The sequence below is a fragment of the Peromyscus eremicus genome, chromosome 10, assembly GCF_949786415.1.
Source record: "Peromyscus eremicus chromosome 10, PerEre_H2_v1, whole genome shotgun sequence".
In the NCBI taxonomy this organism is placed as follows: Eukaryota; Metazoa; Chordata; class Mammalia; order Rodentia; family Cricetidae; genus Peromyscus; species Peromyscus eremicus.
This window is the reverse complement of record NC_081426.1, coordinates 72,569,269-72,641,357: the sequence shown is the minus strand read 5'-3', so window position 1 is coordinate 72,641,357 and position 72,089 is coordinate 72,569,269. Positions and strand designations below refer to the sequence as shown.

Below are 72,089 nucleotides of genomic sequence, written 5' to 3'. Positions count from 1 at the left end.
AAAACTCACTGTGTGCCTTACACTAGACAGAACACTTCGGGAGCCTTGGCTAGCTTGTAGATTAAAAATAAAGACAGTGGGGAAAGGAGAGCGCTCCCAGCACACCTCTCACTTACAGCTCTGTATTAACTAACCCCCTGGGTGCTTTCACTCTATACCTTAGTGACTTCCTCTCAGAATCAAAGCAAGGAGGAAAATGAACTCAAACTGGAACATAGCATCTCTGTCTTGTTGGAAGTAAAATATATAGTCTTGTCCATTGAGTACCACGATTTTCATTATTAAAAGGTAAAATACAAGGTCTGAGCTCTGGGTAACAACCCACAGAACCCTATATCAAATAAATATTTTAAACTATCTGAATATATATTTATACTGTAGACCCTAATAACTCTACTTTAGTGTCAATGATAGCCGAAAAACTACTGAAACATCAGGAGGTACATTTTTAGCACAGCATGAGGAGGTTTAGCTGAGAGATTCCCATTAACGTCAATATGAGTTGTCTGATTCAATTCTTAACACACACACTGTGTTGTAATTTTACCAAAGCACACAAAGAAGAGCTCCCCCAAACAGAGAATTCTAAAACTTCTAAGAGAAAATTAGTTTGTCTATGTAAATACCTATCTACCATTAAGTTCACGAACACAGACTAGTATTTTTATTCTGCATAATTAGTTTCATCTGAAAAGCAAATTCAATAATAGTTGATGTAAATTTTAATTTTAAAAAATGATGGCTGCCTTCTGCATTAACATTAACCTGATAGATGTAATCTAGCAAATACTTTAATTGAATATTTCACTGAAATTTCTTCTGGAGAATTGTTTAATAGCCCTATAGTTACCAAAATATTTACCTAATGTTCCACTAAACTATTTATATAGTTTTTTGGTGACTAGATAACCTATAGTTTAAAAAATTTATTAATTAATTTTGAATCTTGTGTATTCATTTTTGTTATATATTTTTGCAATTTTTTGCCAATTGCATTTGGACTTTAACGATCTTTTATAAAATATAAAAGGAGCTTTGCAAAAGACATTTGTTGGCAATATGAAAACAAATTAGCTAATTTTTAGAAAATTCTGAAACTGAATTTTTTCTAAGTATTCATTTAATTTGGATAATTGGATGGCTGAAAAAGTAGTTATGATAAGCAAAAGCTACCTAACAAAAGATTGTGGATTAAGGCATATTACCTAAGTAGTTTTACTTACTATGAGAGGTAACATAGGGTAACTATCAAATATTTTCATTTCCATGTGTTATAATGTTTGAAAAAAACGAATTAAGTGAATATTCATGATTATAAATATTTTCTGTATCAAAACTGTGGAATAATATATACATGCCAGGTGTCTTATTTAGGGTTTCTATTGCTGCAAGGAAACACTATGATGAAAAAGCAAGCTGGAGAGGAAAGGGTTTATTTGCTTACATTTCAGCATTGCTGCTCATCACTGAAGGAAGTCAAGGACAGGAACCCAAACAGGGCAGGATCTTGGAGGCAGGAGCTGATACAGAAGCCATCGAGGGGTGCTGCTTACTGGCTTGCCCCCTGGCTTGCTCAGCCTGCTTTCTTATAAAACCCAGGACCACCAGCCCAGCGATGGTCCACCCACTATGGGCTGGGCCCTCCCCCATGATCACTAACTGAGAAAAATGCCTTACAACTCGTTCTAAAGGAGGCATCTCCTCAACTGAGGCTCCTTCCTCTCTGATGACTTTAGCTTGTGTCAAGTTGACACACAAAACTAGCCGACAACAGGTAACAAAAAACATAGAGACCCCTAAATTTGTCAATGTGCAGAGCATAGTGACTGTGCAGTGCTCTGCCTGAAATGAAACATACACATCGCACCCCTGCCCCAAGGGCTCAGAGATAATAGAGGAAGAGAGGGTAGGCAGAGTGTAAGAGCCAGAAGTGGCTCATAAGATGAAAGAAACTACATTTACCAGATATCAGGGTGCAATCACACTTATAAAGATTGTGGCAGCATGACCATGATCTGAGCAAGCCGCAGACTGATGAAATCTCAGCATAGGGGTAACGGCAGGCATGAAATCCCACCACTAGCTGAAGGGCTATTGGTATATGATAGCTGCTGGAAGAGGGAGAGTCAGTTTTCTTTAATCATGTAACCATTGGTCAATTGACTGCACACCAGGGCAGGCCCCACGCCCAAGGGTAGTAGGAAAACACAAACTGGCCTGGATGGGATAAGAAATAATAATAATAAAAAAAATCCTGGTCAGGATGGTCTACAGATCGAGTTCCAGGGTAGCTAGGGCTACACAGAGAAAATCCTCTCTTGAAAAAACCAAAATAGAAGTAAAAAAAAAAGAAGGCCAAAGAAATTTTTTAAAAAGAAGGAAAAATATTGATGTTGGTGAAAGAAATAGGAATGTGGAGATCAGCCTCCCTGGCCAGAGAGACAGACAAGATTCCTACATTAATAAACCTGCCCTGACACATCACTATCACCAACACTATGCATTATATCAGAGTTTATTCTCAGCAATGTATTGTTTATAGATTCAGAAAATTATATAGAAAAGCGTTATCATGGTATTATGGTCCTGAATGTATTTCATTATCCTACCCACTGGTCTTTTGATGATAAGAGTTTGTTCAAACACTCCGAACATTATTTGCTTTAGTTAAGCTGAGAGTAATTATAAAAGTCAGATAGTATCGTTTTTCTAACTTCTTAATGCTCTTCTAAATTTTTAATTTTTTATGAATATAACTATACGCAAGAATCCAAGTAAAATGATTTGAAAGTACTACTGACAGCAAAAACATATAATATCTTGCATCAATTTCGTTTATTTATTTATGAAACATATATATCCTAGGATGATCTAGAATTTTCTAGATCACTACCTCAGTTTCCCAAGTGCTGGGACTGAATCTATGTGCCATTTTCTGTGTGATATGTGAGGTGTTGATTTGTTTGTTTTGTAGGATGAGTAACTGCAACAACTACAATGTTGCTGGGCACCACGTAGTCTTCTTTCTCCATATACTGACAGAATACATTCCCCAGGCTTCTTGCAGAGGTCTGTTTGAGGCTGCAGCAGTCACCCTGCCTCTGCTCTGCAGAGTTGGGAGTATGGGTATGAGCCACAACACCCGACTTCAACTCTAAGAACTGTGGGAAGACTGACTCTCCAATACAGATCTTGGTCTTTCAGCTCTTTATCAGTGTTGAAGCCTCCAAGAACCATATGTTCCACAAGGAAGACTAACACAATTAATCAGTGTCTACAAATCATCATTTATTTAGAGAAAACATAGCCAAGAAAATCACCCAGTACAAATGAAGGAAAAACACAAATCTTTAGGATGGGAAAACCTGTGTTTATCAGCACACCCATGCCTGAAGTACCTTGAATGCATAAGAAATGTAAAAGTTTTGGTTTGTATCTTGTCAGCATTGTTCATCAAGCAAGAACAAGAGTCAGAAAGTAGATTTAATTTAGACAATTAGAAATTTGACATGAATTGGAACAACCTTGCCTAAGATCTGTATATCCTAATTATTGCTTCTTTATCAAAGGAGTACAACATATCTCAGATACTAAGTATCTATCTGAAACCATGGCCTGGTTAAGTATATACACATTCTCTCTTTCCAAGTTTATTTTTATATTATGCCTAGCATATTTAGAGGTATTAAATTTATAGGATCCAGAAGCACTTGGAATTAGGAGATTCAATTCCATTATAGTCTCCTGAAGTGGGACAGGTAACAGAAGCAAATGAAAATTTCATATATATAAACTCCTAAGCTTGAAGAATATGATAAATAGTTTGCTAGAAAGTCATAACTATAAGGTGTGGGCTCATAAGTTTCCCACTCTCTTATGGGAAAAAAAGCACAAGGGAGTAAAGATTTAACTTGAATTTGTCCTTTCAATACCCATGTGATTACCTAAATTAAATAATCTTGATAAAATATTCTAAGAGTAGGATACAAATATGTGTCCTGAGATCACTTGAACACACCCAGTAAAAACCAGGTCCTTGACAGAAATAAAATAGATTCTGCTTTTTGTGGGTGCCTTGGGTTTTTTGATTGTTTATTTGTTTTGTTTTGTTTCTTTGAGTATCACTATGTAGTACTAAATACCTCAGAAGTTGCTATAGACCAGGCTGGCTATAAACTTGCTGTGATTATCTTGGTTCTGCATTTCAAGGGATGACATTGCAGATGGCCGTGACAATGCCCATCTCAGATTTACTTTTAAGCATTTTTCTTCCTTACCCTCAGCTATCAACTTGATACATATCAGGGGACCTCAACTGAGGAATTCTGAAGATCAAATTGGCCTGTTGGCATAGCTGTGAGGCAATATCTTCATTGCTAATTGATAGGAGTGGCCAGCCCACTGTGTGGGGGTACCATCCCCTGGGGCAGTTGGGCCTGGGCTCTACAGGAAAGCCAGTAAGCATGAGGCTGTGAGAAACCAGGAAGCAGAGTCCCTCCACAGCCTCTGCTCCAAGCCCCTGCCCTGCCTAAGTGTCCACTCTGACTTCCCTCAAGATGGACTGTGACCTTGAAGTATAAACTGAAATCAACTTTTTTCCCTCCACAAGCTATTTCTAGTCAGGGTGTTTTATCACAACAACAGGATGTAACTAAATAGCATCCTTTGTGTATAAGTCAGGAAAAATAAGACAACGGTCAGAAGTCAATACTGTGGACAGCCTAACCTCTCTACTCATCCTCAACTAAGGGCATTTAATAATGATCTTGTAATGGTGACCCACACTGAGCTGGTTTGCTTGCTTTCTTTCTCCATTGGCTGTAGAGAGACTTAAGGGTGTCTCTGCTTTTGTGAGTATTCTCATTATCTGCACACGATCTCAGAAAAATGGAAAGCAAGGAAATACATTTGGCATATTTTCTTAACTTTCCTATGACGTTTATGAGATTCAGCAAGCCGAAGACCTCTTAATAATATATTACATGTATACTATTTAAATGTTAAACAGTGCATGCATATGCATACACGTTCTGTGAAGTTTGAACTATGTGCCAAGTGCCAAAAAATAATAAACTTCATCCTCACATGAATGCATAACGTGTGTGTGTGAGTGTGTGTATGTGTGTGTGTGTATTCATGTATATGGAAATATAGGGATATATATATATATATATATATATATATATATATATATATATATATAGCTGCCTGCAACAGAGAAAAATAGGTGGATTAGCATAATTCCTTCTTTCCTCAATATCCTTGGCAGGAAAGAACACCCCCCGACCGGTGCAAAAGCTGTTCCATCTGCCATTCTACTGCAAGCACAGTTCGTTTTCTTAGAAAGATGATTTATGGGACAACCAAAGCAATCTTTCTTTGAAAAAAAAATATTATTGTAGAGAATGCCCATGAAATCTATTGTGAGATCACTGGTGGAATTATATAATGTCTAATACTCTGAACCAATGGATTACCAGTATCTTCTCTTTCCATTTTTCTAATGTTTCCAGTGAATAAATAAGGTTCATAGTCTTATGTGAAGTCACTACTCTACTATAAATGATTCATCAAGAAAGATATTTACTTAAGAACCCAATTCTGAGTGTGATAAATAATTACTGCTAATGAACAATAGGTAAGTGTTTTGGTGGAAGTACCTGTCTGGGCTAGTGATTTCACAGAGGCAATGAGTAGATGATAAACTGGTAGAACTGTAGTGGTAACCATGGCTTTTTAACCTACTGATTGTGCCATAGGAGGGAGGAGATAAACAGTTAAGTCTTTAAAAAGATGTCCCAAAATCTCCCTTGGGTTTAGAGGTCAGATATGTTGAACCATTCAGGGAAAAAAGCCATCTTTTAACACAGGGTGTTCTCATCCATGTAAATAACACAACAGGCAGATGAAATTTCCTTTTCCTGATTTCTCACCCATCTTGAAAATCAATAAAAAATAAGAAATATTTAAAACTTTATCATTTGCTGTAGTAATATCTTTTTAGTGTCTTTATATTTACTTGGGAGCCATTTAATTTGACCGACTAGTCTTGTACCAACATGAGAAACCAAATGTAATTGAAGAATTTTGCAAATGAATGACAAAGTAGCGCTGTATCTTTTCTGGGGACTAGCTTTTTAAACACAACAAGTGGAGAAGCTAGAACAGCTGGGTGTGTGCTCTCCTATTCCTCTCGCTGACTGCTGTCTTTTGAAAGGTTGGTAAATCTTCAGAATTCTTATTCCATTAGGTTTTACATACGCATTTTAACAGTGTCTATTTTATGTTTCCATTAATTTCTCATCCTAAATAGTTCCCATTATTAATAACTTATGGCCTATGCAGGATTTATTTTTGTAACTGACTGTTACCTCACTAATGGTTTGATTTTCCTCTGAATTCCAGATGCCATTACGCTGTCATGTCCAATTAACATATTAGTAATAAGCTGGAAATAACAAACAGGTTAAGAATAATAATCATACCTCAAAGCAGCCCTCAGAACACTGACTTGGGAAGACAAAAACACGTAGCTTTAACTCAAACAGATCTTTCCAGTGCAAGAAAGAATGAGCAAGAATATGACAAGAACCTCTGTAGCCTCCTCCTCTCAGCTCCACCCAAGTATGGAAGTCCTGGTGTGTTTCCACCATCTTGTCCTCTCTCAGAGTTCTAGATGAGAAGCTGTGTTGCTTTGTCCAACCACATTTGTTTCCCATAAGGAACAGGGAGAATTGCTGCACGGGTGGCACTCAGCCATAATCAGTCTATATGGAGTTAATGTATACATGTCACTCTATCTGTGGGCACTTTGCCATTCTTGTGGTCCTGTGTGTTCTACCTCACCTTCTCTGTGCCGGTAGCAAGCCCTTGCTGCTGTTTTCCAAGGGATCTGAATTCAATTCTCCAGCTTTTCCTTCCCAGATGAGCACGTGAGACCATTTTAGTAGTGTGTAGTTGGAAACCACATTTTCAGATAACCTACATTTTCTAAACCAATCGTAATAATTCAAAAAAAAAATGCCAGTTTGATTGTAGTTTCTCAAATGTTTCAGAAAGGAAAAAGGAGAGTAGAAAAAAAAAAGTATATTCACAATTCACTTTTCCACCAGGTGGACAAGACTTACTGTCAATTATTCAATGATTACATCCAGGACAATGTGCTAGGTACCATAACTGCACCTTAAATTGGTTTTCTTCTTACAGTTAAATTATATTTTATACACACACACTCCTTAATTCACACTGTTTTTGTATTTTAAAAGCATGTTTCTGCTCATTAATTGACAGTTACAATTCATGAGCATATTTGTCACCAAAACTACAACACATAAAGGATAGTTTCCTTTGAAAATAAATTACTAACTTTGAAGCAGTAAAATATAATAACAAAATAAGACTTGAAATACTATCATTAATGTTAGAGATCCCTGATTTAAATTCCGTCCACAGGATTCACTTGATATGTAGATTTGAGCAAGGCATTCATGGTTAGTATTTCTTCCTCCTCTAACATGTAAATCAGCAATAAAAATACCACCTCACAGTTTGAATTTGAGGTTGGCATATTGTATCCTATGATGTTAAGCAACTAAAGAGTGACCAAAATATTTTATAAATTCTTAAAACCACGTAGCAGTACATTTTCCTCATTATTAATTTTTCAGAAACATGTCTCCAGGCTCACAGTAATAGAAAAATAACCTGGAATACTATAAGTATGGTTGTAAATTTCCCCTTAGCACCTAATTAATTGACATTGAGCATGGCACCTCTATGCATTATGAGCCTGAGTTCTTGCATTTAGAGGGTGCTACACTAAAAACAGAATTTTTGCACAAAAATTCAATAATGGACTTAAAGTATTATACATGCCATATACATTCAATTAGTATATTATTCCTTTCCTTAGTTCTTTGACTAAAGGAAGGAGTGAGTGAATTTTTTATTTGGCCATATACTAGAAGAATGTTAATGGTACTAGCAATCCTTGGGCTCCATTTATTTTGAAGACTTATTTTTTGATTTATAAATTATATATAGAAAGTTGTTATATTAGTGAGGATATGGAGAACAAGTGAGAAAGAAGAGAAGCAGAGAACTTTCTTGGGTTGTAGGGAAATTCTAAATCTTAAATTAGATAACTCTTAATTGATTGGTTATTACAAGAACACTTCAGAGTGGTGCAATATTATTTTATATTAACATTGTCTCATTTTTTTAAAATCATGGGCAAATCCTACAGTAGTAACTGAAAGGCCATTTGAAAAGTCATGCAGTTCATTTCTGTATGAACTAAGAATTATTAAAAAATTACAGAAAAAAATTAAATGTAGTTACTATTGTGGTTTGAATGAGAATGGTCCCCATGTATTCAGATGTTTGACTACTCTGTCCACTGGTCACACTGTTAGGGAGGTTTAAGAGGTTAGCCATGCTAGAGGAAGTATGTCGCTAGGCTAGGCCTTGAGGTTTCAAAGGCACAACCCATTTCTAGCTCATTTTCAATGTTCCCTGCTTGTGGTTGATGATGTGAGCTATCAGCATGCGACTCCAGCAGCCTGCCAGTTCCCCACCATGGCAGACTTTCAGCCTTCTGAAACTATAAGCCCAAATATGCCTTCCAAATAAGTGGTTTGGCTATTTTTTTAACATAGCAACAGAAAAGTAAACTAATAATATTTTTATTTTAAAATTATTTTTAATTTTCCTCTTAATTTTTTTAATGAAAATAGATTTTTTTCATACAATATATTCTGATTATGGCTTCCCATGCCCCAACTCCTTCAAGATCCTTCCCACCACCCATCTCATCTGAATCCCCAACTCTCTGTGTCCTGTTACTGATATATTCAAGCTGGGAAACTTGCATGAAAATCTAGATACTGTGGTTCAATTTAAAACTCAGAATATCTAGTAAGAGTGGATGTGCATTTCCTCAAAACAATAATTTATTACTGAGACCAAATATAAGTCTCTTACCTTTTAAAGGCATGGGCCCTGTCAACTTGTAACACAAGCCTCACTAACCCTCTCATCCATTCTACCGCACTGTTATGTAATAGAGCTGTTTCACACTTTAAACTTGAACATCCCTTGGAAGGGTAGAAGAAGCCATGTCGTTTTATACCAATATACTGTTACAGTACAAAGATTTAACTACAAGGATGCCATCTTACAACCTAAACCTAACCTAAAATTGTTTTCATGCAAGATATTTACTGATAAAGTATTGTGACAATAGTACAACCTGCACATTAGAGACAACACAAAATCATTTTTAAAAATGTTCTATAAAATCTGCTTTTTCAATAAACTAAGTAAGTGCACTGAATTATTTCAGGAAATACATAAGGCACAAAAGTAAATGGTGAATAAGAAAGTGTTAGTAAGCCGGGCGGTGGTGGCGCACGCCTTTACTCCCAGCACTCGGGAGGCAGAGCCAGGTGGATCTCTGTGAGTTCAAGGCCAGCCTGGTCTACCAAGTGAGTCCCAGGAAAGGCGCAAAACTACACAGAGAAACCCTGTCTCGAAAAACCAAAAAAAAAAAAAGAAAGTGTTAGTCGTTGATTTTTAAATTAAATAATATTGCCTGCCAACTTAAGGCTCTAAGTATGACACAAGATGCTGCCATCCTTGCTCACATCTTGAGTAACAGCCTCCAAAGGCCAAGCATGGTAAAACAGGTACCAGGACTTTACATTTAAACTGATTCTCTTCCTCGAATATCAGATGCCCTTCACAAGATGCTTTAGATGGGAAGAACTTTCTATCGGTTGTCCATGATGTCACCAAGCATCCACAGTATTAGTCACACTCATTTCACAGATACAAATCAATGAGAGGACATACAACAAAGATCCCGCCAATTAAAGCCCTGAAGGGCTTATTAAAAAGTAGGAAACTGAACACCAAAAGGTGCAAGGAATAAAAGACATGAGAACAGAAAAGGAACAGCAAATTGGAATTAATAAAAAGGATTCATGTATTATTAACATGTGACAAGTTACAAAACACAAATCCTCAGGCATAAGCATAAAACAATATATATATATATATTTTTTAAATAAAGGAGGCTATGGATCCCTTCCCTGCCTGTTGCCCTTCAGGAGTTTGTTATTCAGCAGTGTCATCTAAATGAGGAAGATGGGGATATCTAACAAGTGTACTCAGTAATATAAATAAACAAGCTGGAAGCCTCATTGCCTGAGGTACACAGGGACATTCATCTAAAACAGTACTGTGGGTGTTCCCTTGAGAACAGCACAACTATTGGATTAAAATCAAATGCCATTTCACTACAAAATGAGAAACAAGATTGACTCAGTTACCTGAAGGGAAAACCAATGCATAAAAGGAATCCTTTAACTCTGTGAATGCTTCAGGAGAAGGGTTACCGCACAAATAGTTGGTCTACAGTTCTCACCAGATGCTACACAAACAACACTGTATCACTCATTTACCTGTACTGTCTGTCACATCTGTGCACAGCAGTTGCAGCTGCTACCCAAATCAGACAATGAATGTGTTCACGCTTGGAAAAACAAGGTGTCTCACATAGTTTCCTCATATGGAACACAATGCCTTGTGAGTGGGACAAGGATTTAGAGTCATAGTTAAGTTTGTACCTTCAAAATCGTAGCTTGGCAAGGTTGACTGCATTTTTACTTCCCTTGAAATATATGCTTTATATAACCACTAGTGTTCATGAAATACAATGGTAAAACCATTTATATAATTCACAGTATTTAAGAACACAGAAACACTATTTAAAAAAAGGAAAACCTCAAAAGAAATCTTGGCTAACCTAAAAGAAAACTTACCTTTCACACACTTTAAATGTCACTTGAACTATAAAATATATAAATAAATAAGCATCAGTCTTTCTAATAAAAATAAATGACTCTGAATAGTCAAAGAAATAACACATTGAGACATATAATGGTATTTTACAGAAAATTTTTCATCTATTCCTGGGTCTATAAAAAGCCCCCACAGGGGGTGGGACTCCTTAATACTATGTTTGCTAGGGAAGGGGTTAGTACAGATATGAATAAATCAGAGCTTCTCGGCAACACCATGAACTTTCAACACTTACACAGGATTTTCTTGGTCCAGGGAAACATTCTAAGTGGGTAGCATTCATTCATTCTATCATTAGTACTTATCTCAGCATAGGAAGGTGTAGAGAGTGTCAGCAGAACACAGTGATTCTACAGGAAAGAGATGTATCTAGGAAGGAAGGGCTGACACCAAGCTCTCTAAGCAAGCAGTCCAGCCCCCAACTCTGAAGCAGGGACTACTGAAGAAGCAGATGATATCAAGTCCCTCCCCCCTCTATCTGTGTGTGTGTATGTGTGTGTATGTGTGTGTGTGTGTGTGTGTGTGTGTGTTTCTGTGTCTGTGTCTGTGTCTGTGTCACATACACAAAACAAAGGTAATGTATTAATTCCTTAACAACAAGACTCAACTGAGGTGGTCATACTTGTTAATACTTGTATTCATTGATTCACTAATGTTTCAGAGTGGCAACAAGATGAATATTATATTTAATTATACACCGTTATCCTTGAGATCTCATTTACTGTTGAAAAGCTATACGTCTTGAAGTGACAAGTGCTTCCTACTTGTAATTGCAGTGAAGCATTACATTGTTTCAGTAATGCCCTCACCAACAGAGTAAGTGTACAGTTTTCTAGAATGACTGTGCTATAAACATGACCTCATTAACTACACAAATTCTAGTAGGTTTTTTTTTTGTTAATCAAATTACTTTGTAGTTGTGTCTTGTTATCTAGTGAATGAGTCAGAATTTTGTTTTGTATGTGTATTTTCTAATCATTAGCCGTTGACGCTGGAATTGTTTGAATGTGAACAACCAAGTCTTCAAAGGATTATATGTAAAATGAAGTTCTGAAAGCTCAATTCCACAAACTCTCCAAATTTTAATTAAAAAATTCTCAATCCTAGGCTGGGAAAATGTCTCTTTGGGTAAAGGGAACTGCCACCAACCCTGAGGACCCAAGTTCAATACTTGGATAGCCAAGGTTGAAGGAGAGAACACACTCTCACAAGTTGTCCTCTTACTTTCCATGCATACTATGATACATGGTACACACATGCCCATGTACATGAGCAGGCACACAACCACACACAATCATACAGTAAATATCTAAATAATCAATAACTTTTTTTAAAAAATGAGAAAAAGTCCAATCCCTGATTATTAGTTAAAAGCATTAGATCACCTCCCTCAAAGTCTCCATTAGTAGGCTATATGTCACCATCTTAGGCTCTATGCAAATTCTTTCCTCAAACCAGGGACCTGTGATACAGTACCTTCATTCATCCTCCCATCTCTTTGCTTCATATTTTCACCCTATTATTTCTTATCCTCACTCTCTCAATAAAAGCCAAGATGCAGTTACTCAAGGATACAGAGGTTTCATGGAACCTGTTCTCAAACATAAGCTTACATCAATTTTTTTCTCCTTTGGTTCATATTTTCATTAATACCACATTCTCTTTTGCTTCTAAGATGCACCTTGAGACCAGAGATGATGACAATAATCTTTACATTATAATCTGGAAATCACATGGAAAATTATACTCTGGGTAAACTTAATATATGTATAACAGATACTAACAGACACCTTCAAACAATTTCTAGACATTTGCTTCTTGGCTTTGCCAAATTTGATTGGTAAGGTATTTGATTGATATTGATTGATAAAGTCTAGACTTTGATTCTTTGGGGAGGGTAGTTTTCAAAGCCCAAAATATTGGCCATTAAACATTTGCTGAACCATTGCTGTGCTCCAAATATTAATCTTTATCCTGTGATTATTATTTCAGAGCAGTCTTCCTCAGAACAACTGATATTTATTCTTACGATATTCAAGAAAATTCTTTTCACAACTGCTGAGTTGGCTTTTTCCCCAACAGGAGAATAAATGGAGGCAAGCACTGAGGGAAGATAACTGCTAGCCCTTTTGTGGGAAGTAGGAAATTTTGACACCAGTGAGGATGGCTGTAAGTGTATTTAAAATATTGACACAAGATTGGCAGCTGCTCACATTCTGCCTGAAAGGTTTACTACTGGCAAGGACTCCCAGCAGCTGCTTGTTGGAAACAGGAGAAAACATTTGGACAGTTAGGATAGCCTGATTTCCCCCCCTTAAAATCTGTTTGGCAAAACTTCCTGGCAGTTAATAAGATTCTGTAAAAAGATTTTTTTTAATATGTTCACATCTCTTCATAAAACTTATATTGCCAGTATAGATAATATTTTCAAAATCTGTGATTTGCACAATCTTCTTATTGCTGGATAATGTCTCTTCGTTTAGTTTGTAAAAATGGAGACTGGATTTCATGGTAATTTTAATATTCTTAATGAAATGATTCTCCATAAAGAAACTCTCTTTTTAAAGAGATGATAATTATTTTTCCAGGGGGACATTTTTCAGGAAACTGAAATTATAACAGAGAAAGTGCTCCTTCACTACACTGATAAGTTCAAAATCTTCATTAGGAAATCAATTTAACTATGCTGGGATCTTTGAGAACTCATTCTTAAGCATTAGTGACATTTACAGGCATAGTTCAAGCCTCTTAACTTAGCCCTACAAGAGTCAGGTGGTATAAACCAACACAAAGCCATCTCATCCACTCATGACCTCTGTGTAAGACTGTAAGATAACCACTACCCAGGGACATGCAATTTGTATACTCAACTTTTATAATAATTTTCTGAGCATTTCCCTTCCTTAATGGGTGTTCCCCTCTGACTTTAACTGCTTTTTCTCACTCACTCGCAAGTAAGACATGGCCTCTGTAGTGCTACTCCTTATCTGAAGCAGAGCAATCTAAAGGGTATTGATTTATGATGGCTATGTAATTTACACACTCCGCAATTTTCCTGTATGATTTATTCAAAAATAGATTGTACATTAAGCTTGGCATTCATTATCCAAGCCTGTTCCAGTTTCATATTAATCCTGTATCGCATTTGTTTGGAAGATTTATGCATTTCTAGTATATGTAATTTTTCGGCAAATTTTAAAGTATTTGAAAATTCCAAGTGACTCTTTAGAAATATTTGTGCTAAAACACTGGATGAGGGCTATTAACATTAGAAACTTGGAGTTACATGAAGATAAACACTGCTATTATATATGTATGTATACCTATATATGTAATACATAATACATACACATGAGCAACACAGTGAACATGAATTTTAATAGTCACATTTCAATAAAATAAATATGAGTAAAATTATGAGAACTATCTATTAGTAATGTGTTATTTGATAGTATTTATAAATCTATAAAATACTCTTCAGCATGCTATGATTTCTTGCCTACTGAAAAAGAAGATCCTAATATCTGATGATTAAAAAAGACAATACATGAGTACTTGACAGATAAGAATAATGGGTAGCTCATAATTATTCTGCCATAAAAATTACATTTCCACAGTAATCTTTTAAGAAATATCCTTTATTGTTTTGAAATTACTAATGAACTATGAAGTTTTAATTATTGAGTTTCGCCAATAACTGAAAAAATACAAGGCATTACTTTTTAAATGTTATCTAGATTCTTTCAATAACTGTCTAGATAGATAGATGGATAGATGATAGATAGATAGATAGATAGATAGATAGATAGATAGATAGATAGACAGATATAGATAGATGATAGATAAATTATACATATATATGGACAGTGATATGTTTATTGATATTAAATAAGTTGTCAAGTCACCAAAGAAAAGTACATATTTTTCATGTAACCCAAACTGAATTAAAATTTGTCTGAATTGTTCATATGTTCAAGTTGAAACTGATTCTGGGCAGGAAAACCAGTAAAAACAATAACAAACAAACTAACAAAAGAGTCAAGTGATAAGCTGAAGGTGGGCACACTCTGTAGATTGGTGCCACCGATTCCACTGGTGATATAAAGCACACTGCCATCAAACTAATCATGGGGTCAGCAGTAGATCTCATGAGTTTTGTTTTCAGAATAAGAACTGAATTAATTGAGTATGGTGACAGAAGCATAGGCCTTCCCCTGAGGCATTAATAGAGCATAGGAAGTTCAGCAACACAGAATAGTGAGAACCTGGCATCACACAATGGAATTCCATGAATGTGTGTGTACCCATGAGACAGCTTCACAGTGAGATATGCAAGTGAAAACTAACAATATTTATGATTTTATTGTAATATACTCTAGAATGATGGAACTGAAACATCTCAAAAGAGAGACAGAAAAATAGGGAACAGATTTCCGCCAGAAAAGTGGGCAAGACAAGCCACAAACTAAGAAAATTATGTTCCATTGTACTCACAGATACATCATGTAATTAAAGACTACTTATTTAATACTGTCTGCTTATTATCTTGAATATACAAAAGTAAAATTCTTATTACTGCTATGCATTAATAATCTTTTATAATTTATAGCTATTCAAAGGATTGCAATTTTGATTGCCCAGTCACTAAACTACAAAAAAGGTGACATGTGATTAAGTTAGGGTGGCCTCTAATAAATCATTTGCAGTCATTTACTTGGAAATGGGACCTTTTATAACCTTCCCTATTATTAAAACATATCAATCGAATCAACTTAATTTTCAACCCAGATACTGCATTTCCTACCTGCCAAAGCACATAATGGGACTTTTACTAAATATGAGTAATTAATTTTTAACTACAGAAATAAAAGACTCTGCAATTTAAGGACTTGATTTTCTTATTATTTCTAATGTGGAAATGGTTGCCCTGATGGTTATTATTTGGCTGAATGGATTGCAGTGAGGCTCCCTGGGCAGCTGCTGACATAATGACTGATTGTGTGCAGAGCAGAGAATGGGAATGATAAATTTTGAAAGGCTCTGGAATTTGTGAATAACAAAAGTAGCCACAGTTTCGAAAATCTAACCATTTGTTCTCAGCAACAAAAGAAGACTCAAAAGCTTTTGTTTAATGAAATGATTCAAAAACAGGATACAGATGAATTAAGGGTTAGCTCTACAAGCAGAGTTGAGCAAGCAGCTTGTGTGCCCAAGCAGGAGGACCACAAATGCAGACTGGTAACAGGGAATAAATGGAAATGATCTGATCTTCACTCCTTTCAACAGTATCCTAGTCTCACGGCACTAATATCTTCATTTTTGAAAGCACAAGAAAATTTTGCCTAACTTTTGCAAAGACAGCTTAATCATTATTTTGAAATATTCCATGATTAAACTATTACTTAAATGAATTTGTACCAAAATTACACCCAAATAATTGAAGAAAGAAAAATTAATTACAACCTCTGGCTGTCATGTACACACGTTGCACGGTGTTATGGAAGCGAATCTTCTGATAGCTCAGTTCCTTTGTACATAGAGTGGCTATTTTTAAGACTGACGTGTGAAATGCAGAATAAGGGAGCACGGTGGATGAACGCACTCCAAGAACGCCCAGTAACAGCAGCAGGTGTGAGAGGACAGTAACAGTAGTACCACTTCCATTCCAGAGGGAACCTTAAGTAAACCTCACTCTGGAAATGAAGCGGTGGGGTTACAACTAAAGTACTACAAAAACTGGTAAGAATTTAAGCGTTCTGTCTCGTTCAAAAGCCCTCCTTCTATTAACCTTTACTCTGGCACCTTACTGAAAGGACAATGACTCAAGCCAAAAACAGAAAGACAAATGTTTGGGGGTAGGAATAGGAACTGTTTACATTCAGGTTAAAACCTAAAACTGAGGTAAAATTTACCACTGCCATTAATAAACTTAATTTCTTAAGAGTTCTCATTTTCCTAAGTTTGGATAATAGTCTGACTTCCAACCCCTGAATGAATGGCTGTACATAGCAGCAAACAGATTTTGCATATGCACTGTATTTTTTCTCACATATTATAATATGAATATGACAGTTTTATAAATCAATTAATTCCAATTATCTGTACCGTAATCAATATTATGGAAATGTGATCTATGTCAGATACCTTGTACCACCTTATTCTCCTTCTTGTGATATGCGATGTGGTACAATGTCTACATGAGAGGAAGTCAGGAATTACATAGCGAAGTGGTACGGAGTTAGATTGTTATTGAACTAATAGGAGGTATCATCTGCTCTGAGGTGATGGCACATGAAGACGCTGGTGGCTAGACATCTGAAGCAGCAAGGTCAATAGTTGGAATCATACTCAGAGCACCCTCAACAGGGGAAAGTCTTATTTCCAAATGCTTTTGGAAGAATGTTGGATTCAGAAGTTTTTTGTTTTTCTTTATATCTCATCGAAGTGTTGTGGAAGAGGTTATAGTCCTGATCCACTGACAAGTCCATCAAGAGAAAAACTGCTTCTCCTCAAGAAATAACAATTTCTGTTCTGGGTAGAGACCTCATATTCCATCAAACCCACCACTTTCCTGAGGTATCATGCCTAGGAAGGTGTCCTCACTTTAAGCCATGCCAAGAATAATTATTTTATGAGATAACATACATTTCCTTCCCAGGATCCCTAGCCTAGGATCCAGTCCCTATACGCTACCAGGAAGTTGTCATAAGGTTAATTGGGTCTGTTCACCCTATTACATCACTCTGTATGTCCTGGCTCAGCAAGGGGAAACTTCCTGCTTCTGTTTTCCTTTTAGTTTTTAGGGAGGCTAGCCAGAACCTAAACATGCTTTCTCTGACACTTCTGGCTACCTTACTCTTTCTCTTAAGTTCTGTCGCCTGCCAGTTGGCTATTGTCTTTCATGTGTTTGACGTTTAAGCCTGTGTAACCCAAGTGGCATTGCTTCTTCCTACTCTCCTCCTCCAAGTAGCTACAGAGATTTATAGTTTGTGTGTTCTTTTATTTTTTAAATGCTAATAAAATTGTCTTTTACCTTCCATTTCAATCTATTCTTAAATTCCTTTATTAGTTGTATTGAGAAACCCAAATGATGACCCAGAGTTCCCCAGTATCATCTGGTGATCCCAAAGGGACATTAAAATTTCTGGTAACACAGGTAATTTTCATTCTGAATGAGATCCAAGGACTATACTCCTAATGGAACCCTTTCACATCTGCACAATTAGAATTACTTCCACAAGCTGGCCATGGTGGCACACACCTATAATTGCAGCAACTCAGGAGGCTGAGGCTGAAGGATTTTGAGCTCCAGGCCAGCCTCAGTTGCACAGTAGACAAGAAAGGAAGGAAGCAGAGAAGGAAGGGAGAAAAGAAGGCAGATAGGCAGGCTGGTTTTGTTGTGCTAGTGGATTTCTGTTCCTTGACCATTTTCTTTATCTTCGATGATTTATGAAATTCTTCCAATGACCTCCAACATATTCTTCCATTTGTTCAACACGCAAATCTTTCCCTACCCTTTGATACTACAAAAACGGTTATCCTCACTTCCTCATGAAACTTCAGAAACATCAAAAATCATCCACAACTTTACTCCTTAAATTCCTTCAGCAAACATTGACAGTTTATGGTTTTAATTTACCAATGGCTGTTCCGCAGGATGCTACCACCTCAGCAGCAGAAAATGATCTCCAGGACTACATTCCGCCCAGATTCAGAATACATCAGTTGCCTACTGAGTACGTTCGAACACTAGGTGTCTGTGCCATGAACATTCTGAATTATGCCCCCAGGTAAGGGGCTAAAGCTATGAGGTTATGTTTTTTCATTTCCAGGGTAATCAGATTCATAATGGCCAGGTTAATGATCTACTAATAACAGGAATTTGAATTCAAATCCCTCCGCTTTCAATTACTTTCTCAGTTCAGGTATACCGTTTCATAAACAGGATGACTCTACTTCGTCATCATGTTGCCTGAACACAGGCAAACAATTGTTTTGCTTTTCTTTAATTTGGGTTACTTTTCAGTGTGTGAGACTGTGCATTAACATATATGCCCGACTTTATCCTCTGTCTTCACAAGCTAACACACACTACCTGGGTTAAACGTGCCTTTCATGCTACCTACTTTGTGCTTGGTGGATATAGATTTCTCTTAGGCATCTTCTTCCATTAACGGCTGAGTTCCAATGCAGTTAAAGGCTTGCTCTGGGTCCTACCCTTTGGCCTCAATTAGATTCTTCTTGTATGTCTTTTTTTTTTTTAAACGGGTTCTTTATAAGGAGACTCAGCTTCTGCAGTAAATTTTACATTTTTCAGTCCAAGGTCACTTCTGAACCACTTGAACTATCCCTTGCTTGCTGTAGTGACTTGATGTCACTTTTTTGAGAGTATCCCGCATGCAGTCTTCATGTAGACACAATGTTTTCTTGTACATTGAGCAGACACATGTCCTGTTCAGCTCTTTAGACCCAAACTTTAATGCCTTTTCCAATGAATTAACCACCACATGCTATGGAGTCAACTTCTGCTACAAGAGGTGAGAGCACAAATCTACCACACATTTCACAGTTATTTTCCTCCTTCAGAATTTCATGGACAGAGAAATGATTCTTTCCATACATCTTAGCAACTTCAGCAAATATTTTTCGTTCCCCATTAAGCCTAAAAAATTCCCTATTTTACTGTTTGAAAACATTTTATGGCTTCTCTTTAATATGTTCAAATTGTAAGCATGTTCACAATTGGGACATCATTAAGTAAAATGAACTAGAATATAAGCACTGTAGTACCTCCATCCTTGTAAGACAACCTAGAAGGCTGGGGTCCCTAACTGGCAGGGAACATATTTTGCATGGATCTGCAGGGCAGAGGGATGAATCAGTTGCTAGGTGAGACAGAGCATGAAACTACTCTATGTTATCCAGAATAGTGTACAACTTAAAATACTTGAGTTGAGCTGGAGAGACGGTTCTTTGCTTAAGAGAGATTACTGCTCTTCCATAGGACCCAAGTGCGGGTCACAGCACCTACTTTGGGTGACTCACAACTGCCTATAATGCCCCTTCTGATCACCAACATACAGTGAAAGACAGAGACACAACATATACTAGTAAGCAAAAGTAAGCATAATCTTAAAAAAGAAAATGACTTAAAATAAATAAATTTTCATTCATATTTTCAGAACACGCTTGACTACAGGGAGATGAAGAAAAAAAGAAAAAAAATACCCGATTTAAAATATATGTATTGCCGGGCGGTGGTGGCTCACGCCTTTAATTCCATCACTTGGAAGGCAGAGGCAGGCGGATCTCTGTGAGTTCAAGGCCAGCCTGGTCTCCAAAGCGAGTTTCAGGAAAGGTGCAAAGCTACACAGAGAAACCCTGTCTCGAAAAAGCAAAAAAAAAAAAAAAAAAAAATATATATATATATATATATATATATACATATATATATATATATATATGTATTGAAGAAAAATATCCATTGACTTTTCCTGGGGAATGTCTGCACACTCAAGCTTGGGGGAGCCTTGGAGGCAAACCTGGTGCTCCTGTTTCAGCATATCTGTAAATTCAAAACCATTTTAAAATTGTTAAATATATGAAGTGCCTATCTCTAGAATTTTCATTCATATTTTCAGACCATGATGACTACAGGTAAACGAAACCATAAAACCCAGATCAATGGATAACATTAAAATTTATTTTTTTTTTACCTAGAAACATTTTGGAGATCTATTCAATAACAATTTTTAATGTAACTGGTAAGAATTCACCCATTTAACCCAAGGAACAGAATGCTTAATAAATTGTGCCATCGAAATATACAATAGTCCATATCAAGCATGGAAAATGCTCACTGTCTATTAAAAATATTTTTTTATAAATTAACATGTTGGAAACTGATCTATAATTTTCATGTTATTTATACTTACTTGATCAGGGGAGTTACACAGATGTAACTTTGAAATGATGAGTCAAAAATAGGAATATAAATTATGAGTACTGCTACTTTCAAAAAGTAATAGTTTATAAACATGGCTGGACATGTTTTACACAGTGTTAAGCTGCTGAGTTCTGAAAATGAACGTATACAAAATTGCTTCTTACAATGATAATATATTTTAAAAATATGAGAGTCTTCATTTCCAAATTAAGTTTCAAGTAGAGCTTTTTGCTATTTACACTTTGGGAACACACTATGTTTTGACATGAAGTAATGTTGGTTTTGTGGGAAAAGAAGAACAAGTAAATCCTTTAATTCTAATCCGGTATCTCTCATCCTTACAGTGGATGTATTTTAAATCCTTTAGCAATTTATATATCAAAATATAAGGGAAGACGTTAACTCCCAATGGCTGATCTGGACTTCATAGATCTACTGAACTCACAAACCTGCTGAAAGGCACATGGGGGTATCTGAGTTCCCCCAAGCCTAGGTTTGCAGACATTATCCAGCAGGAAAACGCAATGAATTTGTCTTTGTTTCCAATTGCAGTCTTTCAGCTAACCTAGAGATTTGTTCTGAGTCACTCAGCCTTCTGTTTTATTTCCTGTGACTCTCAAACTGTCATGCTCTGGTTCTGAGCTTTCTCCATTATACTCCAGCATGAGTCTCTCTCAACACCCAATTGACCACAGCAACAGGGGAAAAAAAGGCAACAAAACAATGTAACAATAGTACTGTTCAACTAGCTTTGCCTATGTATCAAATCACAGAAATTTAAACTTAACACAATATCTGCCAAAAGGTTTATAGATAACACACATGTCAAAGACAATGCTATCAAGTCTATACTGAAATTCGTATTTATCTCAAGCTCCATTAGGTAGTACATAAGCAGAAAAGAATAGTGCCATAGAAACTTTGGTGAAGGATAAAATGTCTTAATGTCTTTTAAAAATGGGAATTACTAACCTGTTTATTTTAAAAAGTTCAGTATTTCTATGTTTGTTTTAGATTTGATTTTGTTTTTATTAATTATGTATGAAATTGGATTCGAAAACTAAAAGCAGCTTAGACCGAGATTCAGACAGCTGCTAACATGGAACAATGGCTGAAAAATTCAAATAATATAGGTCTACAGAAAAGGAAGGGAAATACTTCCCACTTCCATACTCAGCAGACAATAAGACACCTTTAAAAAAAAAAAGGAATTCTACATGCTACCTATGAACCACATTTCATCAACACATGATGCCTCTGACACATTATTTTACTTAACATTAAGGAAAGTAATGTTGATTGAACTTCTACACTGTTGATTTTCATACTGTATCTAAAGTCAGGTATGTTAAAATGTGAAATAGTGTTCACCTTGGAATGGATAACTATATATGTTCTAGGGCCTGTGTATAAGCTTTTAAATTAATGCCTTATTTTATCCTTAAAAAATGGTAGGCATTTCCCTCATCTATAAAGTGGAAAAACTGGCAAAGAAAGATGTAGACATCTGTGTTGGTCAACACAACTAGGAAGGTCAAGGCTGGGATTTTACATTAATCCTGGGGCTGGGGTGATGACTCAACGGATAAGACACTTGACCCCCAACACACATGTGGGGGTGGGGTGTAAGAGCCTGTCTATAATTCCAGCGTGGGCCAAGAAGAGGAAGGGAACATGAGGTGCAGGCAGAGATCCCAGGAGCATGATGGTTAGCCAGATTTCGTAAACCATAAGCTCTGGGTTCAGACCTTGTCTCAATATAAAGCCTGGAGAGGGTCAATGGGAAAAATCGAGAAATCAACCTCAAGCCTTCAAACACAAGTCATCCATGCACACACACACACACACACACACACACACACACACACACACACATCCATCAAATAAGTGATACAAAATTAATCCCATGTTGACTGAGCCTTCATCAATGCCTATTTCTTGCTAGATAAGGTTTTTTTTATCAGCAGAGTTGTTATTAGGTCAGTGTATTAAAAGGTGGGCTTATAAACATATGGATATATATGTATCTATTTACTTTTATCTTAATTTTCAACAAATACACCATTATCCAGAACATTTGCTTCTGAATTCATTAGTTTCTACTGAGCAAATCTAGTTCTCATGTGCAACACATAGGAAAAGCACTTGCTGAGTATATATCCAGCATAAATATAAACATAATAATAATTAAAATGAATCATAAATACGCACTGTGAGTGACTGTAATGTTTATCTATCTCCAGGAGAAGAAATATTTTTAATACCATTTGGGGGACAAATAAATAAACTTTAAATTACCTATGCAAATTCTTTGAAATTATGGAGCTTTCAGGTAAAATATTTTAAAAGCTTTCCTTGGAAATTATATTTCATTTAAAAAAAACTATTCAGAAGTTATGTTTCATGGAAGTCTCTATTAACATGCCAGGTAAGACTGGTTCAAAATTAAAAACATGAAGGGAAATACACCCATCATGCCCACTCTGATATTCGTACCTTCCTTTGGCAAGTTAGCTCATGGCTCTCGATATCATGATAGCCAGCACTTGAGTTTACCTTCTATTTCTTCCCCTTCACAGGACCTCTACCAGCTATGTAGTATGTCTCAGAAGCTCACCAGCACTGCTCTCACTCAGCGCCGTTCATCTGAGGCAAGTGTCCAGTGTTTGATGACTAGCAGCAGGGGGAACTGAAGCAAAGAAGATGATTTACCTGACAGTCTCTAAAATGTCTCCTTACCTCATTTTTCAGGGCTTCAAACTGAACCTGTAACCTTAGGAAAACTACTAGTCAGAACATAAAGCCAAGTCACTCAGGAATACATTTGGTTAAAACGACTCTTAGTTAGCTGGTCAAGAAGGCATCATTGGTCCCACACAATAGTGCAATCTGAAGAAACAGGAGCTTTCTGAGAGCAGGTATGAAAGAGACATAAAAAGTACCTAAGATCTCCACATTTATAAACTAGATTAGTTTCTGCCTTCCAGCTACCTCATGGCTTTGGAGATTTTCTCCCTTTGACTCCAGGTCCGTAACTTTAGTACTGACAAAGAAAAGGCCCCAGGCATTATCTTTGCCATTTATACTGTTCGCTCCAATAAAACCATAAGCTGTATAGCACAGTCATGAAGGACTGTATTGTAGACAGTCTTAAAAGGAGCAGCTACAAAAGATACAAACTATGAATACATGTACACAACAACATGTTTCAACACAAACAAGATAATTACATACATGTGCAAGCTGGCTATCCATCTGAACAACGTGCTGATTTCCAGACACTGGCAGTATTTTCCATATAAGCTATAATTAACGTGACTAGCCTCACAACTATAGCTTCGAAACTTCCGGTTTGTTTAATGTTACTATATTTCCTTTCACAGTCAAATTTAGAATGCTTTATTAACAAAACAAACAGACGTGGTTTAATTTACTTGCTTTCTTGGGTTATTTTATATTCCAGTCTTGATGAAAAAGGAGTATGTTTCAATAAAGCTCTAGGTGGCTTTAATTATGAAATAATTCTAGGCTCTCTATAAGTTAAACCTATTTTGTCTATTGAGCCTCAAGTTGACTTCAGTATTAATTAGGGCTATATTTTTCTACCGTATAAACTTTAGGCTAACCAATAAATACTGAAAAGCAGTATTCCTGTATTATCGAAAATACCACAAGTTAAAAAAAAAAAGACATGTGATACCTTCAACAAAAAAGAAGTATATCCCTAACAAGCAAAAAGTCATCATGTTATATAAAGTTATAAGCTATCCTTAAGAATGCAGATGAGATATAACATATTTAAAAATCTTCCCCTAGTTTTAAAATATACCATCCTCATCAGATAGAATATCCATTTTTATACTTCTGCTTTAACAATAGTCATTTTCAAATACTTAAAACAACACAATAACAAATTGGTATCTTATTAGGAGACTATTAGTTTGACCCTGTGATTAAACTATTGAGTCATTTACTCAACCTGTGTATGCATAGTTACTCAAATAAAATGCTAAGCCTTCAAAAATAAAATAAATATAGTAAGAGTCTTCAAAATTAAATAAATATAGTAAAGTTCCTATCTGTAAGGAATCATTAATACATGGATACTAATTTTTCTTTCTCCAATTTCTAATGTCTCCTTCCCATCATGATCAATATTTTCACTAGTGGCCACAGTTATTTAAAAGATAGCAGACAAATGGATGCAACTAGAAGCAAAAATCATCCTGAGTGAAGCAACCCAGACCTAGAAAGAAAACTATGGTATGCATTCACTTATAAGTGAAGACTAACTGTTAAGTAAATGATGATAAAGCTACAATCCACAGACCTCTTTGGGAAAGGGAATGTGGGTGTACTGGGGGTGGATGGAGACATGAGTGGGAGAGATCAGGTGTGTGGAGGGGGAGTCGGGGAAGAGAGTATTGGGAGAAGATAGCCGGAATTGAAGGACTTTTGAGGGGTGGTGTGGAAACCCCTGAAATCTATGAGGGTGATCCTAGTGAAGGCTCCTAGTAATGGAGGATAGGGAGTCTGAACTGGTCATCCTTGATAGCCAGGCAAGACTTCCAGTAGTTATCTAGGGTTGTACTTGGTAGAGTTGTTGGTGGAGTTCTTGGACTAGGGCTTCCCATGGAGATCCTTGAACAACCCAGTCTCATGCTAGGACAGAGGATCACTATCCTAAAACTGACAGCAGGGCCCCATTGCTGAAGACAACATCTGCACAACTCATTGGAAATAGAGAGCTCAAGCTGGTGCCTGCATGGAGCCTTGACCCCAAGGTACTCTGCAGGCTATGGAAAGAGAATCTGGACACCAACCCAGCCACAAACTCCTCCATCCACAATATTAGAGACTACTTAATAGACACATGAAGTTGCACCAGACTTCTTTCAGAGTGAAGGGGATTCAATACCCATTATTAGCTGCATATGGCGGTGCACACTTGTAATCGTAGAACTCAAGAGGCTAAAGCCAGAGAGTCAGAGTTCAAGTCCAGCCTGAACTAAAGAGTGAGATTCAGTATCCATAGAAAGAAAAAAAATGTTAAGTATTTCACTCACAAGGGTTACATATTAAATCATAACAACTGCTAAATTTGGGAGATATTATCATACTTTCAGAGCCTGAATAGTTCCATGCAATATTCCTTAGTCAATTTTTAGGAAGTTATCCAAAAAACATGGAAGAAAAATATGACCGGCAGATACACAGTTCCTCTAGTATGAGTCCAGACATTGTCTTCTACAGCATAATAAAAAATTACCTGTATAATTAGTATCTGCTCAACCTTACTATAAACAATATTCAATTTGAGAATCCCTTGTATGTCAACATTTAAAGATTTTCCTAGTTAAAGGTTTAAAAAAAAAAAAACGGATTCAGAATTTCTCATTCTGATGGCGTAAAAAAAGTCATATAACTCAAAATGACTGCCACACTATAGTATAAATTATAGCTATGCTGTAAAGATAATTATTGCTGTAATGTATGTCTTTATAACCTACTGTATAGTATATAATAGTCTAAATGTTGCAAATGACCAATCAAACAAAATTATTTATGTCAGTTTTGAAGTTTGGTATAATTATAATTATCTTATTAAGCATAAATTGGGGAAAAGAGAAAGATGGTATGAAACATAATAAGCTAAAATTTCTGGGATGTTAATATTTCTCATTGATGAATTCATATATATTTTACAGAGTCTATGCTGAGTAACATTTTCATGGAATATGCTCAGTAATATACATCTGAGCCTATGAAAAGAAAAAAGCTCAAAATCCAGCAACTGAAAGGAAAATGTGGCTGTTTTAAATTAGTACGATTCCTCTTCTATGGTACATACTGAAGTCTATACATCTGTGTAAAACAACAGTCCATATAGCTAGGCATCAGAAACTTTGTTTATGTGTATATACATAAGCATATATATATAAATATATATGTGTGTATACCTTTCCTTAACTTTTGCATTATTTTTCAACCCTCCTGCTCACCAGTGACTTGGATAAAGAAATATCCTCAAAAGGTAAATTTTGAATAGCCAGTTTTCAAACATGAAAAAAAAAAACCTCACTAAAGTGCCTGCACTGTCCTAAAAGTTTAGGAAAAATGCTAGAACTAGACCAAGAAAAAGTAGATCTCAGAAACAATTTTCCTAATGAGCCTTCTTACATTCATGCCTCTACACAAAACAATGGGGGCTATTTCTTGCCTACTTTAAGCAGTGTGGAAGATATTATTTGGCCACAAAGATATCCTTGTACAGGTCCTACTCTCAAGAATAAAGAAGCCAGATATATTTACCATCCTGTATCAGGGCAAAGCATTATTATGTGAGCTGACTCTAACCAATGAGTCATGAGAGGTCTTCACTGGGTAACTAAGAAAACAATCATATACTCTACCATACTCTTGCCAATGAATGATGTCAAATCAGGCCCTCATACCAAGATACCTAAAAGCAATGCCACCACAGATTAGGAAAGAATTGTCCACCAAAGGCTTTGAAAGCATACAGGACATCATGAATGCAGCCTGTGGGGCCACACAGAATCCAAATTATTTTTGACATCTCATTAAGAAACACGTGCCCTTTTAATTAACATCTTTGTTAACTTGGTCTTTAGTAGCACAGTTAAAAATGTTCTACAACTAGAACTATTTATTTGGTGAGATAAAAATATCTTAGTGATAGGGTGAGAGATGTTTCTGAGAGGGGAGGAATATTTCAGGCACACATCACAGAGCAAGGTGTTCCTGGTAAAACCTTTTTACCCTAGACAGTACACAGGAAGGGATACCCTTCTCCTAGCAGCCCCAGTTGAAGGGAGTCTAAAACAATTTCTACTTTAGTGAAAAGCAGTAGCCTACCCAAGTTCAAGGAGCATGGTCTCTTGCATACTAAATAAACCTGCCATGCAAAATGCATTTACTGCTGGTTTGTTGTTCCTATAAAATGAGACAGGCTTGCAACCTTTATGATTGCCAAAACAAACAGAGGTTCTATTTACCAAAAATGAAAAAAAAAAAAAACCTTACAATTAGAAGGAAGAGGTGGGTGGTGAAGGAAGAGTAATATGCAGATGAAGGAAACAAAAGAAGGAAAAGAAAATGTATATAAAACTATTGAATTAAAAAAGCAATGCATTTCCTGAATTTGAAATACAATTCCCACATTATGTATCTAGAAATTATGAGCAAGAAAGAATATTGAAACTTCATTCTTGTTGCTTTTTTTTATGCGAGTCACAGAGAATGTCAAGAAACAATATGTTTTTAAATCAGTGAATGTAGTGAACCCCACACAGCTTCCATGAACAGGGAAGAAATCATATTAAACTGAATCACTGTGCTAGCCTAGTCTCCCAATTGCTGGGTAATTATATTTAATTTGTTAATTTGCCTCAAATACATAGGTACCACTTTAAGGTCAAACAGAAATTTTCTCTTTATTTAATGAACTTCTACCATTATCTTAAGATATTTCAATAATTTCTATAAAGCAAAATTTACAATTTACTCCCAGAAAATTATAATGTCTGCAAGAAATAAGAATTTTTTTAAAATCTCCTTGCTAAGGGAAACTAGTTTTCATGGCAAGATGAAAATCTTAATTATTGAAAAAACCATTAAACAGGTAGCTTCAAACTCCATTAAAAAATAGAGTCCTAAGATTGGCATAAATCTGTCATTGTAAACCATGTACACTATTCTATGGGTTCTAACAGCTAAGCCAAAAAGATAAATCAAGTTTTAACTTGTCATATTTTAAAAATACACTATATTCCAATGCCAAGATACCATAAACAATTGACCAACAAGATTAACTCCGTAGCTAAATAAATCAAAGTATTTTAATATATTTAAGCTCCAGTTGTGTTATTTAAGGGACCCTGAGCAAACTAAACACTGTTCTCCAGTTCTCTTTTGAAGGAGCTATAGAAGACAAAGGAACTAAGGCAGGGGAGGAGAGTGAGAGGAGGAGGGAGGGAGGGAGGGGTGAGGTCGATAAGGAGGAAGAGGAAAAATGAAAGCTGAAGGTAACAAGTAAAGGCAAGTGATTTTTTCACAATTGTTTCTAGTATCAGGACTCTTCCTCTCTCTATTTTATTTAGTACCACACTAAATAAATTCACATTCACAGAAATGCAATAAGAGTGCCACAAAGACAGTCTTGCAAAAATTAAGGGTTTCTAGCATAAGGCCAAAAACAAAACAAAACAAACAAACAAACGAAAAACAAAACAAAACGATCCTAACCACTTAACCCCCAAGAACAGGACAAAACAAACATAATTAAAAAGTTATTTTTTTCTATCCTGAAAACAATGAGTAACAGTCATAATGGCCACCCTGGGGCATATTGTTTAGCAGGTGACACAGAAGAGCTCTGGGCATTACAGACCGCGGGATTTGTACAGTGGACCTGTAAAGCAGCTGTGCTTAGTCAGGGTTTAAAGACAGGAAGACCAGTCCTTCATTTCTCACTTCACCTAGGATTAGAGTCTAGGAAAGGAAAACAAACAAACGAAGCCCTTGAGAGAGACACATCAAAAAATATATTTCCTTAAGTTTAACATAAGGAAAATCATGAACTGCTTCTGCTTGCCCACAAATCATAACAAGTGTGCATATCTCTTCCCATCTCTCATTCATATACATACATATATATGAATAAATGTATGTATATATGTTCATTCATATATATATGAATAAATATCTGTATATATGTTTTACCTTAAAGCTCCAAGCAGTAACCCAGATGAAAACTAAAGCCCTGTACATACGCTCAATCATTTATAAATAAAGATGCTGCAAATTTACATTGTAAGCTAAACATATAATTTTTTAAAAAAGTTTCCAAATGTTAAAATTTCTGCCATAATTACCATTTAGAGTCATGATCTTTCAATTTGTAAAATGCGCACTGGTAAATTTGTAATAAAGTACTATACTAAATAAACCCAAGGTCATTTTTTTCTTTTGCATGAGTAAGCTATCTTTCTTTTCTTTCCCAAAACCATACTCAAAAGCTATAGCCAGCAACATCACAAACACATTTTTTAAATATTAAGATGATTAGGCAAGTTATGACAAATGATTAATGAAATTACTACAATACATGGGGACATAGAGATGAGCTTAAGTGGAAAAGAACTTGAACGAGACAAAGAAAGAAACAGACGAAGGGGAAATGAAAACAAGGTGATTAAAAAAAATCACAAGCCATATATTTAACAGCTCATAATACCATGGTTTCATCTTCTTTTCCTTCAGTTTTATAATGTATCCTCTATACCCCAGTATCATGGCATTTTACCTTTAGTTTAGGTATCTTAAGAAAATTAGGCAATGCTTTGAGGAGAATTTTCCCATTTCACCACATGACACAAAAATGAACTCACAGCTAGATAAATCAAGTTTAGCTAGCTCAACAGAGTCTCTAGAATTTCTGCAAAAATTTAAACTATAATATATTTTTAGGTTACAATATTGAAATTTCTTGAATGATTAAAAACACTGACTATAAAATTAATGCATGCTTGTAGACACTTAAAAAAGATATATTTCTAGATTCAACACTCATTCACATGAAGCTTATAATGATTCACTCGGTGAGACATCTTGGTAATGAGTAGGCACCACACCTTTATTAAGGTTTGTCACTATTGTGTACCTAGGGGTGTAGACTCTATTAGTTAAGTTAGATAAATACAAAACAAGCAACTGGTCTTTGTTTCTCGTAGAAGTAGACCTAACATAGCTGAATAACCTGATGCTGATATTTCAGAAGGGTAGTTAGTGGTCTCGGTGGTTAAGGGAGTTGGCTTGGCTATACTCGTTAAATATCTGATTCTCTAAGATTGTGTTGTAATGAATGTGATGCTAATTTCTGGAAGATGTCTTACAATGACAATGTATCTGCACATTTGAGCAGTTGAGTATAAGAGACTTGAAGTTAAGGCCATTTATGTATCCCTTCACTTTAGTTCAGAGAGGATGAAAAGAAATTGGTTTGGACGGGTTATTTCTTCAAGGATAAACATTCAGAATACAGTGGGTCAATTATATTCTGGGGTCCCAGGACAGGAACACAACCCTGTGATTGCTTACACAAGCTGGCAAAGTTACATAGCTACAAGACTGAAAAAGGAATGCCCTGGGACGTGGACTCTTGACTATGGATCACTTCAAGGTAAGGAGAGATTAAGGACTGGTGCAGTCCTCCCAAATTCGAACCAAAAACCAAAGCAGCAATGAGGTAATTATAGAAGTTCAATTGGTAGTAAGTAAACTACTCCAGGCCTTGAAGACCAGTAAGAAATTAGAAGAATCCTGGGGATAAACTTAAGGCTTTGGCATCTGAAATTTCTTTAACTTAGCAGTAATCCATAAATTGTAAAAAAAAAAAAAAAAATTACTATGGTTTTCTTTTCTTTATCCTTGAACATTCGGTCAAGGCTGAAATATTCAAGGATGAACTCCATTGTATTTTGGAAAATTGAAAATCTATGCTCTGCCATTTAAAAAATTAGTTGCACATACAAAGGTCAGTGTCCCTCTCTTCTAAAGAGTAAAGAAGTTAAGGAATTTGTGATCAGGCCTGAGAGGGCAGATTTCACAAAGGCCACAAGCAGGGGTGTAACTGCTGAGAAAGAGTAAAGAAGCCAGGCAGCAAAGAAAAAAGGAAAAGAACCAAAAATGACAAACTAGAGCCTCAATTGGTGAGCGATACTGAGATAAATCCCTAGACAATGCTTTGTTCTTTTATTAATAATACATTTCATTAATTCTTTGAGAATTTAGTGTAATGTAATTTGATCATTTTCCCATCCACTTTTCCCTGTAGGTACCCCTAGATCCACCATCTCTTCCCTAAGGATGTTTGAAAAAGTCATGAGGAACCACATTATTTTATATTTACTTAAATTTACAAACAAGCACATACATATATATGTATATATACAAATACATACATATATATGTATATATACAAATACACACACACACACACACACATATATATATATACTTGAAGTTACACTGCTTGATGTGACCACGTTCTTCCCCTAAACTACAAACTGTCTAACAAACCCCTCAGTATCAGGCAAAGGAAACCTTCACAGTTGTTAATAAAGGATTCCAAGAGATTCCCCTAACAATAGAGGCTATTGCTATTGCCCTTGGTTGCCTTCCAGAACAGGAGAGCAAGACCCTAGTGCTGAAGGAACTACACACTTCAAGACACAGGACTTGGAGGAACTGATCCGCATCTGAACTAGAAGCTGCCCCTTAAGGACAGGCTCGCATAGTATTGAAAGCAGTCATGCAGGCTGCCAAGGCGGAAAAGCAATCAATAGTCCTATCCCAGTGTAAGGCCTGAGAACCACAATGACCAAAATGGATTGTTATCTTGAGAGGTACAATAGTAGCACTTATATCCTGGGGTTAACCAATAGCTTCCTAATTGGATTTCAGACCTATTCAAGTAGGAGGGAATTTGTGCCTGGTACCATAAACTTAGCCAACTACTCATGGACTCTTGAGGAGAACCCACTACTTCCACTTTCCTAAACTAGTAAAATTTCTACCTGCATCCTAAATGCTTATCCTTCTAGCCATGGGCAAATGTAGATCTCACCCTTTATCACGTAAGTGTCTTTTTGTAGCAGGTACCATTGCCGAGAGCCACAACTAGTTATGCCACAGACAACAACTGACTGTGTGGGGGAGGGTGCCCAGTCCCAATGAAAACATTTACAACACAACCCTTATACGTAAGGCTCAGGAAATATCTTGGAAGAGGGAATAGAAAAGACTATAAAAGCCAGAGGCTAACAGGACTGCTGTGAGATGAGTCTCTTCCCAAAACAAACAACAACAGAACCAAAACAAACGAAAGGATTAGTTCTAATGGAAAACGACTATCAGTCATTGATTCTTTGATAGCATGAGCTGGAAAACTAATGGGTTTTGCTGTAATCAAGCAAAACATGTAAACATGTGTTCGCTTATTTGCAAAGAAAATGTGAGCAGAAAGAACATGGTGATATTTTTTTAATTTTCTAAATTATAACATTCTGTGAGTGACATAAGCACTTATGGCATCACGGCCGTATCTACAAAAAGTGGCTGACTTCAGTGCTAAATGTACAGGTGTTTGGTCCCTTAATATACCATGTGCCATAAAAACATATTCAGAAATAATGACCATAGAGACAATAAAATTAAAGAACTGAGACATGATTAAACAAAACAGGTTTGTTCTGAAATGTGATAATTTGAAGTTTCTTTTATTGAGGAACTAGTTCACATTTGATGTTTTTCATTGAACAACAAAACTCTGAGTCTGTCAAGCAACAATTAATCAGCAAACTGCTGACTACTGCTCACTAGGACTGGGTCTCAATCTTCTAATATAAATTGTGGGTTCTGGGATCAATGCTGAATCTCAATTACTGTAGAATTTCTACATGAGCGTCTGTCTGGGATTTTGAATTTCAATCATTTTAATCTAGTGTCTTCAGTAAACAGTTCTAGGCATAGTAAGATAAGATAGAATGTATAAACACTGGAAGTAAAAAGGCACTTGCTATGTTAAATGTAAATTCTGCTGGGGTCTCTTTCATAAAAATACAAATAATCCAAAAACACAAAAGTGCCTCAAAAATATGAAATATTGACAGTTATCAAGGACTTTAAAATGCTCTATCAATCTAGTGTTCAGTCCTCTGAAGCCAGCTTCTCACTATACAACACACACACACACACACACACACACACACACAGACATGATAAAAATAGATGATAGATGTAGATAAATGATACATAGATAAATAAAGATAGATAGAATAGTTAAATGGTTATCAATCAATAACAAAATAGCCAAATGTGGATTTAAAGTATATTCTGAAACCTTACTATGGAGTTCTAAATTTAATCTTGTGAAAGTAGTCATTAAACATAGTCTTTAAGCTTATTTTTTGATGATGTTTTAACAGAAAATGATATATCCATGGCCAGCACTGTAGGAGGAAATCTATACTCACATACTGGTATTTTTTTTTTTCTGTTTTTCGAGACAGGGTTTCTCTGTAAAGTCCTGGTTATCCTGGAACTAGATCTGTAGACCAGGCTGGCCTCGAACTCAGAGATCTGCCTGCCTCTGTGCTCCTAATACTGAGATTAAAGGTGTGTGACACCACTGACCAGCTTCATACTGGTATTCTTTACAGGGGACCAAAGATGGTTAGCAATCATTTTCAACTTGATTGGACTTAGAATCTCCCATGAGCCTTATCTCCAGTGTTAGTGTGAGGGTGTTTACAGGGTGGCTAAACTGAACAAGGAAGATCCACCATGAATGTGGCAGAAATGTGTCCTGGGCTGAGTTCCCAGGCTCAGTGAAAAGGAGAAAACACATAGAGTGCCCACATTATCTCCCTCTGTTTCCTAACTGCAGGTGCAGTATGACTAATCGCTCTACCAGCCACTCTCCAAGCTGCCCAGGACATGATGGATGCTATCCTCAAAAGTTGAGCCCAAATACACCCTTCCTTCCTTAAGTTGCCATTGTCAGACATTTTTGTCACAGCATCAAGAAATGAACTAGGGCTGGAGAGATGGCTCAGTGGTTAAGAGCACTGGCTGCTCTTCCAGAGGACCTGGGTTCAATTCCCAGTACCCACATGACAGCTCACAACTGTCTGTAACTCCTCTTCCAGGGGATCTGACACCCTCACAATGATGTACATAAAATTAAACAAACTAAAAATGAAACAAAACATGAATCAGGGGAAACATCATTCTTTGTTAAAAAAGAAATGAACTAATACACTACCCATGAAGCCTTCGATCATGCAGTCAGAGAATTGTCTAGCACATTGATGAATTAGAAGTGATAAAGTTATTTTTATTATTCGTTATTTTATTATAAATTTCCTTATTAGGTACAAAGGCAGCACTCATTGCATTTTAAGTTGGAATGACAAAATGAAAATTAGGTTGGATATAAATCCTAGAACTAAGTAATCCAGAGGCTAGGAGACAAGCTCTTGACCTGTACAAAAACCAAATTACAATGAAAAGACACTTTAAACCGTAACAATATCTGCTGCTCTCATATAATACAGTTAAATTAAAATAATTTATTTTTTTAAATTAATGTCATGGTTCTAATTACACCGCCTTGTACAGAAGGAGAAGTGAGAAGGAACACGCAGTCAAGGTCAGCCTTACAAACAGAGATCTACCAATTTACCTCACCCTATTTGCTCCCACAGCCTTAAGGCATTCGGAAGGAATCAAAGAAAAGAAATATCTGAGTTGGAAGATTCAAAACTCCAAATCTTCCTCTGTTTTATTCATCTTTTTATCCACCTTAAGCTTCATCCAGGATACAAGTCCCCAAGGCCATTCTTAATTTAGTAAAAATTAACAATTTCTACTCTTAAGAAAATATAGCTATCCTGGAGGACATCAGTTCTGAAATATTTAATGCCTCATCAGAGAACAGGATCTTACATGTGAGAGATTTTACTCATGAGGCACCAAAACGTTAGATCTCAGATATACTGCCAGATTCACAACAAATGCAAGCTGAAAAATGAACAAGAAAACAGTACCAATGGACAAAGCCCAGATCCTCCATTTGAATATCATAATTTTTTTGGCCATGAGAACAGCACACTTGGAGGTAATATAATTCAAACAATTCAACTTTTAAAAAAGAAACAGAAAATAGCATCATATTACCTTATAATAAACTAACATGTGCTGATTTCTGACATATTTATGTATAAGATTAATAATATATAAGATTATTAACATCAGCATTTACTTGAAGCTGTAAATACAAGTAATATTTAATATAAAATGTTTGAGAGTTTTCTATATTTTTCTATGAACATGTTTCATTAAAACATGCATTTTATTGGTGCTACATCTTTCTTGGTCTATACAAGACTATAAATACTTTACAGATAAGCACACGTAAGTTTTGCACCCACAACTTTAATGCCTACATAGGATTCTAGTAGGTGTATCTATCACAGTAGGTTGAATTCATATCTTTCTTGTTAGACACAGAAGTTGATTCTAAAATCTTATTAAATATATATATATATATATATATATATATATATATATATTTGAATGTGCCTAATTGTTCCCTTTTAAAAAGCTTCTCGATACACCTGAAGTCATTAAATATTAACAGTTTTCAAATTTAGAAAGTGAATTTTCTTTGAAATAATTTTCTCATGAAAGATAACTTTCTGATAATAAAAAGCTATTATTTTTAAGGGAAATCGTAAATCAACAGTATCGAATATTTAATATTTATCAGTAACTGCCTAAATAACATAGGCTAGAAAAAAGTACTCAAGCCAGCTGCGGTGGCTAACCCCAGCACTCAGGAAGCTGAGACAGATTACAGTGAGGTGAAAGTCAAACAGACAGCATAGCTGAATGACAACCTGGTCTGAAAAGTGAGACCCTAGTTAAACAACCAACCAACCCAACAAATAAAAAAGGGACAATAAAGGGCACTTACCATAATACATCTACAAAAACCTCTTTAACTTCCAACATGTTATCAAAAGAAAGAAAGAAAGAAAGAAAGAAAGAAAGAAAGAAAGAAAGAAAGAAAGAAAGAAAGAAAGAAAGAAAGAAAGAAAATAACTAAAAATCCTTCAAGTTCATTTGACAGAGACAGAAACTATTTGCATTTATTTATTTATTTATTTTACTACGAATATCAAGATCAGAGACTAAATGGAACATTCTTAATCCCTCAAATACAGTGGAGTCCTCAGAATCTATTCATTTGAATTAGTACACATGATACTGTAATAGTAATCATTTCCTCTACCCAAGAAGTAGTTAGAACACACCCCTATTCTTAGTTTACAAAGAAGGAAAGCGGATTATGGAGGTAAAATGGCTCAACCATGGTCATTTGGTGACAGAATTAGAATATGACCAACATCTATTACATTAAGTTCCTCAGTCCGAGTGATTTTGTCATGGGCCATCATGGGTAAGAAATGAGAGGATGCGGGATTGGAGAAAATTTCAAAACAAAAACATATATACCAGATGGATAACGAAAGAAGAAAACTCATCAGGAGAAACATACAAAGTTCTCAAACCGAAAAGTAAATCCTTGAACAAGCATGACAATCCAGTTACAGGTGACCAGGTGACCCGGTTACTCAAAAACAAACACAATTATAAGACAGAGTCTTAGACATCATCAATCCCAGCTTTACCAGCATGTCTTAGATATCATCAATCCCAGCTTTACCAGCATGTCTTAGATATCATCAATCCCAGCTCTACCAGATAGATGCAGAGAGTACTAATATTTTAGGCATGATGTCAAACCTTATCAATTTGAAGATACTTTCCTCAGCCAGATTTACAAAAGAAAATCTCCTCTGTTGCTCACCGTGTAAGTTTATTCAGTCGATGTACTTTTAAAAAGATGAATGGAAAGGCAGCTGGATGATATGAGAGAATGAACCTCCCAGTGTACTCCTGAATTTCCATCTAACAGACACAAAACACACCAGCACTCAGAACTATAATGAATGGTTGAGTTATGGATGCAGCAATTTAGTTACACACAAGCAAAGAAAGTTTTGGTAGTGATACATTCTGGCTTCAAAACTGAGTCCAAGCAGACCTAAACTATAATGCATCTGCCCCAAAGCTTAAATACAGCGTCCATTATCACATAATGCAATATTCTTCCTAAAACCAGTCTAGACAGAAACAATCTGCTGAAGTCTGAAATATTTTTCTTTTATGATTATGAACAGACACAGAGCAACAACATACTTAAAGCATTAAATTATATCCACACAAGGATTTTATTTCTAAAGGAGTTTCATTCTCTGTGAATTAAAAGTTGGCATGTCTACATGCAAAACCTACAAAATTCACAGCATGATCTCTTTACTGTACCCTACTCCTATCCTCTCTGTTTTAGGTATATAATCAAAAAAGATTAAAAAAATTTACTGAAATGTTTCTTTCCCATCCAAAATACTGTTGCAATGATTCCTGAGACATTTTGTAATTTAATGTCGTGTTGCTTATTTGCAACAGAGAAGACTACTAGAAATACCATAAGAAATGTCTTAGTGCTCTTGGAAAACTAAAATTCAATTTCTTAGTAGCTTATTAATTATCTTTGTTCAGGGCTCCAGGGATTTGATATGAAGGAAAACTTCCCTTGGGGAGAGAGAGAGGAAGAGATAAAGGATAGGGGAGAGAGGGGGAAGGAGGGAGAGAAGGAAAGGGAGGGAGGGGAGAGAGGTGTTGCGGGGGGGGGGGCTTTATACCTAAGCTGCACTTTGGAGAACAAGAAAAAAAATAAAAAATTTCTTCTTTCAGAATATTACCATGATTCATGCCATAACTATACACAACCAAACCCTGCTATAATAGTTTTAAAAATGAAAGGATCAGATGAGTCAGATGATTTCAAGTACTGTACCCAGACCCAGAAGAAACATCGCTTGATTTGATCAATACTCCTAATTTCTTAGGAGCACCGAAGACTGTTAACTACTAAGTCACAAAGCCTTACAACTGAGAATTACTTAGTACGTCTATGTTCTTGGATCACTCCACTCAGGGGATTAGCATATTGCTGCTGCTTCTACAGGACAGAGGATCTATCTTCATTCTACTCAAGTACCCACCTACTTCCAGTGTTTACATTGTCTAGCCTAATATAAACAGTAGTGTCATTAATTTGGGTGATCTATTTAAAGCTATAGATCACACTGAACATTTTGACCTGTGTTAATTTATTTAATTCTCACAGCAGTATTTTTTATACAGAGGATAGATATCACCATGCCAATTTTACAAAAGAAGGTTCTGGAACAAGAGAGCTGGCAATGTGTGACACCGGGGCAGGATAGGAGATCTCTAGACTCCAAATTTCTGCATTCTTACCACTACATCACTGTAGTGCTAATCAGTTTAATGCCAGCACACTGACTGTAGTGATGGAAAATGATTGAAGCTTTAGCCAGAAGGGGAGAACTGCTTAAATACATACTTATGCAACAAATAAATAAAGTAAGTAGGGAGAAAGGGAGAGCAGAAATGATGGTTGTTCTTGTCTGTTTGAGTCATGCACTATGCTGGGCACTTTGTATGTTATGTGCCTTGAGCAAGGCCAAGCAGTCTCAGAAATTCACTATCCTTCAACAGCTTAACTGTTCTAAAGCTCACTTACATGACTGTGGCCCTCGGAACTGTCAAGGTTATATTATTCACAAATATAGACCCCCAAGGCTCAAAAATGTAAATGACTTAATTGTTCAAAAAAAATCATACATCCACTCTGTGGCAGAGTCAGAACAGGGGGCTAGCCCTAAAATGGTTAATGTAAATATGATGTGTAAATTATAAACTCCACTTATAGATACTCAGAAACTAATAAGATATACTTCTTAAAAGTAATGCAAAGCTATTTTAAAATAAATGAACAGTACTTGAGAATTGATTTCCTAATAACTGCATCAATAAATAAAATTGTAAACTTATTTATAATTCAAAGTTTTCTGTTTCTCTTATATTTATAAATTGTTTGATTCTCACACTAGAATCTCTTAAGATATAATTCATATTTCACAAGAGAGCATCCTTTAATGTCATAAATGTCTAATATTCATGGTTAAAATCAGAATGGTTAAATTTTTATACTTAAAATGAAAAAATATAATTAAAATGCCCACTTTCCTACATTTTAACTGCATTTGTACTAATAAGTGTCCCTGCTTTCAAAAAACGGCAAGACCTTACTACGGAGGAATCAGATATTCCACACAAAATGAAACTTGGTTATATATTCCCAACTAAGTTGACTAAAATTATCATAAATAAAGAGCTAGGGTTCTGAAATTTGTAATACAATGTGCTCCCTTATGTAGATCTGTGGCAATTCTGACTGCAGAACAAAGCACTCTGCAGTCCAGGGAGAGAATAAAAGATAAATAAGATCAAAATCTGTAAAACAATGCCTAACAGGAATTTTCTAAATCCATACAGAGCAGAATCTGATGATAGCCATTTAAGTTTGAAGGAGGTAAACACATAGCAAATGAAAAGATATCATCCCTTTTGAGAGTATTATACCGACAAATGTAAGAAGTTGTACAGACAGCTTGAAAATGTCTAGTCTTAAGGATGATGTACCTGTAATGAGGTTTATCTGGGAAGCTCTAGAGTCTAGCTATGATGGGAAAGAGCCCTCTTTGTTGAGGACGTCAATACAAACGCCGAGGAAGGGCAAGATATAATATACTCTTTTCTCCACAGTAGCACAGCCTCTATTTCGATGGATTGGTTTTCAGACTAGGCTAATCTACTTCTGTCCAACACTCTCTGCCCCAGGGAGTTATTTCTCATTCCACTTATTCTTCTGCTTTTCACCTGCACACCGCATCATGAACTCCAGCGCTCACTCACTGTCTTGTCCCTAATATCTGTCTCTAGCCTTCAGAATAGTCTCAGATCTGCTGCATAGACAACTAATGATAAAAGTTGAGTCAGAAATGTCTACTTATTTAATCCTTATTTGGTTTTCTACTTTTACTTTTACGGCAATAAATAGATTCTACAAGATCTCCCCTTAGGCCAACAGACATCACTTTCGTTTCAGATAAAAAAGTAACTGAGTGCTCAGTCTTGAACTGTCTAGACAGTGTTCCCACTCAGGGGACTACAGGGACCAGGTAGGTTATATAAATAAGTCAAGTGTGTAGAGTAGAAGCAACGAGAAGTGGTGACATCTTTGGTAAATTAAAACAGGCATGCTCCTTCTGAAGCAGTCCATTTCGGATGTTCAAAGGACACCAAAAAAAACAGTAGGATACTGAGAACGTGAAGCAAAAAGTTAACAAGAGGTACAGTGCTTACCTTCAGTTATTATGTGTACAACACAGCCTAGTCAATATAAATGTTCTGACACATATGAATGTGTCCGCATACAGCCTACTAAAAGAATAGCAGACAGCCTTCAGCTCCCACACCAATCACATGCCTTGGGAGACATCCTTACCACTGGGAGATAGCATTTTGTTGTTGCTGAGGAAGGCATTTTGTAGGGTAATTCAAATGTACTATGACAGTCACTATTCAAATTTGATATATGTAGAACTCTTTCCTTGAAATAAGTTCACAGTGTAAAGGAGGACAGAGTTGCTCTGATAGTAAAAGAGAATGCAGTGTGAGTGTAAATAGCACAGAGGGTAACGTGTCTAACAAAGAACAATCACCCCCACTGTTATTTGACAAAATATCCTGGGGAGCCACAACACCTATCTACTCACCCCAGAGAGGGAGCCAATGATAGCGCATAGCACTGATTCCTCCAAAGTCCAACAAGGTGAATCATGAGAAACCACCGTGGGTGAGGTGTACAAACGTTGGGAACCTGGAGCACACTGCATAGCCTACAGGCAGCTCAACAGGCTGGAGAGTGCTGCATCCGCATGGCACAGTTGGCCTCAACCTCTTACACACCCTTGGGCTGGTTTCTGTTTTCTTCTAGGATGCTGGTCTGGTCTTGGGAGTCTTTATTTGCACCTTGGCTTGTCTGAGAGTGGCTTTCTGCTTTTATTGCTTACTGAAGCAGAGAGGGGCCTAGTGAATCTGGTCAGCTTCAGGGACTTCCTGGAGCTATTTTGAGTTATTTACCTTCAGGCATAAAGCCTTCCTACCGGATGGAATGTTTCAATCTCAAAGGAAACTGTTACACGAAATCCTCTCGGCTGCAAGGTCAGTTACATGGTCTGGGTTAGTGCAGTATGCCGTGTCTATCCACTGAACCAAGTCTGAAGACGGAAGTGCTGTTTAGTTGACTACCTAACAAAAACACAGGAAGTAGAGAAAAACTAACAGTGACTTCCCTCAAGGCCACAGAGCAGTGAGTACTGATACCAGAAACAAATCTGTGTGGACTGTTCATGTGCAGAGGAGTGTGCACATGTATTACGGTCCACATGTTTAAGCAATCTACAAGCTTCAGGACACCCTCAAGTGTTATTCCTCGGGTACCATCCACATTTTTCTTTGAGATGGGATGGGTCCCCCCACTGGTCTGTAATTCACTAGGTAGGCTAGGCTGGCTAACCAAGTGGTCTGAGGAATCCACTTGTCTCCAAACCCACACACTCCACCACCACCCCACTCCCATCTTAACATTAGGATTAAAAAGCTGATCCCAGCATCCCAGTTTTTTAAAGTGGGTTCTGAGGACCAAATTCAGGTCCTCATTTTCAGCAAGGCAGTACTTCATGGACCAAATACTCTTCCCAACCTCCGACACTTAAAAAATTCTAGTGTCTTGCTTCCGGATAACACACTGGCCAATAATCAACCAGACAAATGCATACAGAAGACACATTGTTAACATTAAACATGTTGCTAAAGCATACTTTCTGAAAACTGAGTTATTCAGCATAGATTTTTAAGCAGTCTGGACTAGTAAGGAGGGATATAAGTTGCTGAGCACAGCACACAGTCCAGCTCTTCTGGAAATACTGTGTCGTAAGAACTTGGATGCTTTCAACATGGAGCCAACATAGTTTAAAGCTCATAGCATATTCTTCTCTTTTTGTCTCCCACTAATGGGATAGAATTCGGAAGTAACTCCTGAACTGCACACTGGAGATGGCAGTCTCTTCCATGGTTTATACTATAATATTAACATTTATCACTTTTATATTTGCTCATTAAACTCTCAGAGGTTCTTCACGAAGAAAGGTAGGAAAAAGCTCCCCATGCCAGGATTCTGTTATCAAGTATTTCTCAGGTTTCCGTACTTGGGCTCACATTTTCTTGCCAAAGCCACTCAAAGTCCTGCGCCCTCATCTTCTACTGTTGCTTCCCATATGTTCCAAGTCTTCTCAACCCCTGCCTATTTAAGAGATTGCAGGGAGAGTCACTGTTTAATGAAAGAAGGCCACCCGAGCTTTTTTACTGTAACTGGGATGAAGAAGACTATCGGCTATTTATTGGAAAAGAATTTTCACTACTAATTACTATGTTCATGTGTCTTAAAAGGTCAGACAATATTGTGGAAAGAAATATCTGTAAAATATGTACTAAGATTTAGATTAGGAACATAAACTACACATAGGGTTTACACTGAAAATTCCTCTGAGGGAGGGAAAATACAGTTAACAGTGAAAGCACCAGTTAGTAATTTTTAATGTTTTTATTATGGGAAGCATTGATAACTGAAGCCATTCTCCCCTTGTTAGAGGCCACGTGTTAGAGGGTGGAGTAGAGGGTGGAAGCCAAAATCTTACCACAGATTTTTATAAAACTGTACTTCCGTTTTCTAATGCCATCTCTCTTTCTCTTTGTCTTCTAATACTGGCTCAGGAACAGATGGTAGCAATTCAGTGCCACAAAATTCGCTACCTGCCCTCTCTATAAAAGTGGATTTCCCAGAAAGTACCCGTCTCTGGACTACTGCAGGAAGGGCTGGGTGGTCGGATATTCAGGCCATGGGCAACTCTGAGTCTGACGCTCACTCTGAGACTGGACTTCCCCAAACCCTTTACAGATGTCAGAGCAGTGGCTTGCTTCTGCCATCTGGGAAAAGAACTTCTATTGCATAATTTCCTCCAAACAGCATCCTTGGGAAAGAGCGCTTCAGAGGAATAACAATGGTCCTCCTTAAATATTTATTTTCTGTGGCAAAACCATTTAAATTCCATAGCAGTGAACTAAAAATCTTGTCCTGAGTGGATCAACATGTGTACTTACTCTCTGTCAGCAACAACAGTAGCAAAGAAAAGAAGAAACGCTAACACTTAGCTTGAAAGTATATTATGCATTTATCTGTATGTTCGCATTCAATCCCTAGACTATTCCTCAGGGGGGCTTCATTCTCATTCACTTACAGATAGGACACTGAGGTATAGATTGTGTAAATAACTTGTGTAAAGTCACCACAGCAAATGAGACACTGGTAAACCCAGGAACTGAATCTCTAATTCACATTATCACATACTGTCCCATTCCAGAGAACTACCCAAGGTTTAGAAGCAGATTTCATGTTTCTTCAATTTACTATCTAGACAAAATATATGTGTCCCAGAAACATGAACACTTTAAGAGGACATGGTTGTACATAATCTCAGTTAGTTTTACTTTACATGAATACTTTTTTTCTTGAAAATATCAAAGCAATTGAAGAGGAGACAATAGGAATAACATAAGAGTGAATGGAATGTTTGAGTGTAAAATGTCCCTTGTAGATTCACATGTTTTCTTCTGATGGTGTCTCTGTTCAGGGGGATTATTCCCATTTGGGGCAAGGATCGTAGCTGGGCTTATGGGTTGTAAGCTAGCATCTTGCCACTGAAGCTCTCTGCTTCCTAAATGAAGCATTCTCAGAGCCAATCACCTCAGGCTTCGGGTGCCCAAGCCATTCTCAATGCCAACCCTTTCCAGCCAACACGGGCTACATTTTCCCAAACTATGAGCTAAATCAAATCTGTCCCAAACATCCATCTTTTGAGTATTTTATCACAGCACTGAGAAAAGCAAACAATCCAATTGTCAGTTATTCAAAACCTAGCTTTCAATTCTAAATTTAATTTCTATCCATGCGATAGCAAAATTAGTGTTCACTTTCGTTAGTTTCAAAATGTAGAATCCTTATAGAGATCAGAGAAGTATATCCACTCTTGTCTACAAAAATTTTAGAGTAAGGCATTGCTTATTAATAAAAACCACAACTGTGTTTTTTTTTTCATTTGAAACGATGCTGAAAAATAAAGTCTGTCATATAATTTTCATTATATAGACTGTAGGGTATACAAAGATATAGGGAATTTTGCAATAAGTGATGCAATTTTAACTTACAAGTTCTTTAATTTCACTTAAAATGTGAGGTATTGATTTCTTTCTTTTCAACTTATGACATCTGAGCATATTGATTTTCTCATTAAAAATTTTCAGGTTGCTAATAAATTCCAAATATGGATACATTAAATTTTAAACTCAGAATCATAAACCCTACTTAAAAAAATAACTCTGTAGAAACACTCCTTTAACACGAGTTAATTAGAATAGTTGGTGACATAAAACATTTTAGTATCCTGTAACTTTTTCATAACTTATGAGAAATCAAGCATTTTGTATAATTCCCAATCTCATATATATATGTGTGTGTGTGTGTGTGTAATATATATATATATATATATATATATGTTAGATTTATTCTTTGAAAATGTCATACAGTATATTTTTATCATAATCTTTCTCATTCCCAACTCCTTCCCATCATTCCTCATTACCAACTCATCATGCTCTTTCTATCTCTTAAGAAAAGAAGAAAAAGGAAGAAGGCACTAAGGCATGGAGTCTGATTTCTGTTGAGAAACTACTGCTGAGCGTGGGACTTGCCCTGGTGTGTGCTTGACATACGCAGTCTCACTCTATTGAAGAAAACTGACTTTCCCTCTCCCAGCAGCTATCATCCTCATGGAACTGTGAACTCACTCAATAAGTATCAAACACTAGACAAGCAACACACTGCCACTTGCAAATAAATTTAACATGTCTGTAAAGCTCTGTTGTTGTTGCTTTCCCTTAAACCATCACACAAGCGCACAGCATGCCTGTAAAACTGAATGTTCCTATCTGTGCATCACCCATTCTTTCTCTTATGACACTGGCGTTCCTAAATAGGAATCCCTTCCCCTTTCAAGCTGACGAGAGAACATCATAAAGCATTCTGTGACATATAAAAAAAAATCTACCTCTTCTAGTAAGGATTATAGCTCTCCTTACCAGTTCTGAGAAGCTCACTTATTAATTCTAGGATGGCCAGAAATCCTACTTCTGATCATCACCAAAAAGAAAATGCGGCAGGACATAATCTGGAATGTTGGAGGGTTTAGCTACAAGTTCCAAAGAGATCTGTTTCCATGTTCATTTCATCTTCTATTCGTAAAGTTTATGGTTGCTGTTGGATGCCACATCAGGTCTTACAAAGGACTACATCACGTGGATATAGCACCATATATATTTTACTTTGTACTTTTTCAGTTACGTTAAAACTAAGAGACTTAACAATCTTAATGCAGTTATTCTTCATTAGAAGAGCCCTAGGGTAGTTACACTGCCAATACCATTGCAAAATCTCATGTGAGATTAAATATTTTTTTTAAAAATATGGTAACATTCATTTCCATCATAACCGGAAGAGCAGTGCCTTAGGCAGATCTAATATGACACAATTCTGAAGGGCAGAGGTGCAGAGTTTGCATACATTTCACAATCTTATTTTAGCTTCTTGGTCACAAGTCATTGGTGTGTCTATTCTGACCAGGACTCTGAATTCTATTCCTACCGCTTCACATAGGGTTCCCTGCTGATTTAATAAGATATAAACTATCATTCTAAAACCTGTCTTTAATATATAAAAGGCACTCAGGAACCCACCACCATTCACTATTCTCTCCCTTAGTGTCTGACCAGGTCTGCTTTCTAAGGAGTGTATTGTCATACAAATAATAATTTTCTAAATGTCTGATGTGAATAAACTTGAAAACTACATTTTTCCAAAAATGCGACACATTGATAAGATTACAGTTTCTTCTTTTTTTTCTCAGCACTGCTGATTGAACCTAGGGCCTCTAGCAGCAAGCTCCAGGCCTAGCCCTGTGACAGAACAAGAGACAATGATGGGAATGATGAAGAAACTTAAAAGAAAATCAGGTGTTTGGGCCAAGGTAAGCACTGGACTCTGGTTCCTAAGGGAATGCTTGCTTACTTACTGCATCTGCCTCCGTAAAAGGCAGGTGTTAGGACATTTCCCATTCGTTCACTGCACTTATATCTGCTCTGCCTTTGATAGCAACAGCATAAGCACACTCTCAGTAGTATTAATTTCCTGACAACAACTTCGATTACTTCCGCATCTTGCACCTTTTCTCTGTAATGCAGTCTGAAGTGTCGTAAGCACTCCTAATATGCTTAGAACTCTGTGATTAGATACATCTGTACCTCTAAGAATGTTTGATTTCAAAAAAACAGTGTATTAGTGTAAGACAATACAAATAATATTAATAGCGTTTTAGATATTTGTGGTTTTTTTTTTTTTTTTACTGTAGTAGTCTCAAAAAATCTTAGCCCCTATAGAATGTAATTATTGCAGCAACAATGTGCTGTCTTGGGACCTGTAAGTGTTTCTTTTCCCCCAAAACACAAAAATAGACAGCGTCCTTATACTCCTGAGTGTACAGTCCTAAATTTAACTTTGAGAGTTGTAACTCTTCCTTCTGGATCTCTAACATTTAACCTATACACATTATAACCTTTAAAGTGATTGGGGTTTTTGTTTTGTTTTATTTTTACTTATTTATTCCTCTTCAAATTACACAGTTCTAAATGGTTTGTCTTGTGGTAATGCCTAAGTAAACTAAGACCTGGAAGTGAATCTGCTTATGTAAATAAATGAAAAAGAACGACTGTTTCTTATACACAGAACAGTCTCTTTGACGTGTATTTTGAAAGGAAAACTAGAAGGTGGAAGAACAGATTTTCCTAGCATCAGTTTGATGTGTAACTTTGGACATGCCACTTAATTTCTCTTTGTCTCAGATTCTTCATCTGTTAAACAAGAGAGAAAATTAAATGATTTATAAAGGTTAATGTCACCTTTCATATCTACCATCTGATTCGAATCTTTATTCAAATGAATTAAAGTGGCAAGTTCAGAAATCATCTTTGAGATTTGATGTGATGGTTCACGTAAGGTTTTGTTGGAAGGGAGGCTGGGACCTGCATCTTGGTTTATTATTATTATTTTTTTTTTAAAAAAGGCTCTAACTAAATCTAGGGCTGGTTGAATCTGACAGCTTGTTCTGCAAATGACACTATTACTTGAAGCAAGCATTAGGCCATATTTGGAAAGTATCTGAAGCGGCAAAGCAAAGTAGATTTTGTTATGGCTTTATTTAATGCCCTGCTTCAGAAAAATTCCAAATCAGTTTCATTAAATTTAAACACAGACATGTTTAAAACTTGGTAAAGACGATAATGAACAATGATCATTTCTCTACCTATCTGGTACAGACAGTCTGCAAAGTTCCATGATAAGATTTAACCTACTCAACCTTGAAACAAGTGAGTTCAAGTACATGCTGGTCAAATGTCTCAAAATCAGAATCAGATTATTCTCAGTCTCTTTTTAAAAATCTTTTCTTAAAAAAAAAAAAAAGGAAGAAGGAAAAGAAAAAACTAGAGGTATATGCAAGAGAACAGGAAGGAGAATGTAAAACTCTACGCACCAATCATGTGTACTACTACAGATGAGAAAAGAATGTCCGAACTTCCATTCCACCTTGATGCTCTACTTAAAATTACACATACAACAGATCCTCTCCAGCTGCCAGCACCAAGTCTGTAATGAACAGAGAGACTCAGTGCACAGTCTCTTATCACTGCAGCTCCCTCGGGGACAAAAATATCGATCTCTTTCATTGAATAAATACTAAAGTAACAACAAGAATCCATTATGTCTGACCTAACAAGAATTTTTAATTGAACAAGATACTGTCTGGATGCTCAAGGAAGAGTGGATACACTATCACTTTCTATCCTCTCCTTTAAAGCTCTAAGTTTAAAGGGCAAATAATGAATGAATTAACAAAATTACCCATTTTCAAAAGCACTCTCAAAATACATCCTACTAGCTGGAAACAAAGTCGTTTTTATCCTCCCCCAGATTTGATCACTTATTTTCCATGGTTTAAAAGCAAGGAAGAGTCATGCCAGCAATGAGGTATTAAACAAATTCTGCATACATCATTAATAGAAGAAATTAAGATAGATTAATAACTTCTTCAAAACATCACACTTGTGTCAGACAAACAGCTCAGGTCCAAGAAATTCTTTAAACTTTATTAGGCCCTAGGCAAAAACAAGCACATTTCCGGAAAATGTCTATTTGGCTACATGAACCAGCCAAGATAAGAGGAGACACTTCTGAGAGGAAGTTCTGTATTCTGCTGGGATACACAGGCGAAAGTTTGAATCTAGAGAAAGCTTCAACTGTGTCTTTTCACCGAGATGCACAAGTTTTTGTAAGCCAGTCCCCGAGAAGAAGGAAAGAGAATGGAAGAGCCTTTGTTTTCTTTCACATTTCTGCCTCTGACTTTACAAAATGGCAGGATCCCTGCAGACCCGGCTAGTAACATCCACTCATCTGAGTTGTTCACTTAAGCCTGTGCTGTTATACTAATGACAGCATTTGAAGAAACTCAAATCAGAAGAACGAGAAAACTGACATGTGGTACAAAGGAATCAAACCCAGGAAAGCCCCGCTCCCCAAGCAAACGCAGACTGAGAAATGAGAGCGAGGCTCCTGCAAGTGAGCCGGTCTCACGGTCAGGGAAAGTGCAGAGGTGTGCCAAGTACTTGCATTCATGACTTAACTCTGCAGACACACAGGTTAGAATGTGAGGCTTATATTATACACGGGCATTGTTCATACAAAGGATTACATTCCAGTAGAGTTAAATTTAAATTTCCACTTACGACTATAAATTATTTCATTTATTGAACTTGTTTGAGCCTCCCTATTGTGAATTTCTTTTACATTTATTTATTTATTTATTTATTGAGAAGGTACCCACATGCTGTGGTACACATGTTACAAATATTTAGAAAAAAATATTAATTCAAAATGAAGTTGAAAAGCGCTTATTAGTATATTTTAATCATCAAAATGGTAATTACGAACACTAACTTTTCACTAAATTTCCTATGATTTAATTCTTAAATAACAATGATGTGAGTGGTTTATTTATCCATGGGTTACAGCGGTTGTTACTGAGCTACTCTTATGTAGATTTTAAAAGATGTTTGTCTCTGTTTTAAAATACATTTGTTAGAATAAAGAATAACATTAAATTCTAAATTATTAAAATTAGAAAAATCACTCACTTCAAATTCTTACTCCTATATTCTTTCACGTATGAAATAAAGTTGGAAATACACAAATTTCAATGGAAGGCCACAGAAGAATATTTTCTACTGACAAATTCTGCCCATTAACATCAGGTAAGTGAACAGTGAGTCAGTGCAAGATATGAAAGAAAGTTCTCTGTCTCCCACAGAAATCAGGTTACAACTAAATAGTTTTTTCTTAATGACTAGAACCTCCCTCTCCCTATTAAGCAATCCAAATAAAAGCCAGGCTGGTTCCACTATATGAGCATGTATGAACACATTTAACTAAGTGCATTTTTAATATTTATCAATTTTATGTATATGAGTGCTATGCCTATAGTATGTGTACCACATTCCTAGGAAGGTTAGAAGGCATCAGACCCCCCCGGAACTAGAGTTATGGATGTTTGTGAGCCACCATGTGGGTGTTGGGAACTGAACAAAGGTCCGCTACAAGAGCAACAAGCGCCATTAATCTCTAAGCCCTATCTCTCCAGACCTGACATTCTAAAAATTAGTGTATTAGTAAAGCTTAGAGAAGCCTAGATGATAGGGCTCTAGCTAAAGTAATCCCACAGCCAAAAATTTCATGAAATGAAGATCCAAATTCAGGTTCAGAAAAAAAACCTTAAGATAAAACCCTAATGTGTAATAGTGTAGGTGGCTAGAGGAAGCAGGAAGGTCAGAGAATCTCCAGGAGCAGAATCACGTTAGAATCATGATAGATACGTTGTCTACGGTGGCAAAAGATACTGTTGAGTTTGTTATCAAGATGTACATGTCTGAGTAAAATTTTACAGATACATAAAGGCTTTAATTAAATGTCTAAGTTAACATGTCAGGATTTCATATTTAATTTATACTACCATGGGGAATTTTTCTAAAACATCAATGCACATTGACATATGCATTTTGCAAGGTAGAAGGAAACGATATATTCCAAAATGCAAATATTAAAGACTGTAATTTGTAATGCTTAAATTGGATCAAAGGTCAAAAAGTCATCAAATGAAGCTAATTTTGCACATTATCTTACTCTTTGCGCCAGGGTCTCCCACTTTCTGGAAGTAACTGACCTCCATAATATGTTGTAATGCTTTTATCCAAAAGACCAGCTCAGCTCAGTACTTTCAGTTATTCATCATTACAGAAGGCCAGAAATTTTATAACTAGCCCATGTTAGCCAGTTATCTCATTTTTTTCCTGCACTAAGGAAACTACTTATGACTTTGCATCCTTTAGTCTTTGATTATATACAGCTTTTTACCCAGGCCAATTACAAGTGGTTTACACAAGAAAATAAACACACTACATTCTTCTCCTGCACTTCAAAGTCCCGGTACTTAACTACTTTCCTCCTGTTAATTGGACCAAAGAGATAAAAAGTGACTCCTGCTATTATAACATGGAGTTAAAAAAAAATACAGAAAACGAAGTCAGAGTAATCAGGTGTAATGCTCCTCCTGCCACAATGCAGGAAAAAAGTCACTAAATTGGAACTATGTGGGCAAGGATCTGAACTGTGTACAAGATAATAAAGGTCTTCAGCAGACAATGAAGTTTCTTTTTATCAAAATCTAATACTCATTACTAGTTTTTAGCAAGCTTTTCTTTGGTAGATTCTAATTTCTCAGTGGTTTGGAAATATTAATCAAGTTGATACAAATAACAAAACCCAGTTCAAGTAGTCTGTGCAAGCACAGTAGTTGATAACCAATACTTAAAATCAATGAGTGTGTTTCCTTCTTTGTTCTTTTGTGGGGCTGCGGATCAACAGTAGGATCTCACATGTGACAGACAAACAGTAAAACTGAGCTATGTTCCTATCCCCCAAATGAGCATGTTTGGACTTTTTAAGATTTCTCTCGACCTTTTGATGGGTGATGTCATTCTGTATGCTGTGAATGTGTTACTCTGATTGGTTGACAAATAAAGTTGCTGGGCCAATAGTGAAGCAGAATAAGGTTAAGTGGGACATTCCAACTAGAGAGAGAGGAAGGGGAAAGGCAGACCTGGGAGAAGCTGCCAGCTGCTGCCAGAAGAAGCAAGATGTAAAGTACCGGTAAGCCGCAAGCCACGTGGCAAATTATAGATTTATAGAAATGGGTTAAGCTATAAGAGCTAGCCAGCAAGAAGGCTGCCATGGCCATAGTTTAAAAATAAAATATGCCTGTGTGTGTTTATTTGAGACCTACCCGCTGAGGGACACGGGTGGGAGAGATTTCGCAGGACTAGAGAAAACTTCTGGCTACAACCTTTCTGCATTTAGATGTGAAGATCCTGTAATCCCAATACTTTTTTGTCAGTTATTTGTGGCGAAAAGTAAGGCTTTCCAGATAGCTAGCTACAGCTACGCAGGGTGATAAACCTTCACTCAACTGCAGATTAACCTGACCTACCACAGTGACCATTCTAGCTTATTCCAGTATTTACTCCAGAGGCTTTAGGTATTATTGTTTCCAGACATAACCCTATACTTGCAACACATTGTATCCTTTCTCATCCTCCACATTCTAGACAACGCAGAAGATAAACAACAGAATTTCAGTAATTGCACTACTCTCTTAGGTTAAGTGCACAACTCTAAATGATAATTCTCCATTTTATTAGAAAATAGTGTATTTGACATTTCCTAATGCTTTCCATGCACAGTACCTGTCCTCATGGATTCACAACTTGACACAGAAAGTACAACTTCAAGTAAGACACACTGGATTTAACTTTATTGTATATAGAGGGGTATAACTATAGAAAGGAAAGCAAGAAGTGGAGAATCTGAATTTTCATGTTGTGTACACAGCATCCTTCAGAATTCATGTGTCTCAAAGGCCTTGTTTTATTACATCTTTCAAAGTGTGTAATTACTCTAAGCAAAATCTAAATCTAGATTTTTGGTTCTTTACTACATTTGGCTATCTGGGATTCTGACTGTGGGGAAGGTAGTTTAATAAAAGGTTAATTAACACAGCTGTGGCCTACATGGAACATTTTCTAGGCTAAGATGATTTCAGTTCAGCTCCCTGAAAAAAAAAATCAGTTGACTGGAATTCTTGGCTTTCTCCCAGGCAGTTTCTTGAAAAGGTTACCCAGCTTAATTGAATGAAAGCAGAGTCTGCAACCATCAACAATTATCTATAGAGCAATACTTGTTATTAGGCTGAATAAAATGAAAGGTAGAAACCAACCACAATTATTTGTGGAGCAGTTTAGTTCTTAATACTGGCCAGATTAAGAGCATCTGCTACTACTGTGAAATTTTCCTAAAAAAATCTAGTTCCTCCTGGCATAAAGACACCACACAAAGATTTATGTATTTGAACAGTCTGCTAAAAATGACTTCTATTTATTTAGAAACTATCACAATTAACTAATTAACCTGGAAGAAACGAGAAAATCTACACAGAACTGAAACTTGATTCCCTCGTATATTTTATCCACAGTGATGAAGCCAGCACACACACACACACACACACACACACACACACACACACACACACACACGCAGAGTTGGCTCTTGTCTAGTCACTGCTTTATGATGACTCTGCTACCTGCCATTTCAGTACTTAACATCTTCTTGGTCTGTCCCAGAAACTCTCTCGGTTCATTTGGACGCCACAATTCTGATGCACAAAATGTGAAATGACTAAGTGATATAATCACAGTGGCATGGCACAGGCAGTCCCAGTCCACACCATGCATCATTTCAGTAAGGCATTTTGTTGGGAACACAGTGCAGACAATGCCACTCAATGAGTAGGATTCAGAAGCATGGGCACTTTCCCTCTTACACTGGGCTTAGTCATTTTAAAACACTTTCCCAAGTCTCCTCGACTAGCAATAACGACTCTGTGACTGACAGCCAATTACAGTTATTAAAAGGATTACGTCCCAACCACTGGGACTCTCAATTTTGATAGCAGCCCAAGATTTTGAATGCTAAAGTAAATTTAAACATTTCTTTGAATTTTATCTGAGTAAATCAGATTTATGTTTACAGCAATGCTCAATTTCTGTTACATATTTTACATATTGTAAAGTTCATTTCAATTTTTTTCCATTTGATAATGCTATCAAACATATTAGGAAACATACAGCAGAAAACAAAAAGGATTGTTTCTTCAATGGCTTCACATTTGTATAACTTAATATAGCAATTTCTCCTAAATGAGTAAATGTATCAAGACTCCATTCAACAGTTTTTAAATATCAAATGTGTTGTTTCATGTGTCCTAGAGTCTAAACTCATATAAATAGGCACAATTTATAATATAACTGTACATTATTTTCTAAAACTCCTTCTGCGAGCTGAGATGCTCATGGTTAGATAAGAAATATGTATAAAGACATTTCTGATGATTGATTTTCAGCAGTTTTTTTTTTATTTTTAACGAAAGCTATAAATCCATCAAAAGACCAAAGTGTGTAAGTCATTCCACATTACTCAAAGTCAAAAAAGACAAGAGTTTTTGATTCTCTGAGGAAATGGTAGAAATGTATAATTAAAAATGAAACTACAAAGAGGAAATCGAAGTCCTCAACCCTATTTTCTCTCTTACAGGTAAATTCCCTTAGCCCTGATGATTATAGAGTAAGTATGACTATGTACAGGTCAGAGCCCAGAATAGGGACGATGATGGTGAGAAGCCAGAGAAGTTCCAGCTACCATCCCACACAAGCTCAGTTTAGCATAAGGCCTAACAAGGGCGATGACTAACGCACTGTTCAGAGAATGTAAAAGTAAATGGCGCCCATTTAAAAAAAAACAGAAAAATGAGTGAAGTAAAGAATAACATGGTAGTGAGTTTGGTACTAGTTCCTGATGATAAAACTAAAATATAAATAAGGTAAAAGTAACATTTACCGTGAAACAGATTTCTAGTGAAGAAATGCAGACAGTGAGCATACTGGATTTCACACAAAACACATTAAGACATGTAAACTGCAGCATATATGTATGATATATGCATAATGTATGAGAAAGAAAAATATAATGCTGTATTCTCAAAGACCATCGTCATACCACATGGTGTGACACTGATTAAAAAATGGCTTTAGCTGTTGTATATTAAATATAATCTTCTTAGGTAAGTCTTGACTCCAGGGTACCACCTTCAACACAGGATGATGCTGAAAGTCAAACTTCTAAATAAGCCACATCAAGCCCTTCTCTCATCTCTGTTTTCCCTCCATAGTGTCTTCTTTCCCTGACATCTCTACCTTCTCTTGAAGTCTGAGGTATAGCCTGGCTGAACTCAGCTTTTTGAAAGACTGGTACCCTGAGGTTTGGATCTTCACATGTGTTTCCTTTCACCTCAAATACTTTGTTTTCATTCTTTGTATGGCAAACCCTACAGTCTTTCAGAATTCACTATAAATATTTATTCTCCCAAAAGGATATGTTGTCTTCGGGAAGGTTTAAGCATCCTTACAAATACAATACTGTAACACCATGTTATGTGTTGTAAATTTAATCATAATTCTTTAGTCAATCATTTGCCTTTCCTTCAGGACCACAATACATACACCCAATCAATTTCAAAATATCAGTAGTTTGAGTCATTAAGTCACCTTAGTAACTCAATACATTTATATACTTTTCTCTTAAATTTGAAGAAAGATATGTTTTAATTGTTTAACATTAGAAAGTTCCCAAGCAGATCTGAGTTCAAGTCAGTCAAATTTGTATGTGCCAAAATACATTCTGGGCCAGTGATTCTGCCAATCACTTTTAGTGCAATTTATTTAAACTTTATTTAACCCTTCTGATATTCACATATATGGATATGAAAATAAAGTAACATTAAATAGCCTTTCCAAAGTCAGAAAGATGCAGGTTCCAAATTAATATTTAATGACACACTATGCATTGTCAGACTCTGATTTTTATATCACACTTTACTTCTAACACAAACTATAATCTTTACTCTCAATTTACGCTATTATTTATGGATAAGTGAATTATGGATAGTGATAAACAGTTTTCTACATTTTAAAATGTCTTGATTAAATGTTTTAATACATGAAGACAACAAAGTATGCATAGTTCATTTTAGTCTTTATCTGTACTATCTCTTACTTATATGAAATGCTTCAGATATTCTGCAATCCTTTTGTATCTTTAGTGGTTTCTTACTCAACAAACCATCCTGAACTATCTAAAACATACTGTTCTCTACTGCCTGTCACCATATATGGTAACATTTATGCTAGGTTTATCATATATTTTGACACAATCATAAATGTCCCATAGATACAAGTAAAATTTGAAGTTCCATTTTTATACTTCTTTGCAAGTCCCTGAAGCCTCTAGTATAGTCTTAGATATCAAATATTTATTCAAATGTTTCCTAAATTGAGTCATAAAGTAATGATTTTTGAAGCTGTAGGAAAGGGAAATCTAATATGTCACACAGCTGTGCCTGGGAAGCCTACTTGAGTCTGCATTGATTTGCATCACTGGATAATAGAATTTCTAACATTTCCAAGGAAATGTAGTATTTTAGCATATGAACACGTTCAAAGGGAAAAAAAATGTGCAGGTCTCAGAGAAAGATGCCAAGCAAACATTCCTGCCTTCCTCATTTCAGCAGGGCACTTTCTAGAGACTTGAGAGTTGAACGAAGGACTGTCTCTGAGTTCCACGAGGCTTCATGCCACACAAACACCGTGAAGACAACGCAAAATTCTCGATAGAGGGAAAATGTACTGTGCTTGGTTTGCCTGGAACCATGACTAGGTCTAACTAATTCTGAAGAGTGGTGATTTTCTTTAATGCTATCATAACATTCATGTTGATTCTTAAATGATATTATGACAGTGAGAGGATATTGGTGATGGGTGTTATTGAAATACATGTACTGTAAATCAGTTTTGAAATAAACCCAACTGGCTGGAGATGTGTAATTAGCCATATCAATAAGATAAGAGGGTGATTAAGGTATGCTTTAAATTTCAGAAAAGATGGATAGAAAAAAAAAAACTTTTATTTTAAAGTTCATATAAGGTGATGATAATATAATAACATGATCATGTTTTGACTGACTTTTGTTTCAATGTTAAAAGGCATAGTGAACTTCTGAGGGATTTAAATATTTTTTGGGGAATTAAATTTTAATACTTTTTTTTCTCCCAAAAGTGCCACCCAGAGCATACTTTTCCTCTACTACCCTGTTCACTATACCAACTGCCTAGAAAATTCTGTTTTTTTTTAATTGATATCTGCTTCATGAACTTAATGATCTCACCTGTCCATAACAGCATACACTTGTTACCAAAGGATGATTTGAAAAACGCAATGACACACAGCACTAGTTAGAAACCACAAATACTCAAGCTATTGTTTTAAATCATTGTTTCCCTTTTTCTCCCCCAAACTTGGAAGTAACAAGGTTTTTGTCCTATAGAGTTAAGTGTTGGAATAAGGTCAGTTTCTTGACATCGTGATCTATCATAGAATACAAGGATATTAGTCACAGGAGGGAACGTGTGTCAGTGATCAACTTTGGAATATGGATTTAATAAAAATACCACATCTTAATCCTCAGGAATTCAAGATATTGGGAAGGGAAATAAAGCAATGAATGTATTTGACAATGAACGTGCTTCTAAGAACTATCAGGGAAATTTGTCATTGGATTTATGGAATATACATTAAGATTTTTTCATGACATTTTCATACTCAGCTTCAAAATATGGTATTATAAATTTCCATGTGTTGACTGATGCTGAAGTTTGTGGGGTGTGTGGGGTGTGTGTGTGTGTGTGTGTGTGTGTGTGTGTGTGGTGTGGTGTGGTGTGGTGTTTGTGGTGTGTGTGGTGTGTGTATGTGTTGTGTGTGGTGTGTGTATGTGTTGTGTGTGGTGTGTGTGTATGTGCAGTGTGTGTGGTGTGTGTGGGGGTGTGTGTGTGGTGTGTGGTGTTTGTGGTGTGTGTGTATGTGTTGTGTGGTGAGTGTGTGTGCATGGTGTGTGTGGTGTGTGTATGTGTTATGTGTGTGCGTATGTGTGGTGTGTGTGTGTGTATATGTGGTGTGTGTGTGGTGTGTATGTGTGGTGTGTAGTGTGTTTGTGTGGTGAGTATGTGTGGTGTGTGGTATGTGTGTGTGGTGTGTATGTGTGGTGTGTATGTGTGTTTGTGTGTGTGTGTGGTGTGTTTATGTGTGTAGAAGAGACCTCAAGCATAAGAAATGGGGGAACCAAAATGTTATACTCTTTGTCATAGTAATATTGAATTTTGTTTTCCAAAGGCAAATTCTTTATCCATAAATAAAAATGACAGAATATGAGACTACAGGCAGTCAAATATGCTTCACATTTAACTGGTTTTGCATTTTTAAAGTGTGACTTTAATCTTTGATGTCCTCAGTCTTCCTCAGAATTTATAAACCCAGCTGATTTCAAGACTGTATTTAATGGATTGGAAATATTAACATAAAGTGAATCATTGGCTAAGCAAAAGAAAAATGCTGCCTTCCATGTGAATTTTTTATTTACTAAATCATAATATTTAATACAAAAAATAAAAAAGCCAATCCTCAAAAAGATTTAAATGGTATTCTTAAAAATGCCTAACACTGAAAAAAAAATGCCTAACACTTTTATTGGCTCATGTATGAGGGGGGAAAAGATGGTAATTTTTAGTACTAGTGCAAAAAAGGAAAACCCTCTTAGTTTTCTGGAAATGTAGTCAGTTCTGAATTTACTACTAAATTCTCTACCAGCTAAATTAAAAAAAATAGAAACGATACTACAGCCTAATGCAATGGTCAAATGTATGCATAATAAAGAAGATGCAAACTTCTGAGAGTAATGATTTAAGATAACACAAAGCATAAAAAGGCAGTTACACTGTCTCATGCAAAGACAATGACCACCTGAATAACAACACACACAAAAAAGTAAGTTAGAAGAAAAAAGTATTCCTATCCACTGGACAAATTTTCTAAGGAAATACAAAAGAGATCCAACCATTAAAGTTAGTCCTTGAAAGTACAAAAAAGACTGAGGGAGAGTAGAAAGAATGAATGCAGGGTGGCTCAGACAACCGCATTTTCAACTTGCAAAAAGAGAGAGTAGTCAAGTCTTCAAATTACCTGTAAAGGGTTTGCATTCTAGTCTTAAAAGCTTCTATAACAACGTACCAGGGGAAGGTTTGTACAATTCTAGGAAAGAAATTATAGCTTGCTATGTGCTACCTTGGGTTTCACAAACCACCAGTTAATTCAAATGAAGTAATAAGAGATGCACAGCATTAGGATAATGAGTGACACTTCTGAGTTAAGATTAGTTAAACTTAAGATTACCATGCACGTAATCAGGCCATCTAATTTCCCCTTCACTGTTCCTCCTTACAACAGTAATGCTGATGGAAAAGTAAAGATGTCTAACAGACATCTATGAAAACACAGTAAAACAATTTTCATCTCTCCCTCAGAATATAAAATTAAAAAGTTATCAGTAAGCACAATTCTAACTTTTCCAAACCCATCAGATACACATAACAAGAGAATAAGGAAGATACAGTCCTCCTAGGTTCAACAATTGGCAGGATCGTTTATGACAATGTTGTCTGTGAAATGGAAGACACAGAAATCAAATCAGATGTGGTAGAGCAGTGGTTCTCAACCTTCCTAATCCTGTGACCCTTTAAAACAGTTCCTCAGGTGGTGCTGACCCCAACCATAAAATTATTTCGTTGCCACTTCATAACTATCATTTTGCTACTGTTGCGAATCATGAATCATAATGTAAATATCTGATATGCAGGATATCAGATATGTGACCCCTATGAAAGGGAACTCATAGGTTATGAACCACTGTGCTAGACTTTGTATGCGGAGTATTTGCCAAAGTTCATTTATTGACTTCTAGGCCTGTTGTGAGAGTAGAGCTATGGGTAGGTACTGCAACCTTTAGATAATGAGATCAAGAGGAAGGTATTTATGGTTTAGCATATGGCTTCAATGGAGTTACAGATCCCTTTGCATCTTCCCACCAAGGTAAGCGTTTTTCACATCTCCATGGCTACCATAACACCTGTAATAGGACCAAACGTTGTGTCAAGAGCAGGAACAAGGCTAGGAAAGGTGTGGGGGAGGACGGACGAAGGGAGGGGTGATGGAGGGGAGGGAAGGAGGGGAAGAAGGAAGGAGGGATTTTTACAAATGAAATGTGACTTGCTGGTAAAACAGAAGAGCTCTGTTGGACACGATGCTACACTGCTACAATCCCATCACTCTAGAGCCTGAAGCAGTAGAATAATAAATTTCTGACCAGACAGAGTTTCACAGCAAAACTTGCAAGGTGAGGAGTGGCAGGTGAGTGGATGACCAGGAGATAAATTAATTTTGGATGCCTATCAATCTGATGTTGGTTCAGGAGATAAAAATTACTTCGTGAACTTAAAGAGTATGATAGCGGCTGCTTAACTACTAAGGGACCTTTGCCAAAATCCAAGAATAATTATAGTTTCCCGGCATGTTCATACCTGTGTAACTCTGCAGTTCAGAGTAAGTGGAAATCCCCAAGGGGTGGGAGCTGATCCAGGGAACAATTCAATGATTCAAAACTGAATATCCTGGGCAGCAAAGGATCAGTAGAATGTCTCTCTCTCTCTCTCTCTCTCTCTCTCTCTCTCTCTCTCTCTCTCTCTCTCTCTCTCTCTTCCCCCCTCCCCCGCCGCTCTCTCGCTCTCTCCCTCCCCCTCCTCTTCCCCCCTCCCCCTTGCCCCTCCCTCTGTGTGTGTGTGTGTGTATGTTCCTGTCTCTGTTTCCTCTTCCTTTCTCAACTTTTTCCTTCTCTTTTCTTCTCTCTCTCTTATTCAAATTCTAAAATACTGACAGACAGCATTAAATAGTTGGAATCTTTCATAGAAAAACTGTGTGTTTCAGGTTTCTAAGATACAGTCTCGGGATTTGGAGACAGGAGTACAGTAGCTACCTCAGTAATCAAGGGCACATACTTGAGGCTTTAAAATGTGAGAGTCTAGTTTCACCAACATCAAACAGCAGACGGGCACTCCTCTAGAATGAGAGTGAAAGGTGATTCTGTCAACATTTTCTTCACTGGGACTTCATTCAAAGATTCTGAATGTAAGTGCTTGCCTGCAGCTGGGGAAGGTACCATGAGGTTGAACAGTGGTTGAAACAGGAAGGGCTGAAGGCAGAAGAACTTCCCTTTTGGAACCACTAATGTCTATGATATCTCTCAATAGTGTATGCTACACTCCGATTAACAACACTGCTTACATTCTGAATTGTGCGAGGTTACAAACAGAATTAGAAGCTTAATTTTAGAAAAGTATTCAGTCACGGAATCACAGCAATCTTGAGCTACAAAAGTCCTTGGAGACTAACTGGTTCAATTCTAACAGATGTAAGAAATTATGAATTTAAAGGTAAATTTTCAAACTTCATCTTAATTATAAATTATGAAATGATTCTTTAATAAATTGAGCAATCTATAAGCCTAGTGGTATTGATCAGGAAGGGCCTGTGTATTTATTCAATCTAAAGGCACATATATATGAGTGAACTGAGCATATAAACACTGTTCTGCCATCAAAAACTAAGACTCTTCTTCATTCTTTTGGCTCTCAACCCTGCAGCCCAGTCAGGAAGCTTTAATGAATACTCATGGGGAACCTACAGCACAAAATATTCCCCGGCCTATTTGGAAATGAAACAATAGTCCCTCTTGGAATTAAATCTTTGGTGCAAAGATTTTCCTGTCTTTTTCCCCAGCAAATGAGTATCATGTTCACCACTGGAGAGACGACACCAGTTACTTACCCCCAATGAGTAGACAGAGTAAACACCCATGAGGTTTGAGACAGTCAGGGAGCCAGATAATGAATGTGCTATTCATAGTGCAAAGACAAAAGTAAGAACGAAACAAACACCGAATCTTTGCATTTTGAGAAATCCATCTCCACAAAACAAGAAAAATAGTCTTGTGCATGCGTCAGAATCATTCACATAATTTTTGCTACATTGGCAAAATTCTGGCAGGTTTAGATTGCCAAGGAAGAACATATTTTTTGCCAATCATCTTTAGACAAACATCCAGAAACAATTACCTGTAGATTCCTGACTGAAGGTCTGGGTGGCTTTTGAGAAACCAGTGAGATTCTCCAATGATTTACAAAGCTACTCACAGAAATTTTGGTGGAAGGGGTTCAGACTGAAATGCGTAACTGAAGAAATATGTGTGAAGTGCTTCCACCTAAGTGTCCTCACCTCCTTTCGTGTGGAAATGCACCCCGAAAAGGCAGGTTTACCCTGGCTATTCAGAACACGTTTAGACTCCTATTCATGCAAGCTGCTCCAGTGAGAGGTCACTTGATTCCGACAGTAGTTAATAAAAAAACAGAATTCAGCATGTTATTCAAACAACTGTGTTCTAACCCTGGTTCACATGGGAGAGGGAGATAACAACCTTAGTGAGCAGAAGTGAGTACCATCTACAAATGAATATACTGCCTTTTGTTCTTGTTTTCAATGAGTTTTTAATAAGCCTTTTGGTGCTATAATATCAGGGCTGTTTCAAAACTATCAAAACTATCAGTAACTCCATCCATGAAGGTAATTAGCTTGAAGTTTTGAGACAACTGAAATCCCAGTAGGAAACATCTAGAACACAGAGTGAACAAGTGAGCTATTAGCTGGGTTTGATGATATGCTGTAGCATCCAAATAAATAACAAGGATCAATTTGAAAAATTAATGAGGCACTCACATCTGAATAGAGTTATAACTACAACCCTTACCCTTAAACAGAACTTAAGAACAGTCAATCACAGTCATACAAAAATTTAAATCCCTTAAATATTTCTTTATAGTGAATTTGGCATTAAAAGAAATACATGAAAAATGAAACAAATGTGTCAAAATTCCTTTTGTTTTTCACATCCTTAGAGAAAACATTTGTAGTGATGTTTTATAACTTGTCAGTAAATATAGTGACAAGAATAGCGTGCTTCCTCTCATTCCTTACAGCTTTTAAAAATGTTTAAGGCTTCTTAAAAAGTTAATGAACATTTTGTAATGGACTTGACTGTCTGGTTGTATACTACGTACTTTAAAAATAGGCAACTTATTCTTCCTTTTTTTTTTTGTTTTTTTTTTTTTTGTTTTTTGTTTTTTTTTTTTTTTGTTTTGTTTTTCGAGACAGGGTTTCTCTGTGTAGCTTTGCGCCTCTCCTGGAACTCACTTGGTAGCCCAGGCTGGCCTCGAACTCACAGAGATTCGCCTGGCTCTGCCTCCCGAGTGCTGGGATTAAAGGCGTGCGCCACCACCGCCCGGCAACTTATTCTTCCTTAAAACCTTAGGAAAAGAAACGTGCATTAGTGAAAACTAAAGTTGCTTCCCCATGAGACCTTCAATAACTTTTCATGTTAAAAATAACAGTAACAATCCTAGATCTGAGTGTGTACAGTCCTGAGATTAGTAATTCTAAAAGTTGTATTGATATTATGCCTCTCAGTAATGACTTAACTTCTTGCCTATACCAGATGAACACAGTTTAGAGGATATTTTTCAAAGTAATTTATAGGAAAAAGTTCAAATTACGTGGGATTTATTCCATTCATTCTTCTGCAACGAGCAGGAGAAGGACCTTTATATATCCCCAAGTGGCTCACACTGGATCCTTATGAACTCCTTAGAACTTTTGTGTTCTCCTCTGATTCCATCAGCAGGAACCTGAATGCTCCAATAAAGAAAATATGGCAGAAATGATGCTATGGGTCTTCTGAAGAGAATTCATCAAATACCGTTCAGTTTTCCTGTGGTCACCTGGAATGACAGCTCTCTAAGTGTTTCCTCTTCCAAACACAGCTGTTAAGCTGGGAGAACTCCAAACCTCATGTCTGTACTCTAATCAGCTCAACCTGGACATGGTCCTTACATTAACACATCCCAGAGACAAGCATGTGGATAAAGGAACCTCCAGAAGATGTCAAAACCCAGAACTCTAAAGCACACAAGCACATTGGCCACCAGCCCCCAGCCCTATCATTGAAGAATGGCAAGTCCTTCATAATTGTAATTCTACACACATGCTACAAAACATAATAACGTGTGTGCTGTGTCACCCAGAAATTTGGGACTCTTTGTTATGAAGTAACTGGTAAAAACATGATTGCTTTACTTTCCTAGGCACATTTCTACAGTAATAACAGCAGCAGTAGCAGAATGGCACACTTATATCTGCCAGATACACTATTAACACTTCACATGTCTGATATCTATATACCCTACAAAACAGGCATTGTTAATGTTCCTATCTTATAGATAAGAACACTAACCCCTTGCAAGAGTATGTGCCCACCTTTGCCTCAGGGATAGAGGTAACGAATATCAGAATCAGGATCTTCTCGGAGTTACATTGGGGAACTCTAATATTAGTAACATACTGCCCATGTGGAAGAAACAAATGTGCATGCCCAACTGTGTTAATGTATCGCTAAACTTTCTTACTGTCTAGATCATCTACTAGAAGTGGTTACACCTGAATAACCTGCCATTCTTAAAAGACAGACAAATGAAAATCTCAGGCAGCAGAAACAGATGGTATAATTGTAACAGCACCACCAAAGCCACCATGTCACCACCTATCAGTCTACATATAAAGATGGCAAACAGCAAAACACAGTGATGAGCACACGAATGTGCTGGGGTGAAAAGGGCTATAATCATACTCTGTTAGAAGGATGAAGGACCTCAGATTCGCCAACGGAACTGCTCCTTCAACAAAGACACCATGGCCCTACCACTTGTCCAAGGTCCTGTGACTCTTTCCTAGACAGCATGCTGCTCCTTTATTTACAATGACTGTTTCAGTGACATTAATCATCCCTTTGTCAACGCTTTCTCCAGGTCAAAGAACAATGAATACCCTGTTCTCAGTTGTGCATATGACTTGAAGGAAAAAAAAAATGACTACAATGCAATATACAGCATTGCAGACCAGAGAAAAGGCACAGAGGTACCATTTGCAAAACAAAGCCCCTGTCAGAGGCTAAAGTAGAAGTTCACAAAATAACGTGCATCCGAGTTAAGATGCAGACTTGAAACTTCTGCTGGTTTCTTGTCCTAATAATAAACAAAGTTTTAAAGCAACCACTGCTATCTTCCTAAATCCTCATACACTAACCAGGAAGATGATGTTGTTGTTTTGTCCATTTGAAAGATAAGGAAACAGGAATCAGATTAGTAGTCTTCAAGCTCAGGAGCAAGGACCAGGATTGGAAACTGGACCTAACCTTTCCCCCAAAGAACTCATCAAGTGCTTGAGCAAGGAGCACAATTGCTAATTAACTGACTATAACCAACACCCACTTTTTGTTATCTAATGGACAACACCCTCTCTAAAGGAACACCTTCCACTCTCCCATTTAGTAGGTGGGGCTGTATTAGGAAGTCCAAGCTAATCATCTTAAGTGTTGCACAGAATTTCCTGGGAGGTGCTGATTCAGCTTTAAAACACACTCCCTTTTCCTCTCTGTTTTGCTTCCTTCCTGCAATCTGGACTGCACAGGAGACAGCTACCATACCAGAAGCTACCATATGATGCTGAAAACGAAAGTCAAGGAAAAGATGTTGAAGAAAGAGGAGAGACCAGAGTATGAGTCTCTTAAGATCATGGCTACAGCACAGAGCCACAAACTGCTCACGACAGAACTTCCTTTTCCAAAAGACAGAAATACATTTCCATGCTATTTAATTCCTTAATGTGTTTGCATTTTTGGTAAATGCCAATGAGATACAATTAAACCTCATGAATGTATTTAACAGGGTAAAAAACTGACCAAAATATTCAAAGCTCCAAAAAGTTGTATTTATACCTACCTAATAACAAACTTCACCTTATCTCATCCCCAAAGAATCCCATATGTCATTTCCAGAATGAATGTGTAAATGTGGAGATAGACATGAGGAAACTCATGGCTCAGAGTACATAATGCTAATTGGATCATACTTCAGGCAAGGTGAGATGGGCCAGGGAGCGCAGAAAAAACAGAAAAGCTGCGGAAGAATAGAAATCGCTACAGTTCACTGATGCTAAGCTGTATGCTGTGCACGTACAATACAATGAACCAAGAAATTCTACCTATTATTTACACAGTGACAGATAAAAGAAAATGAGGTGGAGCTCGATAAACAAGCTCTCTTCTAAAGTAGATTTAGACACTATTCATCCCTTTCCTTTCAGCCCAGAAGCCTGCTTAGCTGCAACTGTGAAATAAATTCCAGTCCTCAGAACATTTTGAGGAGGAATAATGTTCAAAACGGGCTCAGGCTTTCTTTGTCTTCTCTTTGAAACTGATTAGGTGTACTTTCAGATGAATAACTGGTTGGCATCTCAAAGAAGAAAGACTATTTTTAGACAAACACAAAATAGCTAATTGAAGTTGTCCAAATAACGAGAGTACTTAAGATTTGGACTCAGTATTGTAGCTGAGACCCATTATAAATACCTGGCCTGGTGGACCTACAAACAAATCATGCCGTATCAAGTTTTGATTCTTATCAAATCCTACCAAAAGACAATTGATGGTTTAATATTAACGCAACATTTTCTGTTAAGTCAAACTGATTACAAAACAGTAGTGAAATTTGTTTCTTAAACTACCTTCAAGAAACAATAAATGGACTAAGACAGTGGAAATATAATCACTGATGAGTGCTCAGGAAGTAATAGACATTAGATTCAGTGCTGGAAAGAAATGTTACATAAGCAGTAATTTAATTTAACTTTTCAATTTAAGGCATGCCTGGTCACATGCAACTCTCTGAAATGAAGCATTTCAACAACTCACCATGAGTCTGCTTTAGAAAGCAATCTGAAAATCTATAAGAGTGACAAAAAAAACTTACTGCGCAACAGCACTTTCTCTAACTGCTAACACACAGAGACGGGCAAATGAGAAGAATTCAGCTCAGTGGCCACGCTGTCCTGCACACACAGGAGAACTCGCACACCAAACCATTCAAAGGGCTTCGGATCCAGGAGCCACAGTCTTCCTGTCGAAGTCTGTCTATAGCTTAAACTTCTCCAAAACACAGTCCAGGCTGTTTTGTATAGAACAGTTTTACACTCCTTTAAAATACTATCAATTGAAACATGTCTGACATTGGCTCCTTTCTTATTAAGTCTCTGATGAAGGAAACAATTGCAAGGATAAACCTGGTGTTTCCTATGTTTTATTTTAATTTAAAAATTATATCTATTCACTAGGTATTTGTGTGGATACACTTGTGTGCACACATGTGCAACAGAGTCACGCGGCAGTCAGAGGATGACTTGCGGGAGTTGGTTCTCGTCCAGTTTGTGGTTCTGAGGGATTGAACTCAGGCCGTCAGGCTTGGCTGCAAGCACCTTTACCTGCTAAAGCCACCTCACGGCTACCTCCTCCAACACATAAAGTTTAAACAATGATTTGGACAGTCCAGTTCTCCTAACAACTAGCTCAGTGACTGTGTTTAAATCCGGAGAGAAATGATAACAGGATGGAAAGAAATTCCAATGCTGTTCTAAAGACAGCAGGCCTCCTTAGAAATTCTGCTAGAATAAGATATTAGGGGACCACTCACTGTGCATGAGCTTCAGATTTCCTCAGCTATACAGAGAAGTAATACCTAACTTCAATAGATACTATAATATATTGTCCTTCTATTATTGTCCCTGACTTGAGGGATATTAGTGTTCATTCAGACTTTTGATATCATTGTACTTATTATCTAAGAAAAATTATAAGGAAACCCAAATTATATAGGTGTTAAGGGAGTGCATTTAGATTTTGTTATACATTGAGAAATATAAAATGCTAAGATATATAAAATGATGATACACAAATGTCCTTCTGTGGTTTACTTGGAAGACTGTACAACAGGTTCAAAATACCCTGAAAAGAGTGGCTGTTTCAATGTAATTCTGAAAAAACAACTTCAGATTGCGACAATAGATGAGAATCACCTTTTGAATAATTTTTAACTCCCCTCTCAACTGATACAGATCATTTATTGACCCAAGAGTTACAATTCCTTTGTTAAAATGCTGAGTGCCTCTAGAACTTTAAGAAAAGAATGGAACATATTTATACAAGCTATGCTACACATATCATCACACAAATATATCTTGGTGTGCACTTAGGAAAGCACTCAAGACATCTATTTATGAAAGTATCATTGAGCTGCCACAGAACATCTCTTCATGTGCTGTGGTCACTACTGTGTCCTCATGATGTAGCTCATAGATGACATATTCTGAGAACTCGAAAATAGGTGCCAAATTAATGGCTAGATCAATTTAGCTTTAAAAAGTGGTTATTTGTTATGCACTGGAAGCATATATTTTCATGAGAATTTTCTTAAATATATATATACAGAAATAAATTCAAGTGTCTTCCTTCTATAAAGGAAATCTCACACCATTATATTATGATATATATTATTAATTTGAAAGGCAATATATTAATGTAGTGAGCATTTTAAATTTGTGCTGCATTACATACAATGAAGAATACCTTCCCCAAAAGCATATAATGAATGCTGGTGCTGTGCTATCAGTAACTCTATTAATAGTGAAAAGAACTAATTTCTACTTTGAACCATGAGCAGTCATATAAACACACATTGAAATCTCAATTAGAAAAAAGTAATGCTATATAGTAAAATGTGTTATAAAGTGGGTTAAATGATAGCTATATAATTCCTAGTTAGGGAACAGTAAGTCTCTTTTGCACTGGATAAAGTAAGATCAAATCTGCATTAGACTGAGCTGTCTTAAAGTCAATGATATCAAGTTCCAAAAGAAATACATACATAAATAGAAATGTATGATGAAACCGAGCCAACCTGCCCACACACCAACAAGCAGCTCTTCAACTTTGTGGGTTTTATTTTAAATAAAAACACCAATTAATGATCCTTAATATATGGAAACATAGCAATGGTTAAACTCACTCCTGATATCTGATATAAGCTGTCAGCTACCACCAAGCCTCCCCTATAATTGGTACGATTATTCACTATTCTATCAAGAACTCTTCCCCATCACCTGTTAAAAACCAGAGAGCAGCTGGGCTATTTTACGTAATAAGGGACTTGGGTTTTCAAGGCAATGAGGGAGCAGAATCAGAAGCTCTTGGCAGCTGTAAACCAACTCAAGGGCTCCACCCTTTTACTACTGAAGAAAAGTCAGCTGTTGTCCGAACAGCTGGCAAGTAGGTGATGAAAATAAGTATTACCAGCATAGTAGATTTTATGTATGAGATATCCATAGTCAGGAGGCAAAAGACAGTAACATTAAAAGATGTGATAAAAGTGGGAAAGAAACACAGAGAAAGTTCATGAGTGACAATATACAGATGCTAACAAACGGTGGCTGAACTACTTGCAGATATTACGAAATCCTGTAAACCTGAAATCTCTTTTCAAAAAATAAAGATATGTTCTAGAAGGTGCTTACTACCCTATCAGAAAGCAAGGAAGCAAATTATCATTTGAACTCCGTCCTCACTCCCTCATCTGTCTGCCACTTAATGCTATCACATTTTGAGGATGTATTCAAAATAAAGTACGATCATTATGAACAGGAAGGCATTGTGGCAAATTTTAAGATAGTTCCTCTAGCAGGAAGCGTTTTGTGAATGACATTTTTACAGGCACTGGATTGACTTAGCGAATCCAGCATAACATTAACCATGTGCCATACAATTAACAAAGAAACAATTTGAGAAGCATGGACATGGCCTTCAGTCATTTCATGTAATGCCTAACCTAACGACACACAAAACCAGCCCAAAGGAAGAAACTCACTGTGCTGGAGATAATGCCAGGGCAAGACATGGAGGAGCAAGAGGCAGACAACAGAGCTTAGTAAACTGAGGTAACAGCCAATCCTGAGTTGAAGGATGACTAGGCTTCATCTATAAAAACCTTTTAAAAGTGCATTTCAGGAAAAGAACAGCACATGCAAACACAAAGAACATGATAGATGAGAAAGGGAGCAGACAGGGAGACAGGAAGGATTTGCTGAGTTGCACTCAAGGTTCAGCGGAGGCTAAAACCCTTACATGTGTAATAGCACTGATCCACACGTCTATCTGATTTTTCTTCCACTGTCCTTGACAGACTGTCAGAGGAAGCCGAAGGAAAGAGCAAAACTGAGTGTGCTGCAGATAGAAGAGACACCGAGAAGCAGAAGAGGGAGAAACACAACGCCCAAGATGCCACGTCTTCATTGGGCACGGCACAACCCACTCACCAGTTTTCAGGGCAGTTCTTCAAATCGGCATCTGCGGAAGAGCAAGGAAAAGGAAAAGATTATGTGGAGAATGCCCTATTTAGTAAACTCTTCATTCATCTCTAAACAAATTAGTTCACAAAAAAAAAAAAAAAAAAAAACAAAAAAAAAAAAAAACACTAAGCTTAAAAGACACTAGGCAAACATGAGTGGAGGAAGAAAGAGCTGGAAAGCGGAGAGAGACACAGAAATCAGAACAGCCCTGTGACCACAGCACACATGCATGCACGGGTAAAGATTATCACTGTGTCCATCACTGTTGGCTACTGTTCAGACCCTATCCTCTATCTGCCATAGTGCAGAAGTTCCACCCTGAAAGACACTCTGCTTGAATGGGAGCCTGATTCCATCCATATGTCTCCAGTTACCCAACTCTGGGGACAGCCACTCGGATCAAGCCAGAACTGGTTGTATTTTATTCTTTCACTGCACAACAACCTGATTCAATGCTAGTTTAATTTTCTCATTAGCAGAAATTCAAACTCACATAGGAGAGTATAAAATCCATATATTTACGCATGCATATATCTGTTGTTTTATAGTAATGTAGATCTTCTTAAAAAAAAAAGAGGAAAGAAAAAAATCTGCATGTTGCCCATGATTTTGTCCAAATAACATTTACTTAGGTTCTATCAAATGGGTATTTATAAAAACAAAACATTTTAGAAGTAAAATATCGGCAGAGAGTAGATGACCTGATATACAAGCTTAATCCCCACTACTCTACTGTTTGATCAATAGAAAACAATTCCTCCCCTTTAATCATATTTACTACTATAATAAATCACTGTTTACTGGAGTCAGCTATTAAACTTTCACAGATAAAGGTCTCAAACTGAACTCCATAACCCACAAACTTTCATTCTATAAAATATGACAGGCTGGGAAAGTTAAGTAGATCTAATGGTAATAAATGATCCTGGTCTTTGCATTCTGTCAATTAATGGTATGTTTATAATGCAATATAAATTTAGCTTACTGTTGAGAAAAAAAGTTAATAAATCCAAGGACAGTAATTGACTAAGCTATTTCAGTAGTAAAGTTACGCTGAGTAAAATCAGTCCAAATAATGTGGTTAGCTTTATTAGATTGCATAGGGAAACAATATCCTTTAACTGATTTTATAACGACAATGTTAAAATCAACCTTGGGTTTCACTCAAAAAAAAATAGACATAATAGCCTTTTAATATTACTTGTCAAAGTTTCCACAGTCAGAAATGTTTGTGAAGAGGACCAAAATTAGATATTAAATAGTTTGTTCTCAAAATAAAATAAGGCTTTAATGACCTGTCAGTTTTAGAAATTAAAATTTCTAACTCTTACACTTATCTTTCATTTTAAATGTTAGCCACTTGTCTTCATAGATACTTCTAGAACTACATTCTTCTCCCATGCACAGACTTCTCCCAAGAGCAATAAAACAGTAGATGATCTCTTTGTTCATTAGTTATCACTGCCTAGGAGAGGAAAGATTACTCTGTGGACAGACCTTGACAGTCTGTCACCGATGTCAATATTCTTCAGTTCAGCAGAAGAATGAGATAAATTGTCAATAGACACATAATCTGGATGTGCTCTTGCTTTTGTCCTGTATAAATTTAACTCTTGAAGGAGATCCCTATAGAAAGCCAGTTGACTTCAGGTCTAGACTGGGTTTGTGACTGAGGTTCACTAGTAACACATCAATTAGTTTCATCATCATTGGATGTTTTTATTTACTCCCCATTTGGTTTGAAAGTCAATTATACCAATATACAACAGGGACAGAGGTGTCTTATCAATTCACCTACTGAAACTTTGCTTATCTATAGACACCCACATATCACCTCTTTTGGTTGACTATTCAATGGATTACCTTGTTGAAACTGTTTACCCCCTCTATTCCTAATACTATTTGCAAACTTTTCATACCACTTGTCCTTTTTCCAGCCAAACTTAAAAACCAGACTCCTTAAACCGTGGG

At 36.6% G+C, this 72,089-nt stretch overlaps 1 long non-coding RNA gene across 1 annotated transcript; it reads left to right on the top strand.

Moving 5' to 3' along the window:
- The first annotated feature begins 32,057 nt into the window (after window positions 1-32,057).
- On the top strand, window positions 32,058-70,121 carry LOC131920551 (uncharacterized). Its single transcript, XR_009381699.1, has 3 exons — window positions 32,058-32,238; window positions 46,477-46,596; window positions 69,953-70,121. It is a non-coding gene; the product is annotated as an uncharacterized LOC131920551 (long non-coding RNA).
- The last annotated feature ends 1,968 nt before the right edge of the window (window positions 70,122-72,089 follow it).